At 34.6% G+C, this 71,184-nt stretch overlaps 7 protein-coding genes and 1 pseudogene across 7 annotated transcripts; 1 reads left to right on the top strand and 7 right to left on the bottom strand.

The window, feature by feature from the left end:
• Positions 1–1,252: 1,252 nt before the first annotated feature.
• On the bottom strand, positions 1,253–4,278 carry LOC132169034 (uncharacterized). The gene is made up of 4 exons (XM_059580124.1): positions 4,123–4,278; positions 3,975–4,069; positions 2,138–2,583; positions 1,253–2,022 (listed from the first exon to the last, which is right to left on the bottom strand). The coding sequence occupies exons 1-4, from the start codon at positions 4,276–4,278 to the stop codon at positions 1,253–1,255; spliced, it is 1,467 nt and encodes a 488-aa protein (XP_059436107.1).
• A 7,448-nt stretch (positions 4,279–11,726) lies between these two features.
• LOC132169033 (putative pectinesterase 52) lies at positions 11,727–17,108 on the bottom strand. The gene is made up of 5 exons (XM_059580123.1): positions 16,861–17,108; positions 16,172–16,331; positions 14,512–14,745; positions 13,199–13,449; positions 11,727–11,889 (listed from the first exon to the last, which is right to left on the bottom strand). Exons 1-5 carry the CDS (start codon positions 17,106–17,108, stop codon positions 11,727–11,729), a joined length of 1,056 nt encoding a protein of 351 aa, XP_059436106.1.
• Positions 17,109–19,576: 2,468 nt separating this feature from the next.
• On the bottom strand, positions 19,577–23,069 carry LOC132171597 (polyubiquitin). Its single transcript, XM_059582962.1, has 2 exons — positions 22,979–23,069; positions 19,577–21,126 (listed from the first exon to the last, which is right to left on the bottom strand). The coding sequence occupies exon 2, from the start codon at positions 21,124–21,126 to the stop codon at positions 19,753–19,755; it is 1,374 nt and encodes a 457-aa protein (XP_059438945.1). The 5' UTR covers positions 22,979–23,069; the 3' UTR covers positions 19,577–19,752.
• A 13,426-nt stretch (positions 23,070–36,495) lies between these two features.
• On the bottom strand, positions 36,496–37,710 carry LOC132171031 (protein METHYLENE BLUE SENSITIVITY 1-like). The gene is made up of 2 exons (XM_059582233.1): positions 37,286–37,710; positions 36,496–36,789 (listed from the first exon to the last, which is right to left on the bottom strand). The coding sequence occupies exons 1-2, from the start codon at positions 37,594–37,596 to the stop codon at positions 36,786–36,788; spliced, it is 315 nt and encodes a 104-aa protein (XP_059438216.1). The 5' UTR covers positions 37,597–37,710; the 3' UTR covers positions 36,496–36,785.
• Positions 37,711–42,171: 4,461 nt separating this feature from the next.
• LOC132171884 (tyrosine-protein phosphatase DSP5-like) lies at positions 42,172–45,808 on the bottom strand. The gene is made up of 5 exons (XM_059583296.1): positions 45,457–45,808; positions 44,949–45,042; positions 43,300–43,357; positions 43,153–43,196; positions 42,172–42,473 (listed from the first exon to the last, which is right to left on the bottom strand). Exons 1-5 carry the CDS (start codon positions 45,603–45,605, stop codon positions 42,216–42,218), a joined length of 603 nt encoding a protein of 200 aa, XP_059439279.1. The 5' UTR covers positions 45,606–45,808; the 3' UTR covers positions 42,172–42,215.
• A 9,296-nt stretch (positions 45,809–55,104) lies between these two features.
• On the top strand, positions 55,105–57,023 carry LOC132170823 (photosystem I reaction center subunit XI, chloroplastic). The gene is made up of 2 exons (XM_059581940.1): positions 55,105–55,342; positions 56,358–57,023. Exons 1-2 carry the CDS (start codon positions 55,181–55,183, stop codon positions 56,847–56,849), a joined length of 654 nt encoding a protein of 217 aa, XP_059437923.1. The 5' UTR covers positions 55,105–55,180; the 3' UTR covers positions 56,850–57,023.
• Positions 57,024–60,827: 3,804 nt separating this feature from the next.
• On the bottom strand, positions 60,828–62,669 carry LOC132172355 (CRIB domain-containing protein RIC4). Its single transcript, XM_059583839.1, has 3 exons — positions 62,441–62,669; positions 62,212–62,355; positions 60,828–61,309 (listed from the first exon to the last, which is right to left on the bottom strand). The coding sequence occupies exons 1-3, from the start codon at positions 62,559–62,561 to the stop codon at positions 61,041–61,043; spliced, it is 534 nt and encodes a 177-aa protein (XP_059439822.1). The 5' UTR covers positions 62,562–62,669; the 3' UTR covers positions 60,828–61,040.
• Positions 62,670–66,296: 3,627 nt separating this feature from the next.
• LOC132170213 (pentatricopeptide repeat-containing protein At5g04780, mitochondrial-like) overlaps positions 66,297–71,184 on the bottom strand; it is a 15,150-nt pseudogene continuing 10,262 nt past the window's right edge.

Below are 71,184 nucleotides of genomic sequence, written 5' to 3'. Positions count from 1 at the left end.
AAGAGGGAAACAAAAGAAATAGGACTTGAGCTCCTACAAGTTCCTCTCAAGATAATTGAAGTTCCTATTGTTTCTTTCGTATGGAAAACCTAGGGAGAACATATGATCAACATTCGCCCCACAGAAAATCAAAGTATCATCCGCAAAAGGAAAGTGATAAATGTTTTGAACTCAATTCATTTTTCAGTTTTTTTTTAGTGTGAATATTGAGGAGAAAAAAGAGTTGAGATAATGTTTGGATGGTAATTGATAAAATTAAGTAAAAATTATAAAAATACATATAATTAAAAAAATTATTAAAATATTTTTTTAAAAAAATTATGGCCAATTTTTAACCACCCCTAGGGGTGGCCAAACTACCACCAAGAGGTGGATCAGGCACCCCCAGGTGTCTAAAGGTGGTTGAGTCACCACTAAGGGGTGGATTGGCCACCCCCGAAACTAATGGGGGTGGTCGAGCCACCCCCAACAGCGATTTTGAGCCACCCCAAAAACTGCTTGAGGGTGGTTGAGACACCCCAATGATTACTTGGGCATGGTCGATCCACCCCTAGTGCGTGGATTGACCACTCCCGAAGCTAATGAGGGTGGTTCGGCCACCCCTAGCCGCTAACCACCCCCAAATTAGACGGGGTTGGGGTGGCTCGGCTACCCCCATTAGCTTTGGTCTTCGAGGGAGGCCGATCCTCCCCTGGGGGGTGGATCAGTTACCCTCAGATTCTTAGGGGTGGTCCAGCCACCACCTGGGGTGTTCCTGCCACTCTAAATTTATTTTTTTATTTTTTTATTTTTTCAATCTTTATTTATAATTTTTATTAATTGGGTTGAAAATTTTTTAGTTAAGTTGAGTTAGGTTGAGTTTAAAAAATTGCCAAACTTGAATTTAGAAAAAATTTGAGTTTGAGTTGAAAAATCTTGCTTCCCAAACAAGGCCTAATCATCTCGGATAGTCTAGGTCCCACGGCGAAGCCTGAGAGCGAACCATGATGAATGGTCGTAGAAATCATTCTAATCGAAGTTCCTATCATTTATTTCTTATGGAAAATCTAGGGAGAACATATGATCAACATTAGCCCCGCAAAAATCAAAGTATCATCTGCAAAAAAGCAAGTGAGAAATGTTAATCGTCTCGAATAGTCTAGTCCCCACGGCGAAGCCTGAGAGCAAACCGTGATGAATGGTAGCAAAAATCATTCTACTAAAAGCCTCAATAACAATGACGAACAAAAAGGAGGACAAATGATATATATCCTTATCTGACCCCATGAGAGCAGCCAAAGAATCCGGACGGAGAGCCGTTAATCAAAACGAAAAAGCACACCAACGAGATACAATGTGCTATCCAAGTGCACCATTTCTCCCTGAACCCACATCTTTTTAGCAAATAAAGCAAAAACTTCCACTTGATGTAGTCATAGGCTTTCTCCATATCCAACTTACAAAGCACCCCTGGATTGGTGGACTTGTTATGGCCATCCAAAAATTCATTAGCAATAAGAACCGAGTTCGGGATTTGCCTACCTTTAACAAAGGAGTTCTGAGGCTTGGAGATGATCTTCGCCATAAAAGTTCTCATCATGTTGGCAAGTACTTTAGCGATGATCTTATAAACCTCACTCACAAGACTAATAGGGCGAAAGTTCGTGAGACCCGAAGCCCCAGGCTCCTTCAAAATAAGGGCTATAAAGGTGGCATTAAGGCTTTTCTCAAACTTACCGCGAGCATGAAAGTCAGAGAAGACTCCCATAATGTCTGCTTTAAGCATGTCCCAATAGTCTTGAAAGAAAGCCATAAAGAACCTATCCGGGCCTGGGGCCTTATCTCTATGCATACATTTTACCATGAAAACCTTCCTTTCTCCAAAAGGGAGCCCAAGAAGAGAAGCTTCGTCCACATCCAAAGAATCGAAGGCAAGGTTATCCAATCTCAGTCTCCAATTGCATTTCTTTGAGAATAAAGACTCATAGTATTGGACAACATGATTCTTGATAATGGGTTGGTTAGAAGAAACAGAATTATTGGCTGACAAGGACTCAATGGAGTTAGTTCTCCAATTTGAGTTAGCAACCCGATGAAAGAAATTTAGTGCATTTATCGCCCTCCTTAAGCCAAATGATTCTAGACTTTTGTCTCCAACTAATTTCGTCTTGCAACAAGGAAAGTTCTAGCTCACTAACAACTTGGCTCTTCCTCGCCTTCTCTTCAGTGTCTAGATCTCTGACTCCCTCCAATTTGTGAAAAGCATTCAGCTCTGCAACTCTTGCTTTGTTAAGAGATTCCATATTGCAAAAGATTGGTTCGTTCCATATTTTGATATCGACCTTGAGGGCCTTCAATTTTTTTCCCAAAATGAAGCTATGGGGGCCTATAAAATGATAGAATAGCCACCAACTTCTCACAAGGTCCACAAAGCCATCAACCTTCAACCACATATTCTCGAATTTGAATGGTCTTTTTTCCCTTTGAATACAACTGGAATCAAGCAAAATAGGGAAGTGATCGGAACATGATCTAGTAAGCCTCTTCTGAAGAAGATTGAGATGCTTGACTTCCCATTCTGGAGACACATTGAAGTGGTCGAGCCTACACCAAGAAACATTTTTAGACTAAGTAAATGTCCCTCCTACAAGGGGAAAGTCCATGAGACCCTAATTAGAGATAAAATTAGAGCTCTAACATTGCAAGACTTTAGCGAGCGTTTCTAGATCTTTCATTAGGGAAACAAATGACATTGAAATCATCGCCGATACACTAAGGCAAGTCCCACCAACTAATAAGACTAGCCAACTCCTCCCAAAGGAATCTTCTTTCAACATCGAGATTAGGGCCGTAAAGCCCCGCGAAAGCCCAAACAAAATCATCATCGACGTTTCTAAAAGAACAGGCAGCCACAAACTCCCCCGTGCAACCTTCAATCTTCTCCACAACCCTTCTATCCCACATCAACAAGATACCTCCTCACACCCCGCTAGAAGGAACATAATACCAATCGTCGTGAAGGCAGGGCCATAAACTTTTAACCATGCTACTAGAAATAGATTCCAACTTGGTTTTTTGCAAACAAAAAATGTATGTCTTCCACTGCCTAAGGAGATTCTTTACCCTTGACCTCTTTTTCAATCTCATTCATCCCTCTTACGTTCCATGAAATCAATTTAGGCTTCATAAATGATCTCTATGAGGCCTCCCTATATTCCTCTTGCGGGAAGCACTCCGGCTATGGACATCATAGTTAATGGAACAAAACAAATTATTCAATTCTCTCATACCTTTTTTACCCACAGTAGATCTGCAGCCCTCATCCTTGTTGGCATTGCTAGCTATGATATCGGCAAATAAAGCCGATAGCTTTTCTTCAAACACATCGCACAAAATCCCCTTAAAAAGATTTCATTGCTCCACTAATTGTAGGACCCACTCAGCCGACCCCAATTTGGCCTTCGAAGAAGTTGCTAGAGAACATAATAAAGGGATAGGATCCACCTCTAAGAATAGGTCCAGCTCCAAACTGACCAATTTGGGCTCCAAAGAAAGAAAAGCCAGCCTTGCTGGAGAAAGGGAAAGATCCTCTTCCAGCCTGGGCAGGTCACACCCAATCGAAAGAGAGGCCAACAAGACTGGTGAACTCACCTCTAAACCATTCAAAGCTAATGGGTCTGCTGCCCCAAAACCCTTGCCCCTAGAAAAAGCTTTCCCCTCCAATAACAATACTGCTGGAATATCCGAAAGCAGACCCACGGGTGAAACACGTCTCAAGCCAAGAAGATGACACCAACCGAGAAGAATGCATCACCAACGGTTGGGGAACAAGCTTTTGTACACCAGAAGAACTTGGAAGGGACGGTGGAGGATGACTGGAGAAGAAGGCACAGTTCTTCCGTGCAAAGTGTTTGTTAGGGAATAGTAGCATTGAAAAGTCAATGAAAGGGAAATATGGGCATTGAAAGGTCCTCCGACACGAGATGTAGGCTTACCGGAGCATCCACCGAAGAGAATTGAGTGATTGGACAGAAACTTCACGCCAGAGAAACCACCAGTCGAAGCCAGCGCCACCGCTGCCGGAGGATGCCTAGAAGAAGAGGACACTTATGGGTCATTTCCTGGGGCTGAGACTAGACCTACCTCCAGATTTAGTACTACCGGTGGCAAGCAAGAGATCTGGGCACTGGAAATGCCGCAGTTGGAAACTACAAGCTGACCAAAACACCCATCAGAGAGCACTAGACGATTGGCCGAAAATTTCAAGCTAGAGAAGCCACCGGTCGACACCGGTGCCATCGCTGCCAAAGGACGCCCTCCTGGGTCATCTCCCTGATCCGAGACTAGACCCACGTGCACGTTACTAACGCTAGCCAACCTAGCTAATCATCCATTCTTCTTGGGTTTGAACAAGATTTTGGGCCCGAGATCACACCCCTAGGCTTTGCCTTTGCCCTTCAATGCATGGGTCTTGTTATTGGATGGGTTACCAAATGGAGGCCCACGACCCAAGAGCCTAGACCCACAAGAGCAGAAACTAGAATCCAATTGAGATAAGCAATGTCCTATGTCCAACTATAGGTTCTCCAGTGTGATCCTTAGGTTGTCACAGTCGAATGCGCCAAAAGGGACGTTGGGCATGTCTGAGAATTTCTACCTGGCAGGTATGGTAATTCCCTAAGGAGCCGTTATTGTAGGAGGTAGTGGGCTGCAAGGTTTCATCGGAGAACAAGGGGGCTTCGCGGAGTGGAAGGTATCTCTGGAGTGGGAGGTTTCGCTGGAATATGAACGAAACTCTTCTCTCAGGCTTGCGGTTTAAAAGCAGGGGTATGACATCCTAGAAATTATATAGATTTAAAATAGGCTCACAAAGAATTTTGTGTGTGTGTGTCTATATATGCCTAGCAAAACCAATTAGAATAAGAGACTACTTGTGGGAGACATTGGCCAACTTCTAGAATATAGGGGGAGATTTCTTTTTAGTTTTAAAATTTCCAAAAAAACTTATTGTTCAAGAAATTCAAGATGAAACGCGTCTCCCTTCCCTTTCTCTGTCTGCCACGTCTCAACCATGCTCAAGCCTACTCTAATTTTCGAAGCCACGTCTCAGTCATGCCTTGAGCAAGCAATAATCTCATGACACAAGGTGCCTCTTTCTCTGATTACTTTAGAAACCCAAAAGCTCTCTCATCTTCCTCACGTAGGTTCTGAAACATAGCAAGGAAGAAGGTCTGTCTCAGGTTCTCTTCCAATCCCTTCAATCTTTCTTTATCTTTTTTTTTTTTTTTTTTTTTTTCACGCTCTCTTTCTCCGTAACACGATCCTCACCTTTTGTTTCTCGTTTATTTTTCTTTCTTCTCTTCTCTCATCTTCTTCCATGATAGCCCATAACACAACATCATTCACTCACGCCCCACATCTGGCCCTACTCCCTAAGGTAAAGAAATCGCCTCATCATTTATCTCTTTCTTTGTTTGATGTTCTGTCTTCTTGGAGAAGTTGAAATTGGGTGTAAATATGACATAGGAATAAAAATCTTTGCTACCCATGATGATTTTTATGTACCCATTGATGAATCCTTAGATTGAGCTCATTTGGTGTTGTAAATTTCCTCATCTTTTGCTATTTGAAGTGTATCTCTTTTTCCTGCTTATTTATTACATGCTTTGTTGACCATGGATTCATAATTTCTTCTTATGTATATATCTTATTGTTCACTTCCCATATATAACATACTAATGGTGTTACCCATATGTGCACCTTAAGCTTCTATATTTGTGAGTTGTCTTAGGCTGAATTTCAAAGTCATGTTTGGTTCCTGGCTTCTCCTTTATTTGATGATTAATTCGTTGCGAGTACTCATATTCTTTGATTTTTTACTTGTAATGACTTGTAGTATAATATGTATATATATGTAGTATAATTGAATAAAACTTATATATATATATATATATATATGTGTGTGTGTGTGTGTGTGTGTGTGTGTGTGTGTGTGTGTGTGTGTGAGACTACACCTTAGAACCATAGGATGTAACTCCTTTTAATGATCAATGCCCTTATAAGATTAATTTTAAGGTACCAGATTAATTTTTAGGGGTACCTTGATTTAATTTTAGACTTTAAAATTCCAGAATACTCTTCTAAGCATATCTTTACAATTTATCTAGGTAGAAGAGCAACCCAACGCTACCCATCATCGGATTTAGGTAAGGGGACATAACCTTAAAAACTCCAACAGCTTTTATTATGAACTTTTGGAAAAAGATTGAGGATTTTATAACTCATCCATTTACATGCTTTTAAATTGCACTTCTTTTCATATTTTATTGCCAAGTTTTATTCATTCACATGTCATTGTTTAAAAGTTTTACATGTTACAATTACTTTAAACATTCTTATGATTTATACATGACTATGATGGTGAATGAAAAGAGCTCTTAAGGTTTCATGGTGTATTATACAATTATAAATGAGCTCGCAAGATTATATGATATGCTGCATGTGCATTTTGTTTAACCCCGAGGCACCATAATGTCATGACTGGTACCGGATCGCATGGGTAGCATGTCAAACACATTGAAGGACAGTTACAAGAAGGTGTGTGCTATCGGTCGGGTGGCCTTCACCTATGGAAGTTCCCAACCCGGTAACTCTTCCCTGTGACAACAGGATGAGCCTATGGAGTCCTTTGGAAGAAGTCAACGTGCGCCGCTCATGGTAAAATTACGGAGTCGGGTCAAAGGGAAAAAACACTTTTTTTTAAAAGAAAAATAAAAGGAAGTTCTTACTCATTTTAAAACCAACTTACTATTCTTGCTTTATTTATTAATTATTTCATTTTGTAAAAATTATTGTTGTGCATGATTGAGATTATGACATAAAAATTTGCATAGCATGTATTTCAGTATCTTGTTACTATGGTGTTGTGTTTACTTACTAAGTTGTTGAACTCACCCCTTCTCCCTATAAATTTTTGAGATGGCCCTATATATCATAATACTGAAGATATGGGTACCGATGGGCCTTCTAGCTGTTACAGACTCAATCATCTAGCCCTATGACTGAGACACTTGGACTTATTGTATGTTAGCCTAGCATGAACATTAGCAATAGTAGTGTCTGGGACTCCATTTTATAGACTAGATTGCTTGGAACTTGCATAGATTATCAGCTTTTGTTTATGTAAACAGTACAACTTTTAATCTTTTAGATACCATACAGTCTTGTGTATAGGAGGACGCTGACATCTGGGAAGGATATGACCTCCCTGTACTAGCTTACTTTTGTTTATACCTCCTTTTGGAATACGTGTTATGTATTATGGTCCTATGGATTCCCAATTTCTATATATTATGGATGATGGTTTATTTATATCAAAAACTTTATTTATACTAGTTGCCTTTCCAACATTCCCTTGGGCTTACTTGTGTTTGTTTTAAAAAAATCCTTAATAATCGCGAAATCATTTAGTTCGTGTTTCCTCTATTATACATAGTAGCACATAACTCGCGCTATGCGCGAGATTATTCATTATAAGTTAAAGTAGGTGTGTACAAAAATTTATCACGCCTCTTTTAATGAAAATAAATACTAAATGTTATACACCACTACATTATTGAATATGTACTTTTTCTTTTTTAAAGTGTACAAAACATATACTTAATGAAAAATATAAAAAGAAAAAAAAATAGCAAGAAGAAAACTTGAATTCTGATTATCAAAATATTAATAGAAAATTAGCAGGAAACTCTGATATTATTGATGTGATACTTATTATATTTCAATACAAATAAAACCTATAAATTTCTAATCATTTCAGAAAAATACAGAGTAAAATTAATAAAATCTTAATATATATATATCATTCATTCTTTTTTGAAATAGTAGTCATTACTTTTTCATTAAAACAAATCAACCGATGGAACGGTATGCTCCATCATTACAATGTCTAAGATAGAATCAAAATAAAATATTCACTCAATAAACAAAATTTTCTCTTTTCTTTTGAATACAAAATAAAACACATATTTCACTCCATATTTAATGCAATCAAATAAATCTCTTCAACATTTTCAAAAAATGTTAGGAAATCCAAGTAAATCATAAAAACCGGGAAAAAAAAAATCCAATAAAATATTCAAATGAATTAAAACATAAAATCTTATTGGTATGATACCTATTATATTTCAATACAAAGAAACTTTCTAGAGAAACAAATATAAAAATAATCAATTTACTGTCGTGAAAAAATTATACATAGATACACAAAGATAAATCCAAGCAACAAAATTTTCAATTAAATAGAAACCCTATACGGAATCAAATACAGTGCAAAAATAAACAAAATATTTTTATTTTATAAGTACCTAATAAAACAAAATATTACACTCAGCATTTAACGCGATCAGATAAATTCTCTCAGGTTCAATGTTTAATTATCTCTTTAGTGTTCGAAAGAGTTTCTATTCGGTTTTTTTGCACAAAAATCAAATAAACACACTATAATCTTCCATTAGCCCACTAAAAATCCAAACAATTTATTATCTTAATTTAGAAGTTGCAATTTTCATCAAAGAACAAATTGAAAAAAAATAAATAAGCAACCTACAAATACAGTTAATACTAATTTATAATTGTTTGGAGAGGGTTGTGTTATTCTCATTAAGGGTTCATTTGAGATTGTAGTTTTAATAAGTACGATTTTAAAAATTGATTTTTTTAAAAATTGCATTTTTGAAAGGTTAAGAATAAGAATTACTTCGACATTGAGTTTTTAGGTTATTATTGAAAAAAAAAAAAAAAAAAAAAAAAAAAAAAGCAAAGTTAAGTCTTGAAGTTGTAGTTTTTCTCAAATAAAAAACATACACATGGAAGATTAAGAAGAAGAATTGCTTCAGGTTGATTTTTTAGGCTGTTATATTTGAAGAGTTGAGAGAGAGACGTGGGAAGAGAGAGAGAAAAGAAAAAAAAAAGAGTTATATCAGTGAGAGAGAGAAAAAAATCGGAAATAATTGGGAGATCTTTATTTTATAGATAATATATTATTAATCAAATTGCTTTTCAATGGCTTATTATTTACAAAAAAATAATTCGTATTTTATAAATTATCTATTATTACATGCACAAAGTATATGTAGAAAAAAAAAAAAAATTGTCTTCTCTAACCTTTTCTAAATTTGAATTAAAAATATTAAAGTGACTAAAAATATTAATACATAATAATTTGATTTGTATTATTTGTTTCCTTATTTGATTTGGACATTAATAATACTTAATATTGTGCATTAAATGTTTGAATTTAATGAAATTACATATAAGGAAAATTATTGAAATATAATTAAATGTCTTTAATTAAGTTAATTTAATGACTGGTTCACTATTAAAAAACCGGTTCACTTTTAAAAAATCGGTTCAAAAATTATGCCTTAAAAAACCGGTTTATCCTTTTAAAAAAAGGGTTCACGCCACATGTCACAATATTAAAACACCTCTGAGAGTGATTCGGCTTATATATATATGTGTGAAATGGGGGTGTGACAATGGGTACCATTGGAGGCGGCCAACCACTTAGGCACCCTTGCTAAAGGCTCCGATGAAGCAGCAAAAACTTCCTCCGGTGGGCGTATGGAGGAAGACAATATCTCAGTGAAGCTTCTCCTTTTCTTTACCACCATGTTCACAGCCAAGAATGGTTGAAAGAAATTAATGGCTCTTTGTAGCTATGAAACAACCCTATCCCATCCTTTTCCATATCTTCCTTATGGAACCAAAACTGACCCACATCTTTCTCTTTCATCATATTCCTCGATAACCTAAAAACCACCATGTATGTTGAAGCAACGTTGGGCAAGGATACGCGGAAAACCAGGAATGGAGCGGTCCCAATACACGCTAGAATCCTCCGCCACCACCAGTTTATCGAAGATGTTCAATAACCAAGTGGATTTAAGGCTGTTCAAACGAATGGAATGCTACTGGCACCTGCACCTCTCCTGTATTTTCACCCCAATCGATTCATCATTCACCAGCATCTCAAAGAGTTTCAATTCCACTTCCCAACTTCTAGACAAACCCACCTCACCACACCAGAAATGCTACTGTAGATCAAAAGGGGAGAGAGGAGAAGAAAATGGATTGATGACACTCCTACACGCGCCACCTCTGGGAAGGGGAAGGGGGAAGAGAGGAGAGAGAATAGAGAATTTGAAAAACAGTATGAACTACTTGCAAAACAGCATAACATATCTCACCAGAAAACAAAATTCAACTAATTCTTGGAGCCCTTATGTCCTCCATAGAGGAATCTTTTATCACTCATGTGGTAAATTGTTAGACCTCTCGAGATGTATGGTCCACACTCGAGCATATGTTTGCTTTGCAATCACAAGCCAGAGCCATGAAATCTCATTTTCAACTAGCTACCTTGAAGAAAGGTAGCTCTTCCATTGTGGACTATTTCCACAAATTCACAAATCCTGTGGACATCCTAGCGGTTGTTGATTAGCCTTTAAGTGATTTTGAAATTCAATATTTTCTCTTAGTAGGTCTCAACAGTGAGTATGACTCCTTTGTCACTTCGGTGTATACTCGGGCAATTCCTCTCTCCATTGAGTAGGGCAATTCCTCTCTCCATTGAGGAGCTCTATGGGCATCTTCTTGCTCATGAACAACGTATGGAACACAATCAGCCTACGGTTGATCTCTCCAATGCTAGTATTAATTTTGCAGCTAAACGTGGCTCAACTTGTGGTGGTTGTGGTGGCAGATCTTCATACTTTCAGCATTCTGGCATAGGTTATTCCTTCAATCGGTCTTATACTAGAAACTACTGAGGTAGAGGCCCCTCATCATTCTTTCCTTCTTATCGTCCAGTTTGCCAACTCTGCTGTAAGCCTAGCCATGATGCAATTGACTGCTATCATCACTTTTATGAAGCTTTACAATGTGTCTTAACAGCAAATTATCAAGCTTATTTTGCTTCTTCATCAGCTCCATCTGATTCAACATGGTATCTTGATTATGGAGCCACGCATCATCTTACTTTGGATCTTGCGAATCTGAACATCAATGCTGAGACATACACGGTCCTGAGCAAACACACATGGGCAATGGTAATGGCTTGTCTATTGAACACATTGGAAACACCCACCTTGCTACACCCTCAATCTCCTTTAAATTACATGATATTCTACACACACCATTCATCACAAAAATCTTCTCTCTGTTCACAAATTCACACTTGATACTCATACTTACATTGAATTTCATCCTTGATATTTTTTTTATGGAGGAACAGGGGTTGGCGAGAATTCTTCTTCACGACTTGAATGAAAACGGCCTCTACAAACTTCCACGGTCCCTGCATCTTGCTTCTTCAGATCAGTCTAGTCCCAGTTTTATTCTTCCAGCAGTAAGTCCGGTCATTTCTCTCATGTGTTTCCCAAACTCCTCATCTGTAAACATTTGAATTCAAATAGAATTCAAATATTATTTCTAGTGCCAAGACATTTTAATGTAGCTTATAGAGCGCCCCCTCCATAACTCGACCATAAAGCCTCAACCCATTCGTTCTTATACTTGATGAACAATTTCTAACATCATCTACTGTCAGAATTCCTCAATTTAAGTTGGTAATATTACGTTCAATTCAGGTTAAGGATCTCAAACTCAAAGATGAAAAAACAAATTTTATTTCGTACAACAAAAACGATAAAAACAAAAAACAGAAAGAGAGCTAAATCAACTAACTACCATAATGGTAGTCTGTTAAGCCACCTATCTTGGTTGATGAATGATGATGTTGAAAATTGATTTAGCTCTTCAGGACGAAGCTTCTTCATCCATTTAACTCGCTCGGTAGTGTTGGATCCAGGTCCTCCACAATCAACCTCAGCATAAGTAAATTGATCCCTGAATTTGTTTTTCACAACGAAGACCATTTTAAGTCACCAACAAATAAGGGAAAAAAAAAATGCAACTAACAATTTTGGTTCAAACAACTAATGGCTATTGGCTAACTACTTATCCTCATAATATTGGTAGAAAATATGATAAATTACTATTCAAGTAAATTGAGAACTACTATATATTACACCATCATCTCATTGCGGCAGTGCCCATCAGCTTGATCTAAGGATTGATGGACACTGTTACATCAACTTAGTGGGATGGGAGGAGAGACGGAATCAAAAATTCTTATCAAGAATGGCCAAAATATGAATGCAAAATATATTAAAATATAAGATTAAATTACTATATAAATAATAAAACTAGTATCAATTCAGAGTTAGTAAAATATAAATAAAATAAAAAGACACAAAATAATTGTTTCATAATACATTTTAATTTTGTACTCAATCGCCAGTCAAAATAGAACCCGGTGTTCTTTTATATCCTGAAAATTATTTATAATTAAATATGTACTAAATGTTGTAAAACTTTATCTTTTGATGTACAAAAACATAAAAGATAATCGAATTTCCTAGTGTACTAGTATGAAATTTTCAAACGTTGCTGCATTGCTAAAGGATCTAATATTGGATTTTAATGTGGGTTTTTATATGGAGTTTAGATTTTAGGGAAACTACACGTACATAGCCTCCACTAACAACCATGTAATGTACTCCATCCATACATCAAAATAAAAAATAAAATAAAATAAAAATGACAAAAAGTACCATTGATAATAAATAATAATTAAAAAAAAAAAAAAAAGACAAACAAAATTCGGTAAAAATGTTATCTTTCCATTTTTTATCATCTAAGGTATTTTTGTCAAAATTTTCTTTTTCAGGAAATGGTACATTGGAAGAGGGGACATTGCAAATTGCAGCGTAGTTAAAGAGGGTTATGTATATTGTATACTTTTCCTTTTGATTTTTATAATCGGGCCATTAGGATCAAGCTAATAGGGGCCAAATTTTTTTAAGCCCCACACCCCCAAAAAAAAAAAAAAAAAAAAAAATTAACTATAAGTCTATATATACCTAAAGATTATGAAAAGTTAATAATAGGGGAGGGGACCAAATTTAATTGTTAGTCCAAAAAATCTATCTATATATACTTGATGATTATGAAAAGTTAACAATATGAAAGGGGTCATGGCCGCCTCCAAAGTCCGTATTTTGATAGGCGTATTATAGTATATAATATTACTCATGTTGATTATATAAAAATAAAAAGAGAGAGAAAATTGTTGTTTAGAGTAGTAAAAACTTACTCTTTCCCTTGGTAGTTCCACGCAAACCAACCTTGAGGTGCTACAACTCCATCCAAAATTGTGTGTTGAAATATGACTCTAGAGTAAGGGCCATAAGCTCTCCCTAAGAGAGTTTGACCACTTCCAAAAACCCTACCCCTTCTAAACATAAAGCCAGTAGGTTCATCTGAGGATTCTCTACCCTGTGCTGTTATGTAACCCATATAGCCTTGAGGGAGAAATGTCCCTATTGTTACATTTATCATACAATCCTGCATTCAAAGTGGAGAGCAATTGGTGAACACAATTTTAGCTTACATATTCTAACTTCAAGTAGAGGGGCTAGCTGTTTTCTGGTCCAATCTAAGCATCCATTAGGGTTTGCAATTTCAAAATATTTAATTTTAAAAAGGGAAATGTTAGGTTCTCTCCTAGTATTATCCTCGTGTCCTTCTAGTTTTATGTAGATATTAATTTTTAAAAATCAAGTGAAAAATAAGTGCCACTTTCTTTTTCTTTTTTTTTAGAAAATAATATTTACCTAAAATTATGAGGACACGAGGAGAACACCAAGAGAGCACCTACTATTTCCCCATTTAAAATTATGCCTTCTTAAAAACTCTCTTTTACCCACTATTTGAAAATACAAATTTTTCTACACTTTTCAAATCACCATCTTTTAAAACGCACTCCCAAATAATATATTTTCTATGATTTGGTTTAAAATTACACTTTTATCAAGCAAAATCATAGTGCCAAATGAGTAAGTTTAGGATTTCCATCCCTTGGAAGGCCCCTGCCCTTCCATCCCTTGGAAGGGCAGAGGCATTTGGTATCTCCTCCAGTTAAGAATTGGGCCTCACAATCACTAACCAATATGCTTTTCTCTCATGCCTTTCTTCGTTCATGGTTTGATATTCTAGTGTCCTAGGCGTAAAGGAACCACACCAATCCATCCCGAACTTGGTGATTAAACTCTACTACGGTGACGATACTGTAGGGGAGATCCTGCGGAAAAATAGTTCGACGCCAGGATGATAAAAATAAAAAGCTTAACACTTCTCATTCTTATTACTTTTCAATATGAAAAAGAAAAAAGAAAAAAATGAAAAATGAAAAGGTCGTCTTATTCAAAACCCCAATTATGAAACCCCTTATCTCCTACTTCACGCCTATATATATATATATATATATATATATATATATATATATATTAGCGTTATCGTTTCTTTGATATTAATATTTTCCAAGAGTTTGTGCATCTCTTGCTAATAAAAAGTGAACGTAATATATTTAGTATTGAGAAGTTTAATAAATAATTGGTCACTAATTACCTCATAAATGGATTGACCGTTGCCCCAAATAAAATCTACGCCCCCTTCAATGTAGCAATTTTTGAAGTAATGGCGACCGCTAACATCCCACAGTGTATCTTGAAATCCCATGAAACCACATTCATTAAAGGAGGATTTATCACCATAAATTCTGGCCGCCAATGCCCGTTTTACATCCCCTGCTGCCATTTGTCCTTTGTACAAATTCGGAGCTGCTTCCAGGTTATACGAGTTCTGCATACCAACAAAATATTCAAGTTTTTTTTCAAGTTGATAACTGTGTTGTTTCATCTAGGGCCAGTAATTTTTGATATGACCCACAACCTCGACATGAACCCAACACGAAATTAGAGGGTTGGGGTTGAAGAATCTAACCCTTTTAATTAAATGAGTCGGGTTTAATTAAGATTGACCTATATAGCCTTATTATACATATGCTTTAACATAACTCAAACTCAATACACAACATAATAACAGGTAATTTTTGGCATGAGAACCTAATATAAAATTAAAAAGTTAGGCTGAGGGGTTTGACCCGTTTAATTAAATGAGTCGGGTTAGAACTGGCCTATATATATAGTTTTGTACACATACTTCAACACGACCCGAACTCAACACGTGAACACGAATTTTCACCCCTAATTTCATTCATGCATGAGTTTCTGCTGCATTAGAGGTCAACGGATAATATAAGTGAGCTAGATTTATAACGTGTATGTTATTCAAATAAAAATGAAAATTTTATTTTAAAATATGACAATCTCATAGTTTTTAGGAATTCAAATTCGGGCAAGGAAGGGATAGATTTTAGCAGGGAATGAGATGTTAGAATCTAATTAAGGATGCTTTTCTTTACCGGATGGGGGGGGAGGGGAAGCCAAGTGTCCGGAATTGAAGAATCGAAATCAACAAAATTAATTACCAAATATAAACGTTATAATTTATTGTGATCATTATTATAGTGATTAGAGGAGTTACAAAAATAATATGCATGGCCAATTGATTATGGATAGTAGATTTTGAAGGCTTTCAGTATATGTAATTTATTTTAAATTTAAAAAGAACATAAATTATTATCAAGATATCTATACACACTTACTATATAAATGTAGTAAATAATAAATATTTTTATAGACAAAGGCATGGGAAAAAAGGAGGAAGACGATAGACCCACCTAGTTTGAAAGGCTCAGCAAGTTAGTTAGGGCAGATAATTTTGACATGATTTGTAAACTCAACACGAATACAATACGAAATTAGTAGGTTAGAGTTAAAAATTTTGAATTGTTTAATTAAATGAATCAATTATAATTGATTTATTTATATAGTCTTATACTTATACCATGATACAACTCAAACTTGAAGCGTGAATTCAAATAGCCACTCTTAAAAACAAGCTTGTTCACTTGTTTGTATAGACTTTTGAGCAGAAAAAGTTATGTCAATCACATTGCCACCTATTTCACACTATGCCGACTCATCGAGAGGATTTTACACCGTATAAACAAGCTCAGTGAACGAAGATAGGAGTGATAATGTAATTTTAGAGCCTTAAGAGATATATATATAGTGCTTTTTTTACCATGCATGGTGTGGCCAAGAAAAAGAAAAAGAAAAATAAAAATATATGAAAACAAAACAAAAAAGAAAAAACAAATTACCTCGAAGGTAATCCCTTTGACAACAACGTTATCTGGGGACGACGTAAACGTAGCACTCTCATCTGTTTGTCCATGACCATCATATGTAATAGTCGTCAGATGCCGCCCTTCTCCTTCCAGAAATATACATTGCTTCTCCTCTGGAATGCTTACCTTCTCTCTGCACGTAAATAAAAACTAAATTTCAATACTAATTAAAAAAAATAAATAAATCATTAAACAGTACGTAATAACCCTAAGGGTTAGCTCAAGTGAAAAATCAGTTCATTCTGTTGTTTTTTTATTATTATTTTTTATTATTCTATGTGAAGAGAGGAGAAAGGAAATTACAAGAAAATAAACAACAAAAGCGACAGATTTCTTAAGAACAGTCGGTCCATCAAGCGAACCGATCGATATGACTAATGAAAGCTCGTAAATATGGCAATGTTTCGTAAATGAAACAAAACTCAAAAGGGTTACCAACAAAATCATCACGTTTAAGATTTGACCATTTTTAGTGCAAATACAAAAACCCGAGTCCTACCACACCCGTGTGGAGGAAGTGCTTTACACTCATATATGTGTCCTGAAAATCTAGTCGAGACGAAACCTAAGCACCCCCGTATATCCCAAAAAAAAAAAAAAAAAAAACATGGTAATTAGTAATCATTTACTAAGGTTGATGATAATTGTAGGGCAAATCTTACTTGTATATGCCCGAAAAAATAACAACTTTAACCCATTGATCATTGTTGGGAGGAATGGAATCAATGGCGGCTTGTACGGTGTTAAATATTCCGGGGCCAGGCTTGCCGGACTTGTTGACAGTAATGGTGTATGCAACTTTCGAAGCGCCATTTCCGTGTCTGCAGTCTATAGCCGTCGAAACCTTACCGCTAACGGTGGTAAGCAATATGATGAGAATGAAAATAGAGGGGGGAAGAAGAAGCTGCATATTGGTAATTGTCTGGGAGAGAAGATGCTAAAACACCATTATTTATTTATTTATATCTACTTTTTGTGTGTTTTTTACTTCTTCGTGGGGTGAATCTTGAGTAAGATTCCGTTACAGATTTTTTTTCACTTTTTTTTTTTTTTTTTGGCCTTGTTAGGACAAAGATATCACAATATTCTAGCAAGTATTGAAGGAAGCTATCTATAGATTTTTTCTTTTTCTTTTTCTTTTTCTTTTTCCTCTTTTGTCCAATCAAAATTACTATATCAGTGAAATTCTACATGCAGATCGATTTTTTGTTTTCGTTCCTTTTATTTTAGCCATAAAAAATGAGGCCTAAATCATATATCAAGTCGATTAATGTCCTTAGGGTTTGTTTGGGATTGCAGTTTTAATAAGTGCGATTTTAAAATTTTTGTTTTTAAAATCGTTGCTTTTTAAAATTGTAAAAACGTTTGGTAAAAGATGTTAAAAGTATTTTTTTTATCAAATATTTGTTATGCGAAATTGTAATTTTAGTTTAAATTCTGGCTTTTTTAAATAAGCACCCTTAAACTGCTTATAGAAATCACAGATTTTTTTTCCTATTTTAAATTAAATACTTTTTAAATTGTATATCAAATGCCTTACGTTTTGCAATATCTTTTAAAAATACAAATTATTCTTATAAAATCGCAATTCCAAATGAACCCTTAATAAGAATCAGGTTTTTTTTTTCGATCTCTATTAATGCTAGTAGTCCATATATGGTATTTAAGCGAGTCCAAAGCAAGAAGCTGTCTTTAGATATTCTAACAATCCTTAAATATTCTTTTCTAGTATCAACTTTTTCATATATAGCTCCTTCAAGCGTTCTGATATATGACAAACAATCAAGCATATGCTTCCAAACTAATAGCCTCCTGTTGCTCGGAGCCTTCTATTTGGGCCAAATGATCAAGTTAAAATCACAAGTCTCGACTGAATCACGGAAGGTAATATGCCAGTGCAACAGTTGCTTAAAAAACACTAAGACGCACAAAATAGCTATCATCTAGTTTTAATTCAGTGACATGCCTGGCCACATCTGTACTTAATTATTGGACGCTCCAGATAAAGAAAGGACATGCTACCATTTCATGTACGATCACATAACTATTCTTTCCACACACTCTTAACTCTCTTCCTTAAAACTATTTTTTTTTTTTTAAATTACTAACTTAAGTATCAGAGAGTTTTCATGTCAATAACTTTTGTAAATTTTCAACTATTTTACTCCTTCCAGGCATCAATTGCATAAGTCAAATAGTGCGATCAACTGCATTATCACAATCAAACAAGAATACCATGACACTATAACGTGAATTTGAAGTAATATCATGTGTCAACATATATATGCAAATTATGATTTGGGGCTCAACAAGAAAGGCCATGACCTACTTTTCTTTTCACAAAAAAAAAAAAAAGGAAAAAAAAAGCATATAAGGTAAACGGCACAAATTAATTTATTTTTTCCCTTGTTCTATCACAAATCCAATGTAATTTTAAAGTCACCTTAGTTTTAGAATGGCACAATAAAAACATAAAAAAGACTTTTACCATTACTTGTGGGTTAAAGGTGTCTTTGTAAAAGGGCGTCAATTTGACGAAGTTAAATATAATTTCCCCTTAAAAATGCTATCCAAGATGGGTTTCCATTTAACCTGGGTAGGTTGGATTGTTGAATGCATAACCACGTCCATATATATACTCCATTCTAATAAATGGTACCTTACGGCCTTCTTGCAGATTGACGCAAGAAAATCCCTTCACTTCCTTTTTTAGAAGACCTAATTATGTTTGGTAGCCGACACTTTGAGGTCAAGGCTTGATTTGTATGCCCCTTGGTAATAGTAATATTTACTTATTTTTTATTTTATGTTCACACAAGAAGAGGGAAAGAAGATTCAAACTAGTGACCTATAAAACTACAAACCCTTAATTCATTTTTTGTAAAAATATGAAAACCAAGCCATGCATTCAAACCTAAATACCCTGGTTTTGAGGATATTATTCATAAAAGGGTGGAAAGCAAATTATCCAAGCTGGTTGTACCACAATGATTAACTCAGTAGCCTGTGCACTCCCTATATATATACCATGACCAGTTGACCACTTTCCTCCCCAATCCATTCTATTACAAATTGGATGTCATGTTTTAAAAGTTTCTGGTGACAAATCAAGGAGCATAATAAATCCTATGTATCGAAGCGGTTTGGGTATTCAAAAGATATGGATCAAGTAACATACCATCAAAAACAAAAGCATAGCTACGACATGAATAACGACAATAGCTCAAGCAGCAATATTACTTCGGCTGAAAACATACAAAATTTACCATTTTCTAAACAAAAACACCTGCCATATCATTTATTCTGAAAGAGAATGGAAATCCTATGAATCGCATTGCAACAAGCACAAACATGAATATGAATACCACAAGATGAACAAAAAAGGAACTTCAAGAGCAGGGCATACTTCATTTCAAATAAACTGCAACAAGACCACTCACGGCCAATTCACAAACCTTAACATATAGAGTTTAGAACATATTCAGAGCCATTAAACCATGTCCAGCAAAAACAAGCCATGACCATGGAACTACTAAACACAACACAATGTGGCCTCAGAAACCACCACGGAGGCGTAGGACAAGATGCAGGGTTGACTCCTTTTGGATATTATAATCCGCAAGAGTCCGCCCATCCTCCAACTGCTTACCGGCAAAAATCAGCCTCTGCTGGTCAGGAGGAATGCCTTCTTTGTCCTGAATCTTAGCTTTCACATTGTCAATGGTGTCTGAGCTTTCCACCTCCAAAGTTATGGTTTTACCAGTCAATGTCTTCACGAAAATCTGCATCCCACCACGCAGACGCAGCACCAAGTGCAGAGTTGACTCCTTTTGGATATTGTAGTCTGCCAGAGTCCTCCCATCTTCGAGCTGCTTTCCCGCAAAAATCAGCCTCTGCTGGTCTGGAGGAATACCCTCCTTGTCTTGGATCTTTGCCTTCACATTATCAATTGTGTCTGAGCTTTCCACTTCCAGAGTGATGGTTTTCCCCGTCAAGGTCTTCACAAAAATTTGCATACCACCGCGAAGACGAAGCACCAAGTGGAGGGTCGACTCCTTTTGGATATTATAATCAGCCAGAGTGCGCCCATCCTCCAACTGCTTGCCTGCAAATATCAGCCTTTGCTGGTCTGGTGGGATCCCCTCTTTATCTTGGATCTTTGCCTTGACATTATCAATGGTATCTGAGCTTTCAACTTCCAAGGTTATAGTTTTTCCAGTCAAGGTCTTGACAAAAATCTGCATTCCACCACGGAGCCGAAGCACCAAATGGAGGGTTGATTCCTTTTGGATGTTATAGTCTGCAAGGGTTCGACCATCCTCTAGCTGCTTACCTGCAAAGATCAATCTTTGCTGGTCTGGTGGGATACCCTCTTTATCTTGAATTTTTGCTTTGACATTATCAATAGTATCCGAGCTTTCGACCTCCAATGTGATTGTTTTGCCTGTCAGGGTCTTAACAAAAATCTGCATTCCACCACGGAGTCGAAGCACCAAGTGGAGGGTTGACTCTTTTTGGATGTTGTAGTCTGCAAGGGTACGACCATCTTCAAGCTGCTTGCCTGCAAAGATCAACCTCTGCTGGTCTGGTGGGATACCCTCTTTGTCCTGGATCTTTGCTTTAACGTTATCAATTGTATCAGAGCTTTCCACCTCCAATGTGATGGTTTTCCCAGTCAGGGTCTTAACAAAAATCTGCATCCCACCACGAAGACGAAGCACCAAGTGGAGGGTGGACTCCTTTTGGATATTGTAGTCGGCAAGAGTTCGACCATCTTCCAGTTGTTTCCCAGCAAAAATGAGCCTTTGCTGGTCTGGTGGAATTCCCTCCTTGTCCTGAATTTTGGCTTTCACATTGTCGACAGTATCAGAGCTTTCAACCTCAAGGGTTATGGTCTTTCCGGTGAGAGTTTTCACAAAGATCTGCATCTGTTGGATTAGAAAGAGGCGCATATTAGAATAATTACAACTAAAACCAATATATGACATACTAAAAAAGTTCCCTTTTTGTTTTTTGGACTTCTTTTTTTTAAATAAAAAAATAAATAAATAAAAAATAAAAAAATAAAAAAAAATCTATAGATAGATAAATTCCTTATTTCGTGCTATAAGGCACAAGACAAAGGAGTGAAATCAAAGTGTAAATATTTACACACATCTTCTTAATCAGATCCTACAACTGCAACAATATAGCAAAACGCCCATCTGTTTAAATTAGATGAAAAATTCCCCAGAAAAGCATAATTTTTCAAGTTGTAAGACTCAAGAAAAGTCAAAATTATGTCTATGTACAGAATTTATAATTAATCTCAAATAAATACATATAATCATCAAATCAATTAAACATCAAAAAACCATACAAGTATCAAATTATCATCCATTTATCATAACTGATAATCAGAAATTCCAACTACCCAAAAAAAGTAGTAGTCGCTTTCATGGTGTTAGGCTCACACGAGTTGGGTTTATGATAGTTGAGTTTTTGAACTAGTACAAACCGACATGTCAATGAACGGATTGATCATCCAAAAGCACAATTAAGTCAGCCATCCTATCAACCCCAAAGGAGACCATCTCAAACCAATATCCTTCATTGGTCATGACTGTTCGTAAGTCATATTTACTAGATCCAACACAAGCAACATTATCCAAATGCAAGGATGTGAAGTAAGAAGTGAAGCCAGTAGAAAAAACTCCACCGATAACTATCAACTTGATAGCAAAAGCCAGGCACATTCAAAAAGGATTCTGTCTCAGGTAGTAGCCAAAGTCATTCAAAAACCATTCCCGGCCTACATTACAATATCGAGATACTTGCACAATAGTGTCCTCGCTGAATATTAGACCCGACTTAGACAAAGAAAATTTAATGAACGCAAACATTGAGAGATGATTTCTCTATTAATTCCTTATCACTCGCTATTAATGACCACAAGAATTTAATGTGCATTTTAAATGTTTATAAACACTTGGCACTATTTTAAATAGGTTAGAGGAAATATCCTCCAGATTTGGAGGAAATTTCTGTCCATACTGCATTCTAAAACACACTTTTTTAAGTTCTTTCCTAAAAAGATTTTTAAATCGCTATTTATTAGTCACACTTTTTAAAACCACAAACTCAAACCGACCCAAAGTCTCCAACAAATGGCATCCTTGTGGGCAGCACAACCAAGAACTTGTAAAGAATTCAAAAGAGAGCATCCAATGAATCCATACAAGGATTCAGCAACAATTTCATGGACCGGCGATCAATTTTACAATTCATTTAAAAGTATGCATCTCGTCTTTGACAAATTTATACTTTACTGTACTCAAGTTTACAACCATTTCAATTTTTTTTTTTTTTTTTTGATAAGTTAAAAAAATAGGGTTACAGATCCACCCCGAAGGAAAGTTTTCAAACATTTCATGGTCAAAATTACACAAGATGAAGATAATTTGCTCTTATCCAAAACCACCATGAAAGTGAGATCAAAAAAAGTCATGATGGATCATAACAATTGCGTAAAATTTATTTACCCATCAGAAGAATCGACAAACCCATCTAGATCTTGAAAGTACATTTAAAATCCATTGCATAATCAAAACAGTATACGCTATATAAGAAACTATAATAAAAAAGAAAAAAAAAAAATTCACAATCAGATAATTTTAAACAGACAGACTCCAAGATAAGTAAATCAGAATAACATAATTTTTATTCAAAAGCTGAATTAAAAATCTGAATAACTCTAATCACAAGCTGGAATTAGAGAATATAAAGAGAATAGTAAAATACCTTGAGGGGAAGAGAGAGAGATTCAGAGAGAGCTTCGAAGAATTGCTGGGGGCAAGTTCGCGAATTTCTTATCGGATAGATGAGAAACAAGGGTTAGGGAGGTGGTATCTTTATAATCGACATTGCCGACTTAATTACGAAATTGGTCAAAGAGCTGACTAATGGGCAAGTGCCACGTTTCAATGATGGTTGTCATTCACTCTAATTAACCGCCTAGATTCGTCCTGATCTTTCCAGGCTTTTCTCTTCTTCTTTTTTCTTTTTTTCTTTTTTTTTTTAATGCAATTAAAAAAAATTAAAAATAAATAAATAAATAAAAAAGGAAAATCAAGTCATAACCTCTTCTGATTTTGGTTGATTTGATTTCAAAATTTTTTTAGTTTTTTATTTGTTAGATTTGAGACCCAATTTTAGAAGATCATTCTTCTATCAACCTCCTTTCGGTCAAATTGATAATAAAAATATATGTGAACGTGTAATTACACATTTAAAAAAAATGAAAAATTAAAAATTAAAACAGAAAGAAAACCGTGATGAACAAGTAGTAGAAATTTTAGGTTGGCTCGCAAGTACTTCCTTAAAGCATATCCAGCAGTGTAGCTAAAAATGAGATATTAGCTATATTTATCTATTTTTGTCTCTCTTTTTTTTTTTTCCTCCAACAGAATAGTTTCATATTAACTATTGCTATTCACTGTAGCACACTAGATTGTTGAAATGTTGAATATAATATTATTTCTACATTATTTTCTCTCTCTTCTCTCCCGCCCTCAACGTTTCTCTCTCTTCTCTCTTCTATGTTTATGAATTTATAATACAAATTTAAGTCTTTTGAATCACTAAAAACTCCCAAAAAAAAATTAAATAGCATGCGTATAATTAACAAACTAAAAATGGAAAAATAAAAATAACACACAAATATGCTACGTGAATCAATTTTATTACAATTTACAAGATGATGCAAAAGCGGTCGTTGATCAAAAAAAAAAAAAAGATTAAAAAATAATATTTAATAAAATAAAGAATGAAATAAAGAATCTGTTGGAGTTGGTATTAAAAAATGAGTAGCTAAAATAGAGAATTGTGCTTTTTGACTAGATAAAATACCTCTTACTGCTGGAGATGCTCTTACAAGTCTCTAAGGAGTAGCTCAATCAATTACAGATCACGCCTTATGAAGCAGAGATCACTAGTTTAAATTTTTCTCCCCCCTCTTATGTGGACATGTCAAAAAAAAAAAAAAAAAAAAAAAAACCCTACTTCCTTACAAAAGGATAAGCTCACGGCCACCATTTTATAATAGATCAAAAGGCTACTTCTTAATAGAAGAGGTAGCTCACACAACCTCCTAATAGCACTCACACTGGCTTATGCATTCTCTTATTTTATCTACAATAAATTGTTGGGAAATTAACCCCCGTATCTTCTCGGGATAAAGTAACGGGCCGGGAAGGAAAGACCTTCGTAGCCTTTCCTGGGTTCATAGAAGCCCAACCCACGAAGAAGAAGAGGAAAGACCGAGGCTGTTATTTCCCGAGGTTACCAAACTCAGCCCGATGCTAAGAATCACCCGGGCATCCCCTTGTCCACGTCTGATCCTTATAACGAACTAGTCCCTCGATTTTTGGTAGTTGACTCTGTGTTCTTTAAGGATTCCTCTCATAATTATCCAGTATAATCAGGGAAAGAAACAGAGTCTGTATAGAACTACGACTTCCAATCCAACTCAAGCTCTGAAAATTGAATGAAGGTAGAAAATCAAGTTCCAATAGGACACCACTAATCAACCTATAAATAGGCCAAGCGCTAGGTTTGAAATATTGAGAGCATATACATACTTTTCTCAGAAGAACTGACTTGAGCGTCGAAGGGAGATCTCGTTCAAATAGGCGCTCTCTCTTCGTCTTGTTTGTTTATTCTTTTAGGTCCGATCTCGAAAGGCGTACTTGTACCAGCATAGATAATAATATTTGTAAAACACCACCACATTGGATTATGTAAATTTTATATAAAATACATTTTTGGACATGTGTAGCGAGTACTATTCAGACATGGATATGACTTTTTTAATATATCTCTCTCCCGCTCTCTTTTCCCAAAATTCTTCCCACCTTTTACATGGATTTTTTTAATATATTTCTCTCATGTTCACATAATTTGTATAAAAGTATTTAAAAGTGATTAGCTAAACTAGGTAAAGTGGGTTTTAGTATCTATTTTGAATATAAATTTGCATAAACTATTGTGAATGCTCAAAGATGGTGGTGGCAGCGAGTCGCATGCTTTTTTTTTTTTTTTTTTTTTGCTTTTTCTTTTTAGGTTTTTCTATTTATTTATGCTATCTATTTAACAAACAAATTGATGGAGGTCTCGAATTTATAATAAGTCCAATCTTAGGTCACAAATCTATAAAATTAAAAATCAAGATCTTAAAGTTAAAATGACAAAATGCACAACAGGCTCCTAACCTTATTTTCCCTTTTTATCGTTAACATTATGTTTATTGTGAGTTATTTCCCATTGTTTATGATTACTTAATTTACTTGAAACTAACTAAAAAACAGGTAAACAATTTTTTGAATAATTATACTTGGGCCTTTATTAAATCACTTCTCGAATTTCATCTTTTAACTAACTTTTTTTTTTTTTCCTAAAGCTCTTACAAACAGAGCAAAAAGCTCTGAAGTAAACATAGTCAAAGCTAAAGATACAGTCATCAACAACAGACCAAATCAACCATAACACAGCATCCACTAACCTATGACTAATCATCAGGTTTAAAAATCAGATCTGCATCAAACAGACATCATCTAATGCATAGGTAGCGCTTATTCATCGACCTTGAGAGCAAAACCCCCAAGCCGATACTCATCCTCCTCGACCCGAAGGCTAGGATAAAGTTCACATCCACAACCCAAGGGTTTAGACCAGTAATAACGGACAGCAGCCGGGCGCAACAAAGTAGGAGGAGAGAGCCTTGTTACAAGCAAAAAGAAAAAACCATACAGGAAAATAAAAGGAACAGTAAAACAAATGCAGGAAAAGAAATTACAGAAAAAAACAACAATACAGGAAAATAAATACGAAAAACACACAAAGCAGGTCACGGCAGTCGGAGGAGGCCGATCGCGAGCTGGCTGGAAACCGCCGCGGAATGTGGCACAAAAAGCTTGGAGCGGGAGGGGCGCGCGAAAAGACCCGACAGCGAGCGGTGAGCGGCAAAGCGGGCGCAGAGAAGATCGGCGGCACACACAAACAAACAGGGAGGGGGAGAGTTTGGGTGAAAACCCCCCAAAACAGTACCCACTGAGAGAGAACACAAGCACAACAGAACAAAAAACACCAAAGATAGAAACAAGCCCGGCCGGATCGACGGAATCCTTGCAAAAGGTGGGATGAGAGGGAAGAGATGGGGCACCGGGACTAGGGACATCAAGTAAAATACTAGCACTCGGAGCGGAGAGGTTGAGGGGAGGAGGGATGCAGGCAACGGGCATCCCTCCTCCCTTGAGGCGACGGCGACTCTTTGGAGGAGGGGGCTTAGGGTTTCACAGGGCTCTGGAGGGGAGGGGAAAAAAATTAACTAACTTTATTTTCTATCTTTATAAAATAGATTTTTCGATCTGCTCATATCCTATTAAAAAAAAAATAACGGAAAAAGTGTCACAGGTAAACCGCATTAAAATTTTTGGGCTAAATATTTTATTGGTACTTGAGTTTGCATTTTTTTTTTTCACCTATGGTTTAAATCTTACCATAAATGATACCTGACTTATTTGACCTTTATTAAGTTTCGTTCGCCCAAACTAATGGAATGCAATGTGTCTTAAAAAAAAATTTTAAAAAAATAATATTAATTAAAAAACTAAAACCTAATAAAAAAAATTAAAAATTTATGGGGTGGCCATTTTGGCCATTTGGGGTGAGAAGGCCGGTATGGGGTTGGCTAAGACAGCCCCAAGGTCGGTCTGGAAGTGGCCAAACCACCCTCAAGGCCTTGAGTGGCGAGCCACCCCCTACGGCTGGCTAGAGGTGGCCGAAGCCACCCCATGGCTAAAATGGGGTGGCCAGGCCACCCAATAAATTTTCAATCTTTTTTTTAGATTTTAGTTTTTTAATTATTTTTAATTTTTAGGGCATGTGGTATTTCTATGCGATGACACGTGTGACGAAACTTAACAAATGTACTATGTTAAGTTAGTCTTTTTCCGTTAGCCAGATATTATTTATGATAAAATTTAAACCAAATGTAAAAAATAAATAAAAATGTGGAAACCCAATTACTTCTTTGGACTCTTTCAAGCCCGGAGTGAGGTTGTTTTTCTGAAAGTATGTTAAGACTCTTTCAACACCCTTATAGTCAAATAGACGTGCATGTCAGTTGTAATGCACGAAATTCGTAATAGTTAATCGTTTGTCACTGCATATTGAAAAGTTGTAATTTTTCATATGCACTCCTTAAAAAAAAAAATCTATAAATAGGGATTTATCTATTACAAATTTAAGAACTTTATTTCTTTTATTCTCTCAAGTCAAATACACAATTTTGTAAAAAAATTCTGAAAAAGAAATTTCAGTATTGTTGAACCAAACGTACAATTTTAAACTAAGCAAGAAGTTTCTTATCGTAAAGAAACTTCTTCCATAAGTCAGGTACTATTTGTGATATGATTTGAACTATAGCTAAATTGTACTTTCTTTCTTTTTCTTTTTTTTTTTGAGTTGAAACAGTAGTCTTTTATAAATCAAGTGGTACTTATAAAAAAAAAATAATAATAAATCAAGTGGAAACTTCTTGCTTAGCAAGCACAATACCATGAATAAAATTAGGACATTCCCCCACCCAAACCTCGTCTAGCAATCAGGTAATGGAAGTCTTTGTCATAAGATGAGCCGCTTCATTAGCCTCTCTTTTGGTATGCTTAATAGACCATGAGGGGAAAACAAGTTCTTGCTCAGCAAGTACAATACTATGAATAAAACTAGGACCTTCTCCTACCCAAACCTCATCTAGCAGTCGGGTAATGGAAGTCTTTGCCATAAGATGGGCCACTTCATTAGCCTCCCTTTTGGTTTGCTTAACAGACCATAAGGGGAAACTATGTAAATGAACTTTGGTATCCTCAATCATCTGGCCATATCGACTCCAGTAAGGGCTATCTTGTCTCAAAGCATTTACAATTTCTAATGCATCTCCTTCGAAGATCACTCATTGGAAGTCCAAATTGCTACAAAAGGCTACAACCTTCCATGTTGACACAGCTTCTGCTACAACAGGATCTGTTATAAAAGGAACAATGGTAGCCATGCAAGCCATTACAGTACCCACCTCATCCTGCACGACTACACCCACGCCCATTCTTTTGTTCGGACAATCCAAAGCAGCATCCCAATTGATTTTCACCACCCCTTCCAGAGGACATTTCCATCTTTGCCGTTCTTGTACCTAAGTTCCAACATTACCCACTTTCGGCTCTTGGTTGGACTGGACAAAAGCTTCCACAACTTCCTTTGCATCTAGTGCCACCTGTGCCAGGGGGACAAAAATTCCCTCCATGTACAACAGAGTTTCCGCGAAGCCATATTCTACAAGCCACAGTAACCGCCACCTCCGGTACAAAAATTAATGAATTGTACTTCGGTTGCTAAACATTAACTATAAAACTTCATTAACAAGATCTTAGGGAGTAATTCATTTTTTTTTTTAACCAAAAAAAAAAGAAAAGAAAAGAAAAAAAAAAAAAAAAAAAGATAAAAGGAGGGACCTAGGAGTGTACAAATAGTTGCGGTTAGCGGTTATTGGTTAAAACCGCTAACTGCAAACACCTAGGGTGGTTATTGTTGGATTTTAATAACCGCAACAGCTACGCTTTTGCAATTAGCGGTTATTTTATAACCAGCAGTTAACGGTTACTAAAACCAATAACCAGTTGATAACCGCTTTCTATATATGGACTTTTGATAATGTTTTAGGCCTTTATTCTTCCTTCTTTTTGGGCTTATTTTAAATAATTTTGATTTTTTTTAATAATATTGTTATATATATAAGCATACACGCTTGTTAGAACACTTGATTTAACTTTACGAGCATCTCTAGCAGTATTAGGTATTTTTCCTAGTGAAAAAACACTATTCTCTATTTTACTTTCTCATTTTTCTATGCAAACTCCAATAACTTCTTTATCACATTCTCTACTTTTATTTAAATATTATTATTTAATCTTTTTTTATTCTTTTTATTTTTTCACTTTTCTCTCTCTCTCTCTCCCTTTGCCTCAACCCAAACACCTCATGGCCAACCTCTGCAATTATCACTTCCCTCTCCTCTCCTCTCTCTCCCAGGCTCCCTCCACACCACCACAACCCAAGAAAACTTTCAATTTTGGAGCTTAAACAACGCTGCCACAGAAGAAGGATTTGATACTAAAAGAAAGAAGAATTTGATATGGTCGGCCTATGGTGGATCAAAACCCCATCTGCGACGGTGGGTTCTGGTGCTCATGTTGGGAAATTTTTTATTTGGATTTCGGATCATTTTAGGTGTGGTTAATTTGAAGCTAGGAGCTGAATTTCAGATCTTTTGTTTGTTTTGGTGCTCATGTTGGGCATGGCTTATGTGCTTTTTCTACAATGGACAGCTCTCTTACTCGCAAACCATATGGAATCGAAAGCTAATGCAACAAACATGAGAAAATCAAAAGCTTGGTCCTGAGGAATTCGGTGGTCAGTCTCATTAGGTGTAGGTAAGGAACAATGATTTGATACTAGAAGGAAATATGAGAGGATTGGTTATTGGGTGGGTTTGTCTAGAAAACCAAGAATGCCTCGGTGAGGAAGAGGAAGAGGGAGAGGGAGAGGGAGAGAGAAGAGAGAGAAAACAGATTAAAAACCATCAACATAGTGCTACATTAAATAGCTTAATATTGCTATTACTGTAGCAAAAAAGTTAGTTTAGCCCTTCTAGAGCTAATCCATTGGAGCTGAAAAAAGAATAATAATAGCTAAATATAGCTAATATTACTTTTTTACCTGATCTGCTGAAGATAAATAGCATCTTAAGGCTCGAAATTGTGTGTAATATATATACAACATGCACTAGGGCAGGTCTTCTTTCATTTGGTCTAGCCTGTTTTTTCTTCGTTGGCAAAGTGATAAACTAGGTTGAGGTGAAGTATTATAACAAACAAGTATAAGAAGATGAAAGCTTGAAAGAAAATTGCAGTAGAAAATTAAATAGCAGTATGCACAGTACATGTAGAGGGTGATTTGCGTAAAACATTACAAATCCAACATTTCTTATCCAACTTTCAGAAAGCCAAATCCAAATACATATCTAAAATCAATCCAAAATATTATATATATATATATATATATATATATATATATATATATATATATAGTATTCGAATGAATAAATAAATATATTATTATATAGAGGAAAGTCCAAAGACCCCTTCAAACTATCATCCAATTAACAACGTTTCCGCATACTTCCTTCATAATCACATGACAACGTCCCCCCAAACTACCAAAATCATTTCATGTTTCCCCAACAATGTGAATCCATCAGCTATAAAATAAAAACAAAAGGGAAAATTACACTTACCTCCAAAGCTTCAAAGCGATTTTCAATTCGGACTCCAACGCTTACCCTGCGAAATGCGACTCTTCAAAAAAACTTGCAAATTTTTTCAATTCGACAAATGTTATCCCAAAATTCTCATATTGCTCCTAATTTTTTTAAAAAAAAATTGAGGGTGCAAAAATGGCCAGATGGTCAAACTAGTGGCTACGGCCACCCCGAATTTTTTTTTTTTAAAAAAAAAATTCTATATAAAAAAATTAGGGGCAATATGGAAATTATGGGATAACATTAGTTGAATTTAAAAAAAAAAAAAAAAAAAATTGCAAGTTTGGGAGGTGCATTGTAAAAATTGAAACATTAGAGATTGAATTGAAAATCGCCTCAAACTGTGGGGAGGTAAAGTGTACTTTTCCCAAACAAAAAATACTAAAACTTCTAAAAAAACCTAAAACTAAAAAATATATATATTAATAGGGGTGTAAACGAGCCGAGCTTGAGCGAGTAGTGCTTGTCCAAGCTTGGCTTGTTGAATTTTTTGTCGAGCTCAAGCTTGACACAAGCCCCATTTCATGTCCAAGCTTGGCTCGCCAGGGTGGGTACCGTGCTCTAGCTCAAAATTAGAAATTTATGTTGAGCTCGGCTTGCATCGGATTATTTAAATTTTGTATTTAAGTATAACAAAAAAAAATCAAAGAAACATAATAAACAAATTTTATTAATGATACGTCTATCAAGGAAACAAGGTGAATGTGAGAGGAGAAAGATTATACCAAACAAGACCTATTCATGTCACGTAACTGCCTCTCTCTATGAGCATTGTCATGACCACCACCACATGAGGCGGAGCTAGATGGAGATGTGGTCACTAGGTGTAAGGAGCTCTAGACGTTATGTCTGATTTGGGATGATTTAGGGTTACAGTCAAATGTGAAGAGTGAAGACAGGAAGAAGACGAAATGAAGAATCGAAGCTACTATGGGGAAAGTAAAGCAAAGCATGTGATTAATAAGAAGCGTGTGTCTCCAGATAATGTGTAAAAGAGAGATGAGCTCAGATTAAATGGTGGAATGCAACTGGCAACCATTAAGATGAGCGTGTATTTTATGTGTTTCAACATGCGTTTTGAAGTGTACGTTTTATGTGTTAATTCGAATTTGTTCTAAAGACTTAAGAGGGAAGAGGCGTCAAACATTATTTTCTTTCTTGTTTTTTATGTGCGTTTTGGGCTGTCATGTGCCGTAGAGAAGTTGATGCTATGTTATCAAGGTGCAATCTAATAATAATAATAATAATTTTTTTTAAAAAAAAGTGCAATCTTCTCTCATTTATACAAAAAATAGCTCTAGTTGACCAATTTTGCAACTAAAATATGTTATAGTTTTAACAGATTAAATGTAATTTTATAAATTATAAGAAATTTATATTTAAGCTATAATAATATGATTAAGTATAATAAGTTTCCATTTAATCATATGATTAACAATTCAAATTGTTGATTCAACTAGCATTAGATACTTGATGGTTAGATAATTTAAGATATGACTATATAATTAACTTTTATTATTAAATTATATATTATATAAGTTATTTTTATTAATTAATATATATAATATATAAAATAATATGTAAATATATAAATATATACGAGTCGCGCTAATAAGCGAGCTGAGCCCTTATATGAGTATGTTAACAAACTTTAAACAAGCGAGCCGAGTTTTATACGGGTATGTATCGTTTAATAATCAAGTATAATTTCATGTCCACGAACTGTTCATTTAATAACTGAGTCGCACATGAGCCGAGCTTTATCAAGTCGAGTAGGGGTGTTCGCGAGCGAACTCAAGATCGGCTCATATAAGCTCGACTCGATTATTAAATAAGGCACTTCGTGAATACAAATCCTAGCTCAAATATTAAACGAAACAAGCTCAGCTCGACTCGATTAGGCTCGTAAGCAAACTCGTATAAGGCTCAACTAACTTATTAGGCTTGACTCGTATATTTTTTTATTAACTAACTAACAGTATATAGTCAATATTACTCAATAATAACAAATATACTATATAAATTATTTTTTAATTAATATATATATATAGCTCACGGCTCGGCTCAACTTATTATGAGCTCGAGCTCGATTTTTTTGGCTTGTCTTTGAGCTTGGCTCAAGTTCGAATTCGAATAAAATTTAAACGAGCTGAGCCCGAATAAGGGATGCTTACTTAGGCTCGGCTCGTTTACACCCTTAGAGCCGAACCAAAGTGAACTCACAGGTAGCTTTGTTCGTTTACAACCATATTTTATATATATATAATATGAGAGGTGGCCAAATTTATTTATTTAAAAAAAAATCCTTTTATAAGAAAAAAAATTAAAATTTTTTTATTTTTTTTATTAAAATTGAAAATTTTCTTTTGAAAAGAAAAAATCGTTTTAAAAAAGAAAATATTTCGTTATTTAAAACAAATTTTTATAAAAAAATAATAATAATAAATTTTCGTTTTTAAAAGAAATAATTTTTTTTTCTTCTCAAATTTATGGGCTTTTTGTCTTATTGAGAAATTTATAAGAGTATTTTTATCTTTTGTTAGCATTGAAGGGACATTGACAATGTTTTGATAGTTTGGAGGAACATTGTTAATTAAATGGTAGTTTGAAAGGAGTATGTGGACTTTACCATTTTATATTTAAGGATAGGCGGTTAGCGGTTATTAACCGTCTACCGCCACCCCTAAAGCTTCTTACAAAAGTGATTAGCAATTATTGGCCACTTATAACTGTTCAGTTTGTACACCCCTAGGAGAACCTTAGAAAAATATTTTTTAAGATGATTTGGCTCAAGTGCCATAAAAAAACACTGCAGCATGTATGATAGTCATGTGCTTTAATTTTTTCAACGTTCAAATTAATTTTTCAATGAAAAAGTGAGAAATTAAATCTGCACTGAGAAAAAAATATAACACAAATGCTACAATTTTTCTTACAACACCAAATTATAAAGGCCCACTTATCTAGTCAAACGAGTAGGATTCAAGCTTACTCGCACTTCTAAAAGCAAATGCATTTAGACTTTTAAAGTAGTTGTTTGGTTGGCTTACATAAAAAGGGATAAGATAAAACAAATACATATTTTTATATACTCAAAGAGCACATAAAAGGGATAAGATAAAGAAACAAATATTTTATTTAGACAGAGAGAGAACAATTTTGTGGACCTGCATGAATTGCTAATGCAATAAAGCCTTGATACTATTATTTTAAAAAATCATAAAGTAATGATATTATAATTTTTTTTTAAAATATATAAATATTGATTTGTAAATTTTAATTATTAAGATGCTGACTTAACAAAGTCCACGTCAGCACCACGTCAGTTTGCAAAGCATACATAGTAAATTTAGTTGTGTAACTCGATTCTTTCTTCTTTGAACAAAATAACCTTTCGTCGTTAAGAAAATACATACCATAAATATTCTTGCGTTAGGGAAAAATATGGTAAAAATATACATTAACGGTTAAATATAAAAGAGACCTATTATGCATACATCTATTATACGTCTTCCTTACATTTCTTTTTATAATCAACCTATGGTGATTGATTTAGAAATGTATAAACTGTAAAAAAATAATTTCTCAATATAAAAACATGATAACCACTGCATCTTTCTTATATTTTTATATTTAAAGAACAATCAGAATTGAATTCGCTTGCATGAGAGATGCCTTTAGATTTGAAAAAGGTTTAAGCAGCGAGAATATAAACATCAAAAGCATATTTATTGATGATCTACACTTTAATATATAGTTAGTTATATTGAAATAGAATTTTTATCTTTTCCCTTTTTGGATAGTCAAAAATATTCCTCAAATATAATTAACTTGATATATTATTATTCAGTTCGAATGAATTTAAGAAGATCCTAATTCACCCTTAAAGGCCCTGATCAAACTAGATGAGTACTGGCGATACAATATACCTCACAAACATTACATGCCTAATATAGGAAGACAAACTTGCTTGCCCTTGGATAAATCAATATATAAAAAGCTCAGCGCTTTTTAAACTTCCCTATATGAGAAATGTTACACACTCCGACTTCTACTTGCTGATGTAGTACAAAAATTCACTTGTAAATGTTGGATGAATTGTTTTTACTACCACATCAAGGAAACTGAACGTAGGAGTGTGTAGCATATCCCATATAAGAAAGTTAAAAACGAGCTTAGCTTTCTACCTGTTGATTTATCCATTGTAAACGACATACTCAATACTTTAATGAAATAACAAAGCATCGACTTAAAGTGTTGAATTTATTAGAAACTAGAAAGCATAAATTCATGGATGCCTCATATGCTAGAGACAATAGTCATTCTTAAACAAACCTTAACCTACCACCACTCGTTTATCCTTCTTCGATACTCCTCTCATCTTAAACTATGTCAAAGTAAACGCTTCGGACATGCAAGGAACCTGCTCAAGAATCACTCCTTTTTGTTTTTAATAGAGCAAGCCACTTGCTCACACTTGGAAAGCTCCAACAGTTTTCAAAATCACTCATTTAGATAGATAACAATAATCCACCAACTCCTGACGGATCTCAGCCCAACTCCAAGACAGTATCCGCCCACCAAAGGGGGGCAGTTTCAAGAACTGCCTGCCCGTCAACAAGGGGCAAGGCAGAGACCAGCCGTATATGCCTCCAACAAACGGGTACTGATAAAACCTTGTCCATTTAACCCGAGAATAACATATATCCATGAATGATTTACATGAATAGAGTCAATCCTAAGAAGCAATGACTTTGTGAAAAAGCGCGTCAAAATCAACAGTGGATTTCACTGGAAAAGTGAGAATTTGTGAGAATTGAATGAGGACTTGATAAGGGCGAGCTCTTTCGATTGTATAAGCATTGCTGATATGCAAACAAGACACAAAAATGGATTTGGATAACACGAGCGGTGAGGTCGCCAAGAGTACGGAGGAAAATAATACAAAGATGGAGAAAACAAAACAGAATAATAGTGGAGAGAGAACTATAGAGCATTGATGCAGCGAAGTAAAGAGGCAATGAGAGAATGGGTCCCTGAGATTTTCTTGGAAGCATTGGTGGTGTTGACTTTGGAGATCAAGATTGTGAATGTTGAACTTCGTAGATTTGAGGATAGGAACCGTGAAAATGGTTAGGTGGGATAGTTGCTGCTCGGAGAAGTAGGTCTGGTAATGATGGGGTGGTGGGCTGCAGAAGTGACAGAAGTTGTAGCATTGTGTGGAGGTGGTCTGGCGGGGAGGGTGGCTATGGTGGTGAAAAGGTCATTTGGTGGAGAACTACAGAGATTTGAGGGGTTTTGGTGTGATTGGGACTCTGGGGTTGACCTTTTTGTGGGAAGACTAGCATCCACCCATTTTGACCAGTTTTTTAAAAAAATCCAACCCGCCGGGTAATGGGGAAAAAATCCACCCATTACCCTCACAGGTGGCCAGTGCCATACACAAATCACTCTAAATGATCATGACATAACATCAACCATATGCTTCCAAACCAAAAACGGAATAACATGGTGTTCTACACTCCCAAGCACATTCTGATTCATCACTAGAATACTTAGAACATGCAATCTATGATGCAAATGTGAAGAAACATCCTGTTCTTGGTTGTCACAAAATTATGACTAGGGGCTTAAATAATGCGGTAAACTTATTTTCAATTCTGAAACTCCTAGGCAAATAACACATAATTTTTTTTTACTAATTTTCACTTTCAGGGAACCCCAGTGAAAAGAAGAAAGAGGTTGGCAAGAATTCATTAATATGCATTGCATTGGAAAACAGACAACCAAATAATGCACAAAGCATAACATCCTTGTATAATGAAACACTTAATTCAGGCAAATGGAAAACAGAGTTAAGTGTAGAGATTTCGCCAGATCAAGCAAATACAAGAACAAAGCAGATTGTAACTTTATTCAGATGCCATAACTCCAATTGCATAGATCGGAGGAAAAACCAAAGAGAAAAGCAATTACCACAACATTCTCAGCAACACTTGTTGCCATTAAGGATCTACATAGACACCAACTTAGATAAAAATAAGTAAGCAGAATCTAATATAAACCAGATAATATAGGTTCTTCACATCCATTAAGTCAACCACAAACATAGACAAACATATGAACCAAGTTCATGTCAATGCAAATCCAGACACCTTCAGTCACAAGCCGTCTAGATTAACTGAAAAGAGAAACAAAAGAAATTAGAACACGAAACATCACTGCCAAAGACTTGACTCTTGTCTGAAAACATAATTACTAGGAAAAATTTCATGTACTAAAAGCATATATTAAGTTGAGAAAATCTTTTACCACTAACCCTCACTCACCCAAGCATGTATATCATCAAACATGCTACATGTAAGTAAATAATTTACCATGCCCACATCCCAAATAAGAGTTCTATCATGAAAAAACAATAAGAGTTCTATCATGAAAAAACAAGTATACTCTCAATTACCCATATTCCATACCACAAGTAAACATGATAATTATAGCGCACAACTATTCATAAGAATAGTCCATCATCATCATCATCATGGCAGATAATATACAGTTCAAGCACTACAAGCCAATCGCCTACTTGACCACAATAATAATATCAAAAAAGAAAAAAGAAAAAAGAAAAACCCCAGCACACAAATAGCAACGAAGCGATTGGCAAATTAGAATATCACTTCTTGTGGCTGCCACGGATGCCAGGGCGGCCCTTGGAGGTATCGGCGCCAAGGGAGGCGTGAAGATTGTTGAGCTTGGTCTCATCGAAGCCGATCTTGGGGTGCTTGGCGTCGTGGTGGATCTGCATAGACTTCACGTCCGGCGCCGTCACCTTGCAGTGCGGGCACTCTAGCTTGGCGTGTCCGCCCTTCTCTATGCCCGAACGGTCCGCTTGCCCGGCCTTCCCGCCGCCCCGATTCGTCGTCGCCGCGTCGATCTTGAGCGCGATCTCCTTCGCTGTGTGCTTCTTCGGCTTGGCCTTCCCCGTCATCCTCGGAATCTAATCCGAAGGCCCTGGTGGAGAGAGGAGTGGTTGCGTGGGAAAACCCTAAGGGAAAGGGACAGGAAACCCTAGCCTGGTGCCGCGAGCGGGTGATTACGTACCTATGTAAGATACATGTAAATATATATATAGAGGCTTGTCTGTGTTTGGAATATGTGGTGGTGGGCTGGGCTTTGATTGTTTTACTTCTTGTATGGGCCTATTGGATTCGGCGTAAGGATTTTTATTATTACAACATATATATATAGAGAGAGAGACACACACAAACATTGAGGTACACATGAAAGAATAACTCCTATGTCGGGATATACAAGAAAAAAAATGGGGCCTTTTTGACCACTAATTAAAAAGACAAACTAAACTCAAAATTAAAAATTAAAAAGACAAACTCCCAACTTATTTGAGGAATTGCGCCAAGCGACAAAATTTATGAATTTAAGGATATTTATTGAGTAAAGCCTTTTCAAATATGGATTAAAATATGTTATAGTACAATAAAAAAATTATTTTTGGCCCATAAAAGTTCTAGGTGGTAAGAGGTCATAAACTCCATAAATGGGTGAGCCACAACAACTATGAATGAAACTTGTGGCCTATTGCCACCTTTAAGAGTTGAGAAAACCTTATATTCGAACTTAGCGTAAAATAGGTGTTTTACAACATCCAATAATATGCTGACACCTCAAATAAAGCAAAAATATTTCACAAAAATACTCTATAGCAAACAAAAAAATTGCACAAAGAGGAAAGAGATGGCCAGACCCACGCACTCAAGAACAAATCCATCCATTTCTAAACCGCTTCTCTCTCCCTCTCTCTCTCTCTCTCTCAGATGCATCTCCAGTGGGAGTTGTCTTGCTTAAAAAACGACGGCGATTTGACTCCGGCTCTAGCTCTCACAACAGATCTGGCGGTTGGGCTCCAACAATGGCGGTTTGGATTTGGCCATGAGTCACCATCTCCGGCCTTTAGGGTGATAGAATCCCTAAAGAATTAACTTTTCGCCTCTAGATTTTAGTTTTGAATCCATAAATGGATTTTGAGGCATCAAAAACAAGTTTTGATGATGGATTTTCCGGTTGGGTTTGGCCGGCGATGAAGAAAGGGGCTGCTACTTTTGAGAATATCAAACCTGCTGAAGAAGAAAGGGGGCTGCAAAATAATCATGTGTTTTCAATTATATTCTATAAGATGAGTTTAGCTTAGGTATCAAAAATGTACTGGGGGCTGCAAAATGGGTCTTTTGCACACCGACGGGATAGTAGGGGCTCTCTTAAGACTTTTATGGGCAAAAAATGGTTTTTTTATTGCACTATAGCATTTCTCTTAAATAAAGTAGAGGATGACTTTTTTTTAGAAGTAAATGTAAAATTTGTCCATGTGGTTGGCCTAAATTACAAATTATTCCATGTAGTATAAAAAATAATTTATAAGTCCCTATAGTTTACCTAAATTTATGGTATAAAAAATAATTTATATGTCCTCAAGGTAGGCCAAAATAATAGTTTACTCCCTGAAATTAATTTTCATGCTCTAAAGACAAATGCCAGTTTAATAAAAAGTGCAACCAAATTTTCTCCAACTTAATTTGAAGGAAAACTTTGTCACAATTAATTAACTTGAATGTTGTTTTTATTTATTTTTCAATGGTTAGAAGATGTGACCGTCAAATTTTAACAAAATGCTCTCAAATCGTTTTGAGGAAGATAAAAATGAGAGAGGGTTACGCACAAAGTAAAATTTTGAAGATATAAGAGATTATGTTAATTTATTGAAACAATATGATTTGAAGTGATGGTTGATGTGTAATCTTAGCTGGTGTCCTAAAATGATGTGAAAAATCACAGTTGTCAATTTTTAAAATCATAAATTAATAATAACATGTGTCACGTTTTTAGTAAGTATAACGTGACAAAGTAGCGGATTCTGTGAAATTACTTAATGAAAATTGATTTTATGGATAAACTGTTATTTTGGCCTACCTTGAGGACTTATAAATTATTTTTTATACCATAAGGAATGATTTATAATTTAGGCCAACTACAGGGACCTATAAATTATTTTTTATACCACATGGAGTTAATTGTAATTTAGGCCAACCACAGAGACCAATTTTTTATTTATCCATTTTTATATATATATAATTAGCATTTCAATAAGGGCTTGTAAAAAAAATTAAGAGCTGAATTTCATTACCACATCATTATAATTGTATGATAATCATATAACAGATTACTATATAGTATTTTTCTATTGAAAACAAATTGTAATTATTCATTGTATTCATATTGAAATTTTTAGTCAGTTGTTTTGAGTAATGTTACATACTCAACTCACATCTAACGAATACCTGATTACATTTGAAAGTCCAACATTTCTAAATTATAGATCATGTTAAATATAATGGGTAACTTCACTTTAAACTTCAGAATTACCACATGATTTGACAACTCCCCTCCCCCACAAACTTCAAAACTTCTGAATTTGAACTCCTAAACTTTCAATTGTAATTAATTTGAACCCATCTGTCAGATTTTAATCGTTAAAAGTGAGACAATAACGTTTATACCCTTTACTTTTTTATAAAATTTTAAATTTACCCTTAATTCCAAATTAAAAAATAATAATAATTAAAAAAAAAACAACAAAATTGCAACTAACTACAATTATATATTTCATACAATTAAAATATGTAACAAAAACTATAAATATTTATAAACAATTAATTTAAAAGGGAAATCTAAATATAAAAGTTTACCTACACATTTTTATTATTTAATAATAAATCAGTATAAAAATTTGACTGTATATAAGTCAGTGTAAAAATTTCACTATACACCTCTCAAAAAAAAAAAAAAAAAAAAAAAAAACTAAGCACTTGATTTGAAATGCTTGAAATTTGCAATATCCTCGTTATGATTTTTTGTTAAATTTGCAATATCCTCGTTATGATTTTTTGTTAAATTATAAAAAGTGTTAGTTACCTTTTTAATACTGAAGTTTTCAAGCTTTTATTTTTTCTAACCTAATTTTCAATTTGTATCACAGATAGTACCTAACTTATGGGTAAATACCAGTTTGTCACTATTATGTCAACCAAACTAACAGACTACAATAGGGGTGGTTTTGGCCACCTCCTGTGGCCGGTTTGATGGTTTGACCACCCCATGGCTTCTAGGGGTGGCTTGGCAACCCGGTAGGCCTTTGAAGATGGTTTCGGCCACCTACTTTATGGCCATTGGAGGTGGCCGAACTACCCTAAAGGGCCTTATGAATGGTTCAGCCACTCCTTGACGGGCCCACAAGGGTGGCCGAAATCACCCCATAGCAGTCCGTTAGTTTGGCTGACGAAATGGTAGCAATGTATTAAATTTGTATTTACCTATAAGTCAAGTACCATATGTAATACAAATTAAAACCTAAATGAAAAAAATAAAAACGTGAATTACAAAGATTCAAGCATTGGTCCGGATTAAATGAAATTTACAAAAATACATTCGCCTAAATCTTTGCAATTTTTTTTTCTTATAAAAAATGGTATTTTGAAAATTTTTACAATATTTAATGGAAAATCTTAATAGATGGTGTACATTGCAACAAATTGAAAGTTGAATACCATACATTGAGAGTTTTTTAACATTAAGGAATAATTTCAAAACACATAAAAGAGTTTTGTGAAGTTTCTTACATTCTATGTATAAGCTTTCCTTCACTATGTACTGTTTTCTTGGTATTGTATTAACAAAATATAATTACATTTGCTTTATTGTCGCATGTTACATATATGTTATTGCTTTAATATGTATTTAAATTGTAAGAACATTATATTTATATGTATTTAATTGTGGTTTATACAAGAGCTCTAATATGTTATGTGAAGGTTAGCTATGGTTTTAAAGAGAGAGAAAATATATACATTTCTTGCACTTTTTTGTAGAAGGCAAGACATTAAAATCAACAATAAGGTTATAGTTTAAGAGAAGTGCTAGGGAACCAAACAAATAAACCTAGAAAAATTTTTAAATTGATATGGCAGACCATAAGTGATAGACACAGGAGAAAAAATTGAATTTTTTTTTTAAATTTAAAAACCCTTGTCACGTCAGTTTGAAAATTTTTCTAGGTTAATTTGTTTGGCTCTCTAGCACTTTTCATAGTTTAAGAAGGGTTATTTATAAATATTAAAAAATAAATAAAATAAAATAAAGTAACAATTTGGGGAAATGTCATCCTCAAATATCACCCGCATGCCTAATGGGTGATGAATGCAATTCCGCATGCCTAAATGTCATCTTCAAACAGAAAAGAAATATGGCTGGAAACATGGCTGAATTATCCAATGAGAGAGAGAGAGAAAGAGGAAAACGAGTAGCGTCTTGAGATTTTTTTCTTGTATGTAGCATTATAGACTGAAAAAAACTGGTTTGCACCACTGCTTTCCGTACGTGTAAAAATGGAAGCCCGCAGTAGATGCTTAATTTTAAAACTAAAACAAGCATGAAGGTGTGACAAAAAGCACCTCAGTAAACCCAATCCCCCCCCACCCCAAAAAAAAAAAAAAAAAAAAAAAATTGAAAGAAAGAAAGAAAACGCTCCCTCAAGCCCGGCTAAATTGACGTAATTCGGGGCTTTTGTAAAGGCTCTTCACTGTACAGCAGCTTCCTCTTGTTTGAACCATATCCTTGATACTGGTATATAATGCTGTAAAGACACTGCCTCAGGCACATTTCGTCAAATTTCTCTATAAATCTCAAATCTGTTATCCTAGATTTTGCACCAGCAAAACGTTGGTACTCCTCAACCACAGAAGACAGGCACCAATTCTGAAATTTTCTCAGGCAACCAACAAGACAACCTGTCCGATGCTGCACAAATAAATTCAAATATCAATTATATGAAATGTGTCAATACCACAGATTTCTCTTTAAAAATGCCAATAAAGTAAGCATTAATACAAACAATTAAACAATTTTTTTCCATAAATTATTAAAATGTAGGATGACAAAAGGGTGGGATGGGTCAACTCTAGTCCAAAACCTTGGGCCAAATAACTAACTAATGCAGGTCTCCAGCTCCTAAACAGCAGAGCCCGTGCCCACGTGCTGATAATAGAACTCTGATAGCAAAATAAAACCGGATGGTTTTTATTCATTTACTTTTAGTATAGGAAGAATGCCTGGTGATTGTCAGACTGACATCAGAGTTGAACAGAGGAGCAAAATCCTCTACAAAAATAAAAATGTAAATGCAGGACCAACCAGATTCTAATTTCTATTAAAATTCCTCCAGAGGGTCATTTTGATCAATGAAGCATGAAATAGATGCAAAATCAAATTCAGAATAGAAATGTATCATTGTGATAGTAATGTTACTGCTACAATGAAAATTTTGTCCAATATGAGCTAGATGGTGTATAGTAATAATGACTGACATCGAATAATTTCCAGTAGTTAGTTTGCTTTTCATATGGATCATGTACACAAGTGGCTAACAACAAGCACTATTTCAAAAAATAAAAACTAAAATATAGAACATGAACCATACCTTTCCACGCTTACAATGGATCAAAACTGGATGGTTTCTCACATCTGGAAACACCAAAAGATAAATGCAAAATAAGATAAAATACTGAATCTATCTAAATTACAGCAAAAGAGTTAATTGAAACTTTGCCAGATTATAATCCAGTACCAATTAAGACTTTCAGAGCCTCCATGATGGTCTCCTTGGGAATAGATACATAAGGCTCCTGTAAATGTAATGTAAATGCTTATGAACAGTAGCATCAGGAATGCAGTAAACATGGAACAACCATGCCCACATTCCATCAAATGTCATTAGCATCTGTAATATTTTAATTGCAAGATAGAATCAACCACAGAGTCAACGCACAAACTACTCACGTTTTCCGTTAGCTTTATTATTCCAACATTTACACAGCAAACACTTAATTAACAAATTAATAATTTCTATTCGTTTGAACATGGATAAACAAAAACATACTACAGCATTCATAAAGATTTTTTATTTATTTATTTATTTTTTAATACAAAACACTTAGCATATTACAGATAATCACTTTCTTTACCAACCTGTTATATCAGCCACACTATAAGCAAATGTACCAAGTAGGAATTGTTGGAAATCAGAACCCAGATTCCAATGTAATAACAGTTTCGACTATCTATGATGGTCCCCAGAAAGAGTATCATAACAAGAACTCCATAGCATCTTATGTTTTTTAAGACATTTTCCCAAGATCTTTTAGTAAACCCATGCATGCTTCTAAAATCTCAAGAACCATGTTTGGTACTTTTTACACTGGGAAACATTGTATCAGAACAATTAGATCATTTGAAAATAAAGTATATTTACCATGACACTTTGTTTAGCACAAAAAGACAAAAACTATACGTCGTGAGAAATTATAAGAACTATTTAACAACCATCATGAAGCCACCTTCCTTCTTTGTTTTTTTTTTTTTTTTTCTTTGATTCAAAACATGAAGCTCCTTTTTTTTTCTTCCTTTTTTGGCCCTAAGATAAGCTACAACTGACCGCCAAATATTTAACCACTATCTATGAACATGTATGGAAAAGATTCCAGCTATTTAAAAGAAAGTCATGATTTCCGAAATATGGAGTGAACCACAAATTCTTTCCCCTAGACTACGAGTTCTCAACCTGAATCTTTGACTACTAATACTTCTATACCGAGCACAACAAATATATGTATGTTCACTACTTTAAGGATCTGTTTTCTTTTTATTACAAAAAGAAACCAAAAGAAATTATTACTCCACTTATCTTCTTATTTTTTCCCTTTTGATGAATAAATAATCATTAATCGATAAGAGATAAATAGTAACATGTAAAATTTTTATTTCTACCCTCTGCTAATTAAATTCCTATAAAATTCCAAACAGAGCATCTATAAAGATAAAATGTCAAAAAGGACAAAAAAAAATATCTTGTACAAAATTCCTTGGAATTTACTTGAAAATAAGTTAAAGGTAATCAATTGTCAGCATGAGATTAAATCTTTAGCTATAGTTTGCTCCATCTCCTCAATTTTGCATCGTCCCAGAACAGAAAAATCACTTGAAAATCCAACAGCTGCTATCTTAGTGAAATACCAAAAGAATCACCCAAGATTTCAAATTAAACACATGCCATAATATAGTCTCTCTCTCAACCATTATCATAAATACATAACTGCATCCACATATCAACATGCACTCAAATAAAGCATTCAAACTCAACAAATATTTGCACATCACAACAATTTGCATCTCTAACTATACACATGATGAACCAGAGAGAAAGTTCAGAGATTATACCGTCTTCCCCTCGATTCCGAACTGAAGGAGACGAACATTCCGAGACCTGAGAAACTCCAAGTTCTCTTCCGGGTAGGGTTCGGGACACAAATATCTGTTCCAAATCCCAATCACGTATAAGTCACATATCTTGCAAAATCCAACACATTATCCTCTATTTGTTTCTAGAGAAAATTATAGAAAACTATTTCTCTTCATAATTTCCATATTTCATATTCTTCTCCTTTTCTTTCCCTCAAAATCTTCCTCAACAACCAAACAGACTCCAATAAATACATCGAGAAAAATTCTTGTTCCCAAAAAAAAAAAAAAAAAATTCAGCTCGTTTAAAGCGCAAAAGAAGTCAAAATTCTCTTTTCTTTTCCGTCAAAATTTCTTATCAACCAAAACAGAATTCACTTACATTATGCTAGCTTTTAAACAAAATACACACACACACATGCATATACATATATAAATGTATATAGAAAAACATAGGAATGTATGTATACACAAAAGAATTACTTACATGATGGATCGGAGATTTAGGGTATCGAGGAAGGCGAAATTGGAGGGTTGAGGAAAGCCGGATCTGAAAATGCCGTCCTCGACCATTGAGAAATTCGAGGGCGGGACCAAGACGATGTCGTTCTCTTGCTCTTCCAATATCAACCCCATCGCTTTGCTCTCTCTTCTTCTCGTCGGCGTCGTCAAAACAAGAAAGCGAAAACCGAAGACTTTTTTTTTTTTTTGTTTTTTCTTTCTCAGACGGTGTGAGTGAATGCAGGATCGGAGCAGGTTCAAGAAGAAGAGATGTAAGGAGAAGAGAAGGCTACGGTTTTAGAGTCGCAGAAGGAGAAGGAGACGTGAAACGACGCCGTTGTTTGTTAGGAATCCGTTTCGGATTCAAACTGTTGGGGTATGTTCGTATGTCATCAGTCCTCTAACGTGTCTCTGACTCTCTGCCACGGAGAGAGAGAGAGAGAGAGAGAAAGAGAATTTAATTGCTTCTTTATTTTTATTTTTTATAAAAATAAAAATAAAAAAATAAAAGTATGGGCGGCCGAGAACCAAAAAAGTGACTTTAGTTTGGGTTCCTTTTTATTTTATTTATTTTTGGGGTGAGATGTGTGGGATTAAAAATAATAAAATTTGAAGAAAAGCTACAATGATTGCAATGTTAATTGATTTTGGTCAATTTCTAGACATGATCCAATAACGTATCGAAAATTCTCACTTAAATCTGATTAGTATTAGTTATTTTAAATTTTTATTAATGTTTTGATGGAGTTGAGTCAAGTTATGACTTAATCGGACTTGAGAAAACGTTTACGGTTCTCAACGGGTAGGTGCTACTATAGTTATGCCTAAGTAGGATAGTCACAATTGATCTCTCAGCTTACTTTTAAAAAAAAAAATAAAAAAATAAGGTCATTTGACATAGTCACGTCCAACTAATTTGACCGCTGCCTTCTATTATATTTTATTATTATTTTTCACTTCTTTTTTTTAGCCAATGAGAGGATACATCTAAATATATCTCTAGAATACTATTTTTAGCAAATAAATCATTTCTGTGCCCTAAATTTGGCATTATTAATTTATTATTAAACTTTTTTTTTTTTTAATAATGACTGATTTAAAAGTGAAAGTATAACCTTCATTTGACACGTCACTGACTATTATATTAAAAAAAAAAAGAATAACATTTATTAAAAAATTAAATAATGTGAAATACAATAGCTTTGAAATAGGCATTCCCTCATGAGCAATTATGAGAATGTATAGTTTAAAGTGTTAATAGAGTGGTCATTATAATATATAATATTAGTGTATAAAATATGATACGAGGAGGAGGGGAGCTCAAAATAAGTTCTATGAGGTTGCCTCCATCGTAAAAAAGATTCTGAATTTTGACCGGGTCTAAAGCTTGACCTGTTGACCATTTCTTTTTTTTTTTTTTGTTTTTTTGAATATGTGGACCTATTGTTTGAACGGGAGAATGGTTGTTTAGCTGTTTTTGAATTTGACTTTTGTTTTATTAGGAAAAGTCCACATGTCCCATCAAATACTTAATTAATAATGTTTTTTAAAAATTTTAATTGTGACAATATCTTCAAGCTATCAAAAATTATCAATGTCCTCTTTAATAACAAAAATATCCTTAATAAAATTAAAATAGAAAATTCAAGGAAAAAAATTAAAACTAATTTTAAAAAAAGAAATCTTTTTTGTTGTTTTTTGTTGAAGAAAAAATTTGTTTTTTTTTTTTTTTTTTTGTTTATTTATTGAAATATATAGGAGTATTTTTGTCTTATGCCAAAAGTTTAAGGTCATTTTTGTCTTTCTTTGCTAGTATTGGAGGGATATTGTCAATTTTTTAGAAGTTGGGAAGGAGGCATTCTCAATTGGAGTGGTAGTTTGAAAAGAGTATATGAACTTTTTATTATTATTATTATTGTGTAAGTATTTGGAAAGAAATGGAACTGTGGTTTGAAAATTTATATATGTTTTTTGACATATTCACACAAAGAAAGAAAAAAAAAAGAAAAAGAGATTCGAACTAATAACTTATACTTCAAAATGCGTAGTTTAAGTGATTGAAGTAACTAAAAATTTCTAATTTAGAAAGTCAGCAAAAGAAAAAATTGGTTGAAGCCTCGAGGACAACCGTAAAGGTTGCTTGTGAATTGTGATAAATCGCCATGTTGTTGAACCACAAAACTAAAGTGAATTATTGGGTAAATGTCTCTATTGCATAACTCATAATTTAACCATATCTTTTTTTTTTTCTTTATTTATTTATTTATTTTTATCGAAAATAGTGTGCAAGGAGACGGGGGACTATTTTTCATTGCGTAAATATTGTTTTATTTTAATGACTTTGTTCAAAATAAAATTTGAAAGATAAAAAAATACATAGCTTTTTACCATCATTAGCCTCGTTTGTTGAAAACCTCCGTTAGTGTTTTTCTGTCAAATAAATAACAAAAATAACGTTAAAAATACTATTATACCCTTTAAATAAATAAATAATAAAAAAAAAGAAGAAGAAAAAAGGAAAAAACAAAAAACAAAAGGTGGTGTGGTGACGGACTTGCCTTTCAGGACAGTAGTTATAGCTTAAACTGAACATTTCACAGCGGGTAGGAATCTCGTTGGTCATGCCCAAATGAAGAATTACACTGATCACCCTTTTTTGCCTTTTTGAATAATAAAAAAAATAAAAAAATAAAGATTGGCATGAATTATATATATATATATATATATATATATATATATATAATTCATGCCAATTAAGATATAAATCCTTTTATCTTTTTCTTTTATTATTCAAAAAGGCGAAAAAGGATGACAAGTGAATTTCTCATTTACTTTAACATGCTGCTTGATTTTTATAGTTTATTCATAGCCCATCGCTGGAAATAAGTTTTTAACTTTTTATGGAATATTTCATACTAGATGACGTGGAATTTCTAAAATGAAAAAAAAAAAAAAAAAAAAAGAAGTTTCTTTAATGTGAATGGGAAACGTGGACGGTGACTTTTCAATTTCTTAAAGGTTCATTGAATTATCAACCACTCATGCTATTGCCATCTTGTGAGACCTCACTGCTCACGTAACAAATTTGACATCTTCTTAATTAAAAAAAAAAAAAAAAACCCTAAAATATTTTCGATTTAACAAAAAAAAACTTCATTAGTTTGAGTTTCTCTTTCTCAAATCGCTGGACTTCTGCCAACCAAAGGTGGATCTCTGCAGACTATTGGCAGGCTGTCAGTCTTTTTTTTGGATTGCTGACGAATCACCTTGTCCAAGCTACTGCCATAACTTAAAATTTAGGATAATTTTTTAAAAAAAATTCTTTTATATTAATTTTTTTATGCTGTAAACAAAAATTAATTTTTTATAGATTAATATAATTGCATAAAAATATAAAAAAATATCACTTAACATACAAGTTAAGTGATTAATTCTACTTTGGAAGAGAAAATCTGCATACTTTTCCAATATGATGTGGTAAGCCTGGACTTTACCCTTGTTTAAATCTGACAAGTCATCTATGTTTTTCCATGTTTGACAAAATAGGTGACAGATTCAAGAGAATGTTCCACAAACTTAGGCCCCGGTCGGCTTAAAGGACCAATATTCCTATTAGTGTTAGGCTTGCCACTTCTAGAACTCAAAATAAGTTTAAAGGAACTCAAAACTTAAAACTTCTTTTTTTCAAACACAAGCTTTGAAATTTATTCTACCTAATCTTTATGAATTGATCACCATTTAAATTTTAAATAAACGACCTCTATGAGTACATGAATCAAAGTAGAAGACTTGGAGATAAACTCCGAATCTATCATGGAGATAAACTCCTACAATCACTTAAAGATAAACTCCTAACATTATTATGAGATAAACTATAAACTCCTACTTCTAATAAACTAGGCAATAGAGACTATTGTCATAAAAGTATAAAACACTGTACCGTAATGCTACATACTCAAACTCTTAATTAAAAAAGATAAATTTTCACATGACATTGAATTATGATAACATATGCCTCGTGTCAAGCTCTTTTAAACTTGTTTTGAGTTCTAGTAGTGGCAAGCAGTGGCGGATTTGCGTGGGGCGACCTGGAGGCGGGCGCCCCTGGTAAAAAAAAAATTAAGAAAAATTTCTTAACTCAATTTTTAATTTTGGTTTTGATATTTTAATTTTTTTTTTGTTGCGCCCTTTAGGGCCTTTACTCAGTTCATTGTGCAGCATGTTAATTTTAATTGTTTGATGTCTGTGGGTCGGTCAGTGCGTGTTCGATGTTTCTCTCACATTCTTTGTGCATTGTCAATGACTCAATTGTCATAACCAAGAAGTCAAGAACTTGGTTTCTCTCACTCTCGTGTAACGTGTTCGATGTTTTTCAGACTTTTCCTAATCCTTCTCTCTTTGGCTGTTTCAGTTCCTTGGTTTCATATTTAAAAAAAATAAAAAATAAAAAATAAAAAAAATCAAGAAATTTAATGTTTATTTATCAATATTTGGCATTTTCCTTGTCATAACCCAACCGAGTAAATTTAGAGTAAAATTTATAATTAAAGCCATTAAGGCCGTAATTTTTCTTGGTTATGATCTCGCCCTTAATTTGTGTTGATTATAATTTAAGCTTTTTAATTGAGATATATCTCTCATTTTCGTTATTTTGTTTATCTAAGAACGTGTAGAATGCAAGTTTAGGCACTTTGTATTTTGTATTTTCCTTTACTTTTATACTAGTGCCTACATGGTAACTGATATATCAATTTAACATATATTTATGAAGTTAGATAAATATGTTTTTTGTGATAAATATATTGTGATATATTTTTTTTATTGTATTTATCATATTATAATAAAAACATAATATATAAAAAGAACAAAAATAAAATATTTTATCATTATATTTTATTATTTTATTGACGACCTTGATAAAATGAATTCTTTGATCCGCACTTGTGGCAAGCCTAATTTAACTAATAGGATTGGTCCTTTAAGCTGACCGGGTACCAAGTTTGTGGAACATTCTCTTCAATCTGTTACCTATTTTGTCAAACATGGATAAACATAGACGACTTGTCAGATTTAAACAAGGGCAAAGTCGAGGCTTACCACATCATATTGGAAAATCACGCGGATTTTTTCTTCCAAAGTAGAATTAAAATCATGCTAACTTTTTTTTTTGTGAGAAAAGAATATTTTGGATCTCTCATTCACGCAAAATCATTCATGTAATTTTGGATATTATTTATAAGCAAAAACAAAAATACAGAATCTAACAAATTCCTTTTTTTTTTTTTTTTTTTCGTGCATAACCGCGGGTGTAAGGATGAGGAAAAAAAACCCTAGGCGACGTTTCCCTCCTCTCTTCTTTCCTCTTTTGTTTAGATTTGTCGTCCAGACTCTGTACTGGCCTGTCACGTTCTGCGGACAACCATCCCATCGAATGTGATCAGGTTTCTAGATCTATTTTCTTTAGAATCGGATCTGTCCTTTTCCATCAGTTTTGTCCACCCACGCTACCGCTCACTGTGCTCGTCGGCCACCCCTTCTTTCAGCCGCAGGCCTTGATGCATCATTCTGCCAGCCACGCGCCAGCAAGTCAGCGATGTCGTCACTGGGAGTGGGGTGTTTTTTGTTTTTTTTTTTATTATGTATTTTCTTTTTTGCTTCTGAATAAGACAAGTCTGCTGTTGCTCTGGCCGCAGCAAATTTTGGATTTGTTGGTTTCTTAGGTTTTGCTTAAGAATAACATAATGGTTTTAGATAGGTCTTTTGTTTTTTTCTAGTTCTTTTTTGAGAGCAAACTATTGACTGACGACGGAGGAGTTATCAAGTTTATAGAAAAATTGTCATTGATAAAAGAGACAGCGACTAAAGACGTGATTCGTCGGTTTATGTTGCAGATCTATATATTGATTGTGATGATGACATTTCTAAGGCGTTGCTTTATAAGTCCTAGAGGCTATTAGGAATGTCATAGATAGTGTTGAGGCCATAGAGTTTTCAAATTGTATCTTTGGCATTGTATAATGAAGCACTTTGATCCAGATTGATTTTATATCAATTAAGATAACTCGTTTGTTCAAAAAAAAAAAAAAAAAAATTGAATCTAGCAATAGACTTTGGAAATTCATTAACCAACTTTCACTATCCTACAGTAGATACATTAGTTAATTTAGAATTGTGTAATTTTTTTTTTTTTTTTTTGACATGTCCACATAATGAGAGTAAAAAAGGGAAGGAGATTCAAACTAGTGACATCTATTTCATGAAGTGTGGTTCCCAATCGATTGAGCTACACTCTAAGGACGAAAATTGTATAATTTATTGGGAAGAGAAAAAGGGAAGAGAAAAAATCAGTTTTTTATATTCAATTATAACTCTAGTACTTTTCATCATAGTAGGAATCTTAAATCCAATATGGCATATATGTTTTTATGGGCAATTATCAATTTTTGTTGATGGTATATATATATATATATATATATATATATAATAATCAAAACAACATCATTTTTTGGAACTGCATGGACGGGAGAGGATTTGGTTCATGGCTAGAATTTCTTAGGATTTATTTTAAGAAATCCTAGGGACACAAATGGGATATGTGTCCCACTGATAAAAAAAATTATTTAAGATTTAAGAAAAAAATTAAAAACAAAATAATAAAAAAAGAATGGGGTGGCTAGCCACCCCATCTTTGCTATAGGGGGTGGCCGGCCACCTCCATTTTAGCTAGAGCCACCCCCAATAGCTAGCCAGGGGTGGCCGAACTACCCCCATGGCCTATGGATAAATTTGTTACTTCTTAAAGGTTTGGAGCAACTAACCCTTGTAACAGAAAGTCTCTTCAGCAATGGTAAATTCCATGGTTAAAGCCCTAAAATTCAATGTGATTGAACCTAGGGTAACTAACCATTGAATACCTAAGACCATGTCACAACCAGCCAAAGAAATCACGTAAGTATCCGTGAGGAAAGAAAATCCACTCAACTATACTTTGACATTAAGACAATTTCCTTCACTGACAACCTTTTCTCCATTGGCTACCTTCACTTTAATCCTTTGTTCTCTGTGAATGAACAAGTGAGTTGTTTTGCAGATTGAAGAATCTACAAAGTTATGAGTGCTACCACTATCAATGAAGATCACAATCCTTTGAATTCCTAACCATCCCACTATGCGCATAGTTTTAGGATGATGGCTACCGGTGATAACATGCAAAGAAATTTCAAGTAAATTCTCATCATAACTAAATTCCATAACATCTTCCCCATGCTCCTCCACTTCATTACTCTCCTCCACCAGCTCTACAGTATCAATCAAAAACAATTTTGGGGCTTGACATTTATGGCCAAATTGCCATTTAAAGTCACAGTTATAACATAACCCTTTATTTCTCCTTTCCTCCATTTGGGACTAAGATATTTTCTGAATAGCTATGGTAGGTTTTTGAACTCCTAGCAGTTAGCACATGCTCTTCTTGCGTCTTAGCCAGACAATATGTTATTAGCAGTGATTGTGGATTAAACATTCTCACAGGGAGTTGAATCTCATCCTTTAACCCACTTAAAAACAGCTAAGCTTATTGTGGTCATCAATCACTCTAACTCTATTAGAGAGTGCTTCGAACTTCTCCTTATGCTCATCTACACTAGTATATTGCTTCAACCTAGTTAAAGACTCCATAGGATCATCATAGGATGAAGGTCCAAACCTTCCCAGCAAGGCTTGTGCTAAAATATTCCAATTAGGCAAAAATCCAGACATATCCATGTCTTGATGCCATACTAAGGTTTTCCCTTCCATATGAATAGAAGCAAACATTAATCTTTGGTTGTATGGTGTTCTATGGAAATAGAAAAACTTATTTGCCTTATATATATCCACCCTGAAAGGTCACTACCATCAAATTTAGGGAAATCAATTTTCACTGACCTTGTTATGATGGCTAATTGATCTTCTACTTGTTGCTCACCTCTAGCAACTCTATCATCTTGATAATATCTCATTCCTTGATGATTTGCAGATTGGTGATACCTTTGAATGTTGGATTCTGATGGATATCTATGATTGTGCCTCTCCTCTGGCTTGAAGGGACCATAATTTCCATGTGGCCATTGCATTCTCTGCTCCCTTGTGTTAAACTGAGGAACCTCAAGAACCTATTGAGTGAAAGGTGGCCTCATCTGCCAACTTTCGGGTGCACTGCTACTTGGAATGTCCCCCTCCTCAATGTGCACTCTCTTATTCTTGCCAACATCAGTTTGTAGCTCCAGGATTTGGATTCTCTCTACTTCTCTTGCCTCCAAGATTGAAGGCTCACCGTGCTTGTTCTCCAGAGAACCCTTCCTGTTCTCCACCACTTGTGTAAGGTATGCCAAGTTTTTCATCAGCTCCTCAAACTTCCAATCATTGTTGTACATGATCTCAAAAACTTGATGTTTCATGTGGATCTTAGTTTGCTCCATTTGCTTCTCGAATCTCTCCAGCACCTTCTCATTCTTTTCCACGTTTTCTTCGGGCAGTAATGCTCTCTGCCATCTGGTTCATTCGTGTACCATCAGCCATGGATGCGTCTCAGCAAGCTTCGGTCACCCCCAATGGCCATGAGGGTGGGGTGGTCGAAGCTACCCCCCCTTTTGCAAGTTGGGGGTGGCCGAACCTCTCCCATAGGCCATGGGGGTGGTTCAGCCATCCCTAGTTGGCCATTGAGGATGGCTCAAGTCACCCCATTATTTTTTTATTATTTTGTTTTTAATTTTTTTTTTTAACTTTAAATAATATTTTATTATTTTTTGGGTAAATGTCTTATAAATCTCTGAGTCAACATGCCAAAACAGAAAACTCCCTGAACTTTTTTTTTTTTTTTTCTCAAATTTTACTCTTTGTGCCAATCGAAAAGGAAAATTAACTTCTACTGTTACATTTGCCCCCAAATGTTTGATGCCTGTTAATCCCAACTAAATGAATCGTTTTGCTACGTCAGCATATTAATTTAATTTAAAAATTAAATCTTAAAAAAAAAAAAATTTTGAATTCTAGCCACCCCTAACCCCCTGGGGGTGGCCGCAAGCCACCCCTGTAGGGCTTAGGGGTTGCTGGAAAGTCACCCCCAAAGGGGTTAGGGGTGGCTTTCCGGCCACCCCTTCAATTTTTTTTTTCGGACATGCTATAAAAATATTATGAGAGTTCTATGTGGTATATATGTAAAAATAAAAAATAGGTCCGTACACCCAACTTTCGTCTAATTTTTGGCAAAAACTATCAAATAACAAATATGTTTTTAAGAGGTAGCACAATCAGTTGAGAATCACACTTTATGAAACCGATGTCACTAGTTCGAATCCCTTATGCCATTTTCTTCTCCTTGTGTAAACATGTCAAAAAATAAAAATAAAAAAAAAAAAAAAAAAAGGTCTTATGGGTACATGTCATTTTTACACCACGTGCAAATTGGTATAACCACTTCACATTATTTCCCTTAAAAAAAACCCGAACAACCCGACCCAGTTCATTTCCTAAGAGAAGAAAGTAATGGATAAGGGATAAGGTTGCGTGCGATATGTCGTCCAATGAAATGATACGGGCTTTGGCAACCACAGCCTTCTTAACATTTTGGACAACACATGGTCCCTCTAAAATCTGACTACTTCTAACTCTCTCTCTCTCGCTCACTCACTCTCTGCCACTCTTTGCCATTCTCTTCTGTAAGCGAAGCCATGGCCGCTGCTTCCCCAATGGCCAGCCAGCTGAAGTCTAGTTTCACCTCACCAATCACAAGAGCTTTGGTCGCACCCAGAGGCCTCTCTGCCTCTCCCCTCAAAGTCTTGCCCTCTGGGAGACGCCATTCCTTCGCCGTCAAAGCCGTCCAATCTGAAAAGGTAGGCTTTAGTACTTTTCTCTCCATGATATTTTATCGAACAACTTGAGATCGAATTTTGCCACTTGTTTCTGAAACAAGGATTATGAGTAGTCTTTAGAGAAGGTTTATATGGAATTATGATTATCTCTGAATAAATCCAGTTAGTTTTAGTGAACGGGTATTTTTGTTCGTTCAAAAAGTAAAAAAATAAAAATATCCTTTAAATATAATTAACTAAATACTCTCCGAGACCGGATATGTTCTGTGTATATGATTGTATCCCCTGTATTAATTAGACATGAAAATAGTGTGTATATATAATTGTATATGTATAGACATGTTAACTGTATGTTGCATTTAAGTAAAAGGGAACAAAACACATACCCCTGGAATTAAATGTCAATTTGCAGCATCAATCTTTTTTAAATTACCAAAAATTTGTAGTGTCTCTCAAATGATAAAAATACCCTTAACAAAAAAAAGGTGGTGACAAACTCAAGACAGTTCGCTGTTGTGGGTTCACAAGTCCCATTGTTTTATTTTCCTTTTGTTTTTTGAATTTTTAGGGGCATTTTTGTTTGATTGAAAAATTTTACAGCATTTTTGTCGTTTAGGAGCAATAAAAATATTACAATTTTTTGATAATTTAGAAGACATTGATGCATTCTTAGTTCGAAAAAATATTATAAATTGAGTGTTAATTTAAGGAAATATGTGTACTTTTTCCTAAATAAAACAAGACAACGTTGGCCAAGAACAAACTAGGAAGGTCATGTAACCATAATCAAGTAGATGTGTTAAAAATAATAATAATAATCAAGTAGACGATTTAAATATCTAGGACAAGAATAATTTTTTTTTAAAAAAAAAATGTATAATATAAAGGACTTCAAATCGAGAATATTAATCGAATTTAAATATCTTATTTGTTTCTTTTACATTTGGATATGTATACACCTAAAATGTTTTCTTTATAGATTATAGATCCTCCATGATGAGATGTAAGTATTCTCTTTTCTGGTTCAATTTTGCAGCCAACTTACCAGGTTATTCAGCCCATCAATGGTGACCCATTCATCGGAAGCCTGGAGACTCCGGTGACATCAAGCCCATTGATTGCATGGTACCTCTCAAACCTTCCGGCCTATCGGACGGCAGTCAACCCACTCCTGAGGGGGATTGAAGTGGGCCTGGCCCATGGGTTTCTCCTTGTTGGGCCCTTCGTCAAGACCGGGCCTTTGAGGAACACCGAGTATGCTGGTGGAGCTGGGTCTCTGGCTGCTGCTGGCCTTGTTGTTATCCTTAGCATCTGCTTGACCATGTATGGCATTGCATCCTTCAAGGAAGGAGAACCATCCACCGCCCCCGGGTTAACCCTAACCGGTCGGAAGAAGGAGCCCGACCAGCTGCAAACCGCGGACGGATGGGCCAAGTTCACCGGCGGGTTCTTCTTCGGTGGGATTTCCGGTGTCACTTGGGCATACATCCTCCTCTACGTCGTGAATCTGCCCTACTACTTCAAGTGATTTTTTGTTCATCTATGTTTTCTCTTAATGTATGGTCCTAATTGGGAAGCAAATGTAAAATTGTATATTGAATGACCAACATTATTGCCACAATTATTGTGTTTAATATTTGGACTTCCCTCGTTGTGGACTTATACATTTGAATTTTCACATAGTCACAATTATGCGTCTCAATTTTCACAGTTATTTTACTTTATTTTTTTGACATGTGCGCACAAGAGGGGGAGGGGGACTCGAACTAGTGACATCCGCTTCACTAGACGTGGTCCTAACCGATTGAGTTACCTTTTGAGGACAATTTTCACGGTTATTCCTTTTCATTGTTTTTTACTTTTTGTAATATTCTTTTATGTAGTATAGTAGTACTTGTTTTTTCCATAAACATTTGAAAGACTCTTCGGTTCGTTAGAGATTGCGATTTTAAAATGTGCGATTTAAAAATGTGGTTTTTAAAAACATAATAAAGCGTTTAGCAAAATCACAGTTTAGCTTATAAAATTGTGTGTTTTAAACAAAAGCACTCCCTTACATACGACTTGAAAACAAAACACAAATTTTTTACGTTTTCAAATCGCAATTTTTAAAAAAGGTAATCCCAAACATTCTGATTTCTATGGTTTGGTTTAATATCGTACTTTTTATCTATAAAATTATAATACCGAACGCACCGGTGTCAAATTTAAACGTGCATAAGCAATTGTTATTTACACTTAGTAAAATGCTTAGTGCATGAGAATAAATTTTTACCGTGAGAAACCACTCTGTTTCCCTTCATATGTTTCAATTGTTATTTACACATAGTACCGTATAAGCAATTGTTAGGAATTAGGATTAATGCCAGGCTTGGTGTCCTAAAAATCAATTTGAATTTAATTTTTGTTTAAATAAAGAGTTAAATGCCTATGAGGTATTTATCTGTGGTAAGTTATATTATCAAATGTCTGTCTCGGCTTTAAAAAGTATCGTAAATGATATACTTGTCGGTAGTACTTTTGAGCTTAAATATTAAGATAGTACTTTTATTTATAATTTTAACGGAAAAATACTTCAAACCAATCAAAAACTGCCACCTAACCAATATGTCTTGTTAAAACATAAAAAATTAAAAAACTTAAAAAGGAAAAGAAATTTGGGCTAGTCTTAGTTCTTTGTCTATAATTGAGGATATTAGGGTTTACAATTAAAAAATTTCAAATAATTTCTCTTTAAAAAATTTGAAAAAACCTGGACAAAAAGACCCCTAATTGTGCAAATATTTTTTCAGTTTTGTTTTAAAATGACATAGTTTTCCTCCATGCATATGTTTTTTTAAATCTACTATTAAATATGTAGGGCACACGTCTAAATCTACAAATCCAATGATGGATTTGAATCCATTTGAAAAAAAGATGGTTAAGAAATGGCTATGAGAATGAAGCCTAGCATTTCTCAGGGTAGGCCGGAGAGACCAATTGTACCTATCCTACTTAGGCGTGACCATAGTAGCACTTACTCACTGGGAGTCACATATGAGGAGCTTAGACGGTGGGAATCGCAAGCACTCCCTCAAGTCCGACTGATTCATAGCTTGACCCAACCCCACCAAGGCATCAATGAAAATCTAAGATGACAAATACTAATCAGGCATATGTGGAGATTCTCCATTGTGAATATTCAAACTGTAATACCCTAATAAAACACATGTTTTAAAAGATTAATAATGACTTATTACGAAAACGGTTAATGCTTTCATAAAATATAGTTTTAAAACAAAAAGACCTAATCCCTTGTGAGTAACCCATCTCCTAGAAGTTTCAAAGCCCAAATCAAGAAACCCCACTCTCTGACTGAACGCTCACTATGGACCAAACGAACGTTTGCCCTAACTTAAGTACGAGTGTTCGTTGACCAGTCTTTGACCTTGTGGACAATAACCCAAAACATACGCCTGAACCCTTTTATCCAATGTGTAATAGTACCCGAACATTCACTGACACTCTGGAAAGCAGTATTAACCCATTTTCCACTTTTCAGAGCAAGGCATGCCCCAAATTCCTCTATAAGCCATGCCTTCGACCTTCGGCCTTCCCTAACCTCAGAAAAACCCTAACCCTAGTGTGAGAAGTGACTTGGAGAGAGAGAGGGAAGAAAGCTTGGTGTTTTTGCCATCTTCTAAGGTAATCTCCTTACCCATCTCCTATCTTTTTATTGTTGTTACTAGTATTACAAGTTTTAAAAATGTTTTGAGAAGTCCTTACACTTGTTTGCTTACAAGGACCAAGAATGTTTTGAAAGAGTTTTAAACCCTCATTTTATTGCTTTGAGTTGCATAATAGCATGATATGTATTTTGCATATGTCTACTTAGTAACCTAGGGAGAGATATATCAACCCTTAGTTTTAGATAGAAGCCTCAAAATATAGTTTGGAGCTTTTGGCCAAGGAACCTAACTCACTAGCCGAACATTCTCTCTCGAGCCCGAGCGTTCGACCAGGAAGCAAGACATCTGCCCCTTAGCTCCAAATGTGCAATATTAGGGTTCAACGACCCCTTTTGGTAGATAGAATTTAGTACTATACTCGTAGGAGTTCTCTAGTACTGCGCATGACAATGTATCGTATTTCGTTATAGGAGGGATTTGTGATGTCGGAGAACTCAAGTGAATGCTTGAGGTAAATAAACACTTACAAACACTTTTCTTTAAAAACGTGCGATATGTCAGTTGACTGAGCACGAGTATGATATGCGCATGCATATATTTTGTATAACTTGGTAACTGCTTTAATAACTGGTTGATAAGATGTATTGTATGACATGGTACACCAGTATGTGCGGTATAATGGCCATGAGCTTACTCTATAGACTTGATTATATGGTCAAATGTGTTTGTGTTTATATGGACATTGGATCTAATTGTTATTTTGTGACCGGTGCAGCCTTAATAGGCGGGTCACTACAGGACGTACATCATAAGTAGTAGGGACCACCCGAGGTCAAACTCGGTTGGACTATTAGTGTTATGGATGATAGCTTATAATGTTCGGGGCACCGGCATTGTATTACAGGTATCTAGGAACAGCGCCAACCCTGCTGAGAATGGATAATATCTCGGGTAGATCATATATAATAGTTATGACCTATAAAACATTTGTTTTTTGCATTAAAATACGTAGGCGATTGCCATTGGAAGTGCACCCGTTTCTTTCTACAAAATAATACTTTTATGTTGTATTAATAAAGACAACGTCCCTTTTAAATGTTTACCAAAACTGCACGTTTATTTCTACTTAATTATAACTGGCTCATGTCATACCCAACTGTGAGGTTTACTTACTAAGTTTTTAGACTTACGAGATTATTACTTTTGTCTAGAACCAAAGAGTGTCATAGTTGCCACTATGGACCTTGCTTAAGAAAGATCTTTACACTTATATCAGGTTTGCTTAAGTTATTGTTAGTTGCTCTGTGTCTTTTCATTGATGATTATACTTGTATCTGTAATGATTAATATACTTCTCAAATTTATTTCACCTTCCTATGCATTAACTCTGATAATGCTTAGAAGGGTGATTTCTCATTTAGCGTCCAGTTGGTTAAACTGGGGTAATTGTCAGTAACCTTACTGGACTAGTCAATGCTAGATTTGGGGGCGTTATACAAACCACTCCCTAGTACATGCCTTGACCACTTGAAAATTTTCTTGGGCCATTGAACCACCACCCTTGATGGTCTTTCTTATTATTATTATTATTTTTTTTAAGGACACCTTAATGGGATAGGCCTTCTATTCATCAATCCCGTCAAAAAGGAATTACATGTATTTTTGTCTACTCAAAAAATGAAAAGACAAAAGTACCCCTCCAATATAACTAACTTGATACTTTTTAGTTTAAATGAACTGGAAATGATCCTATTCTATCAAAAAGTATAAACTTTTTTTGTGATAAATGCATATTTGAAATTAATGGACCCAAGAAAGTCTGGTATTATATGTGAAATATAGGCCACATAATTAGAAAAACATTCATTACAGCAGTAAATCTTGAAAGCAACCACCCTGGAGGCTTTAAAAGTACATGGAAAAGAGGTTTAGAGAGTTTTAAATACATATGTATACCTATTTATAAAAAAAACAAAAACAAAAACAAAAACAAAAAAAAACTCAAATATGATCAATATTAACAACATTGGTATTAATATTCATAGAAAAATTTAAGTGGTAGCATCAAGAAGAGTAGTTGGATGGTGAGCATGTGCAGGCCTGGAAAGGTGAAAGTGCTCCAATGAAGGTGATGGGAGAGAGAGCAAGTGATCAGGAGTAATGAGATTATCCCACCCCTCCATAGGGCTGCTGGCTGTTGCACTTGCACTTGCACAACCATCCCATCCTATGTGAGTCACATGCTTCACATCTGTTGGACACCCTATTTCCATCTCCATCTCCATCTCCATCTCCATTTCTTCCATATCTTCCTTGTACACTAAGAAACACACACAAAAAAAAAAAAAAAAAAAAATCATAGACTCATAGTGATCATATATATCATGTACATATTTAATTTACAACGAATTAATTAGTTTGATACAATATTAATGGCATAGCATGATTAGTAAAGAGCGTGTTTAATATTGCAATATTGTAGACAAAAAATGCAATTTAAACAAAATTTGACTTAATCATTTGGAATTGCATTTTTAAAAAATTGTGATTTGAAAACGAAGACAATTTAAACAAAATTACAGACTTAATCATTTGGAATTGCATTTTAAAAAAATTGTGATTTGAAAACGAAGAAAATTTACGTTTTCAAATCGCAAACAATTGGGTATTTTTTTGAAAACGCACAATTTTAAAGACTAAATTGTGATTTTGTCAAACGCTTACTTGTGATTTAAAAAATCACGTTTTCAAATCGTATTTTTTAAAATCGCAAACCCAAATCAACATTTCCGTTCAACCTAGCTGGTACAATTTATTTTTGACGCCTTTATAGTTTCAATGGGATACAAGTGGAAAATTCAAAATTTAAGGCTATGGTGGTTAGTAATAAGATTCACGTACATAGATTGTAGTGCATTTCTAACTGTTTTTGTAGTAAAATCAAGCACTTTGACAATTGTTGGCAAGTTTCATATGGTTAAATCTAAAAGATTATGTTAATTAATAGAAAATTGTAAATTTAATTAACACACAAAATATTTAATGAAATGGTTTGAATACAAGACTTTTTCTTTTAATATCATATAAAACTATTTAACTTATTCTAAAATTTTAAAATAATAAAAAAAAATACTAATATAATCATTTAATTAATATTTCTACGTAAAAAAAAAAAAGAAAAAAGAAAAAAAGAGAAGATATTTATTTAATTAACCCACGTACCAAATAATTGGGAGATGTTCTTGAAGCCCTTGACGAGCCTATGAATCCCAGTGGTTATATTAGGCTTTGGAGCCACCATGAACCCGAACGAGTTCTTCATGCTTTCACCTGACAAGCTTTCTAACTCATCTTCTTCTTTACTTCCTTCGCAAAATCACAAACAAAATCAAATCAAATCAAATAAGCCTCTGAGAGAATAAGAATGAGAGAGAGAGAGAGAGAGAGAGACTTAGTTTAGCGTCTGCTTTGGATCTTCTGGGCTGCTGAACAGAAACGGCAACACTAGCTTCGGAGATACACCCAACAGAGAAGGGAAGAATAACAAGCCTCTCCATTAATCTATCTTTCATTTCTTCATCAACAGGCTGCAGAGAGAGAGAGAGAGAAGAAGATATAAAAATGGTGGGTGAGGGAAATATTGCAGGGGTTGGAAGCAGAATAGGTTTGTTATAAATTATAATGGGTAGGCAGCACAGCAGTGGCTTTGCTATCAAGCTACAATTATTTTACGTATCAAAAAGTCAAGCTACATGTAAGCCTGTTTGGTAGAGAGAGAGAGAGAGAGAGAGAGAGAGAGAGAGAGAGAGAGAGCTCCACCTGATGGGTATGTTTGGACGTGCGGCTATTTTATTAATAGGACTCAACTCTCAATTGTGAAGTTCATGTTAGAAATAAACTAAAACTTATGCCCTTCATTTCTTCATGGCATGTTTTAATTATTCATAAAAACAATACGTTTTTTTAAAAAAAATGTTTTTAATCATTTTAGTTTTAAAATTTTTTATTTTATTTTTAATGAGGTATATATAGGGACACATGTTAGTTTTTGAAGGGATATTGATGTGAATTTCTGTCAATTTATGGACTGAAGTTAGACGGATGTACTATCTCAATTTTTAGCCATAAGTGAGGTATCATTGTAGATCTACGATACAAATTGAAACCTAGGTGAAAAAAAAAATAAAGTTGTTAAATCACATGAGGCAAGAATGTATTTAACCCAATTAATTATTTTGGAAACATGTGTCTTTTAAGCCTATTTGAGATTGTATTGAAGAGTCTTGCTAAAAAGCTCTTTCAATGGCTATTCTATGTATGAAAGGAGTATGGTACTCTTTACCCTAATTCTTAAACCAATAATCATGAGCTAACTCCATTTATATATATATATATATATATATATATATATATTAATATATATATATATAAGGTGCGAGTACGAGTTTCTTCAAGTGTCTACAAATGGATCTAGCTCATTATGGGCCTAAAACCAATAGAATAACTATACTTGTCCATCCAAAAAGAATAAAAACTTGTTTGAGATTGCGTTAGAGAGTTTAAAAAATGTTTTTAATAATAATAAAAATAAAAAAATAAAAAAAACTGTGTCATGTGAAAATGGATTGATTTGGTAAAAAATACTTTCTTTTTTTAACAATTTTTTTTTTCCCTTAAAAGACACAAAACTATATCTTGAGAAAAACTTGAAAATGAAGTTTTTACAAAATAGTACGTTGCAAGTACAATCACCAAATGAAGTTGGTTGAGTTGAACCTACTATCACTTTCTTTGTGGGAAGTATTCATCCTGTTCAAGTTTCTACAGTGGGCTCCTTCCTCCACTTACCTCTCTTGTACAACAAGTCTTTCCTGCCCAACTCTCTATGTTAGGGTTAATTTCCTCTCTTATAAAATAAGCCATGATTGTATTTATTTTTCTTCCATTTTTTGGATGAACCAAATATATGTATAAGCCAAATTTTTCCACATTCTTATGTGTTATCTTTTTCTTTGTTTGTTTACTTAATTTGGACTCTACCCAGAAGAAGAAGTGCATCCCAAGCAATGAGTGGTGCTACTCTAGTCGATGGAGACCAAATGGGGGGCATTTCTTGGATCCAAAGGAGGGCATGATTGGATCTCAGAATAGAAAACAAACAGATTTGTTGGAAAGAGAGGTTGAGCTACCTTCTATCACCATGGTCATAAGAGGCAGCTCACTCTATATTGAAAGATAAGCAATCCACCCATATTCACATGGATCAAAATGTTCATGCTATAATACGCAGCGGAAATTAGGATTCAGAATTACCTCCAGTCATGTTTACTCAAGTGAATTGGCAACAGAAAACTAAAACAAAGAAAGAGATATCTTTTGACCTGTGTCTATTGGTGCCCAATTGATGAAATATATCAACTTTATTTATAGGTAGGTCAAGGATCCTTAATCAGAATTGTTACCTTATTTATTTGTCGCTCTCTTGTCAAGGAATGAGAGTTATAATAGAATTTTGTTCAAAAAAAGAAAGAGAAGGAATTATAATAGAATCAATTCTAAATATTTGATTCCACCCCGTTATTCCCTATTTTGAATAAATTATTAAACACCCGTAATTGTGTTTAATTTAGATAAGAGTGATTATAGAATTCATTCTTCTTTAACCATTTTTTAACTATTTTCATAGTAAATGAATGAATCCACCATTGAATTTGTGTGTCTTCCACATAAGTCCAAAAATTTAATGATTGATCCATTGAATTTGTAAAAAAAAAAAAAAGAAAAAAAAAAAAAGATGGTTTAAAGATGATCGTATAACATGCCTCTTTAAATAACAGTAAATACGTCTCCAAAGGGTAGCTAAATTGTCTGAGAACCACACCAAAAAAAATAAAAAAGTAAATAAATGTGGCATATGTGTCATATGTCATTTATAATTAATCCATATGTTACAGCCAAAAGTAAATGATATTTAAGTTAACTTTACAACAGGTGTCACATGCATTCATAAGGAGGCCTATCCAACTGCTCTCCCAATGAGCTATATAAACTGATTTTTTTTTTTTATTATTTTTTTTTCAGTAAATCTCCACTAAACCCATTAAAGAATGTGGTAGATGGAATTATAATGGGACTAGACTCTTTAATCCCCATTCTTCGTCTTTTCTTTTTGGGTTTATATAATTACGAGATCCTGGTTGTGTACGATTCTACCAAACAAATGGAAAAAGAAAGAAATACAAAACAACATATTTCCCTTTCCCAAAAAAAAAAAAAAAAACAACATATTCCAGTTAGAAACACAGAGAAAGAAAAGAGTGTTTTCAAATGTTCATTTTCATTGATAAGACTATTCCAACAGCTTCCACCTACATACATATAAAGCAATTCCACATATCAACAAAACCTTCCTTCTTTTTTCTTCTTCATCTTTTTGGATAAAGTATATATATATATATAGCTTACTGCTTACCAAATCTCACAGAAAAAAGTTGTTTTCAGTGCAGCACTAAAATTGATTGAAAAACAGATTTGTTTTCTCTTTTTGAAGTTAATAAAACCCAAACAAGAATTTATAAAGAGATGCTACCAAACTGGAGAAAACAGAAAAAGGACAAAAGCAATCCCAATGCCATAAGTTACTGATCCCACCAATACAATTCCCTCTTATGTGTGTGTATATATATAATGAATTAATATATTAATATGTGACTACCATCTTCACCAATAAAGGGCTAATGGTTAACAAAAAACATGCATATTTTCAAGGGAAATTGTCTTGTACCCTATTAAATTTTGACCTCATGACAGGCAAAGTTCTAAGTTTCTTAGTTTGACAATTAAGGATCCGAGTTTTGGCTAAGATATGAATTTTGACCATTTCACAAATAGGTCATTTCGTCAATTTTTCCATTTAGATTTTAACAAATTAAGTTAAAGTTGTATCTTTTCCCACATAAAACCAATAAAATTGCGCCACATGCACCACAAATAAGGCGAAATTTTTTTTTTTTTTTTTGTTCTTTCACTTTTTAAAAATTTTTGGGGCCTTTTTTTCTCTGGTACACATGGCGCAACTTTATTGGTCTTATGAGGAAAAGATTACAGCTAACACTTCCACTGTTAAAATTTGAAGGAAATTAAAGAAAAGTCCTTATCTGTCAAATGACCAAAACTCAAATCCTTAATTGTCAATGGGAAAAAACTTAGATACTTGATTATCAAAATTAAAAACTCAAGTCCTTTTTCGTTTGCTGCTAGGGATAATTTGAGAAGAAGAAAAGAAAAAGAAAAGAGTACCAATAATATGACTGAAACCATCACACTCTCTGTCAATCCTTTTATCTTCCATTGATTATAGTACAAGTTACATGGACTTCGACTTCAACCAGAAAAACAGTACCATTAGAAAACCATTTGATACTTTCGAGAGGAGGAAGCTTTCAAGTTTCAATTACTCACCTCAGATTCTATTTTGTTAACCGCAATAATATCAAATCCAGAGCATGGGAGATATGAAAACAGTCTGCTTCCTTTCCTTCCCCACCCCACCTAACATTGAGTGTTTCTCACTGTTAGTTCTGGAATTATTGATCTGTAATTTGTCAGAAGACAATTTATAGTTGATTATAATACCATAGAATAGCATGTATAATCAGTAACACAAATTGAATGGCCAAACAAAATTTGAGATATATCATAATTGAAAAATTAAGAGAATTTGCTCAGCATATAATATTATAGATAATTTTTATTATGTTGTTATTCCTTTGCATAGACATTTTGACTGGAAGCTTTTCATAAAATTTTAAGATATGAAAATAATGAATAAAATAACAAGAGGAATGTATATTTACACCAATCGAACTCTAAGGAAAACATATAAAAACTATATTCTAATAGAGTCAAACACATGCTAAACATTATATCTGAAAACCATGTAATACTCAAGCAATAAGAAGAAACATCTAGTCCTTCTAAACTGTCAAACTTAATTCTATGATTTAAGATACACAGTTTCAAACTTCTAAACTGTCACCATTAGAACCAAGTGGACCTGTTCGTTCCTGATAGTTGCATGCTTCTATCATGTCAAACTTTTAACTTGCTGCAAATAAAAGCAAATCCACCGAGAACCTACCAGGACTTTAAATCTGCATTTCAAAATTAGGTTTCTCTACCATCAATCCCTCAAAACATATATCAGTTGAATTTTCCAAAGAAATACTTGGAAAATACTATCCATTTGGTCTTAAAATCTATCTGATGCCTCAATGGTCTATTATTGACCCTTGACTTACTCCATTAAATAGTACAATTCATTTTTTTTCTCTTTACTGAAATTAGATCGGATTTTTTTTATGCTCAGAAGTTTCTGAATTATATTAGAAATGAACAAACTAAAAATTATAAGGAATGAGAAGAGAACCACTAAAATTTTCGGGATTGGAATCTAAATACATCAAAATTCTTTCTTGATTGAACTGAACATGGATAACCTAACCATAAAAAAAATTAAAAATTAAAAATTAAAAAAATTAAAAATTAAAAAAAAAAAAAAAAGGGACCAAGTATACAAACAAACGTAGAATGTATTTACTTAGAATGTCCACTTCAAAACAGAGCATGGGAGTTTTTTTTTTTTTTTGAGAGTGGTGAAAGAACCTCTAAAAACTGTATTCCCTGATTTTTTTCAAAACAGCTGTGATAAAGGGGCCATGGTGACCAATTAGAAGGGCCACTGGGAGAGATGGAGGTCTTTCAAGTCCTAGGTTTTGTACAAGCATGCAGTTGGGAGAATAAATACATCAATAACAGGAGAATGCACAAGAACACTGGATGGCAAGAGCAACTCCTAGAAGTTACAATCTGAAGTTGAGAAGGTCAAAAATATAAAAATGTAGTAGAATGAATACTGCATAAAGCGGTCATCCAATTATATAATGATCTCAAGAACAAAGACTTATGAGAACCCATGAAAGCTCAGCCCCTTTAAAAGTTCAACTATTCCTTTGTCTCCAAATTGTTCACATTACACAAAACGGAATCACATTCTAAATTTTGTTGCTCTTATTATGACCAAACCTTCCTTGCCAACATGCGAGCAACTCAACTAAAGTCCTTGGCATCACCCATTTATCTGAAAAGAGAGGGCTCTCTTGCCACTGAACAATGAAGAAGAGAACTTGGCTAGAAAAGTAGCACATGTTAAGTTCGTAAATGTAAAGGAACAAAAAGACAGGATTATCTCCTTTAAAAGTGCCTAACTTGAAAATGAGATGTGGTCTCTGGTGCTATTGTTTTGTATGGCGTACTTAGTAATCTCTAATTAGTGGTAGAGATGACAGCTTGCTGAAGACTCTGGCAATGGCTTGAGTTGATGGATTACTGGAGTTGATGACTTATTTGGTGGGAGAAGCCCAGGGCAACGCCTAGTTCAAAGATAGAATTCATGGCTCACAGAAAGGTTTGAAGTAGAGAGGATTGGTTTAACTTGGAAAGTGGTTTGAGGGAGTAGAGTTTTGGTAATTGGTTGATTGGATCATTCTTATTTGTACTCAGATTCTTTGGAGGCGTGAAGCTTAACAGTATGATCTGCTTTTCCAAGGGCTTCTACTGTATCCCTACCCTCTACATGGGTTATGCCCTCTTTTCTGGCACTATTCATTACTACTTGTCTTGTCAAACCAAAAGGAAAAGAAAGAAAGAGGGATTTGTTAATCCTTCTTACATGTACACAACAACAGAACAGAAGAGTGAAAGACAGAATATGCCTCAAAAGACACTGTACAATGGAAGAAGTGTACAAGGGTTCCGGTAATGTTTTACAATCTGGAATTCATACAATCATGTAAGAACTGTCAAAAGCAGACATCCAATCAAACACCACTCTCAAGAATGAATATTTATGCTTTAGAATTGTATGCTCAACCCCTTCAAAATTCCGACTATTTTAATCTCTCCATACAGTTCACATAAGACAAAGTGGAATGGTGTTCTAGACAGTAAATTTTCGTGCTGGTCAAATTTCCTTTTCCAACACTTCAAACAACTCATAACTATCTTTGGCATCACCCTCTATACTCCAAATGATTGAGAACACTGACAACCATAGTTCTCTAGGAACTAGACAGAGAAGTAGAACATGACTAACTAATTCCGTAGAATTTTTACACGTGTAAAACCACACTACTATGATAATATTATGCCTAATAAGATTGCCTATCCCCACCCATACCCAATGCAACGACAAGGTGGGACTGGGAATGGTTTAACTTGGTGTGGACAAAGACGAGGACGAGGAATCGGGTCCCCCATCCTACCCCAACATTTTTTTTTTTAAGTAATTGAGATAATCATTAAAAGTGTAAGGTGCCTCATATACACAGAAAGTATACAAGAGAAGCCACCTAACTAGTAGAGATAAAAAGAATAAGAAAATCATGGTAACTAATCACCATAAGATAAACATAAGCAACTGTCTAGAGATATAAAGTATTAAAAAGAACTAGAAAATCATGGTAACTAATCACCACAGGAGAAACATAAGTAGCTAGCTAGAGATACAAAATGTTGAAAAATAAAGACTTAACCTTCTCCAAAGTCCTCTCGTGGTCCGCAAAACTTCTATCTTTCCTTTCCTCCAATAGACACCACAAAAGGCATGAATGCACCATATTCCACACCGCAGCACTCCGAGTGCTACCGGCAGTCCACTAACAAGCGTACAAATCAAATACTCATCTAGGCATAACCCAAATCGACTGAGGAAAATATTCCAAATGGCACAATCAACCTCGCAATAAAGAAGAAGATGGTCCACTGATTCCCCATCCCTTTTCCCAACCTTACAAGTCCTACCCCAACATGTTACCATCCCTATGGATACATATGTAACTTAGCAATAAAAAAAACTACATATAATAATCTTTTTGTCTTGAAATTATAGTCCCATTTAAGAGATAAGAAAATTTAAGAAGATTGCATTAAATGCATTCTCACTTTTTCACTTTTCTATTTTTTGTCCTACATTGTAGTTCTCATTTAAAAAAAAAAAGATTTCTTTATAACTTCTATTTAGTAGTATTGGGAGGCTATTCTGGGAAAATGAGCACGAATTGCTTTTGACTTTTTAGTAATGGACACAAATTTCAGGAACCTGAAACTAAAAATGTGGCCTATTCAGGGAGGGAGGAAGAAAGCATTTACAATATTATACTTCACCATCAAATAGTAGTAGAAACAAAAAAATTAAAAAAAAAAATCCCAAGATATTGAAAGGTACCTGCGTTTTCAAGATGAATAAGAGAGGACTAGGAAGCTTGACTTGAAGAATTATAGAACGTGAGCTCCATTCTTTCTCTATTAGATTGTTACTAGCTCCATTCCATGGTTCAAATACATACAAGTGAAGTGCTTCCAATTATGGCGACTGAATCTAGATTGTCACTAGAATGATTTATGACTTGCAAGACTATATACCCGAGATACCCAAATTTTGCTCACCAGTAATCTCCACAAGAGCAGTGGCCATGCTTAAAGTGATGGAATCGATGAATATCTCTCACAATTATTTCCCTATGCAAAAGCTCAGAAGTATACTTGATAAAATTATGACAGTCAGTACAAACCCGAAGGTTCTTCATTACCCGAATAGGCATTCCAGAAGTTGTGCTAATGATGCCATACACAACTGCAAGTTTTTCACTGTGATAACCAAGAAGCACTTCCCTTTGTTCTTCTTCTACATCTTGCATCACAAGCGTCACATCATATGTGTATCCGATCTCCTTCAATCTTCCAATCAGCTCATCCAAGTATGTATATATCTCTGTATCTTGTGGGTGTGACCTATCTCCCATTACAAAAGTGTGGACTTGATTCTTCAGTTGGATCCAAGACTGACCAGGGACTTTGTTAACCCTTCTCCGTTGCATCAAGCTCCTCATTTTAGCTGCCTCATCCCATCTCTCACTGGTGGCACACATGTTTGACAACAAAATATAAGGTCCTGAATCTAAAGGTTCAAGCTGAAGAAGTGTTTTAGAAACCCACTTTCCCATCTCAATATTTTTATGAAGTCTGCAAGAAGATAGAAATGATTTCCAAACCCCAGTCAAGTGAGAGATACCATTTTCACGAATGAACTCCTTTGCCTTATCCAAATGACCAGCTCGACCATAAAGATCAACCATA

The sequence above is a fragment of the Corylus avellana genome, chromosome ca2 (genome assembly GCF_901000735.1).
Source record: "Corylus avellana chromosome ca2, CavTom2PMs-1.0".
NCBI lineage: Eukaryota > Viridiplantae > Streptophyta > Magnoliopsida > Fagales > Betulaceae > Corylus > Corylus avellana.
The sequence above is the reverse complement of the archived record's forward strand: the minus strand, read 5'-3'. Positions and strand labels throughout refer to the sequence as shown.

Excerpts from the sequence above, each read along its gene's own strand:
- LOC132170823 (XM_059581940.1), top strand. The coding sequence starts at position 55,181 with ATGGCCGCTGCTTCCCCAATGGCCAGCCAGCTGAAGTCTAGTTTCACC. Across the intron at positions 55,343-56,357 it reads AAGCCGTCCAATCTGAAAAG|CCAACTTACCAGGTTATTCA; the intron begins GTAGGCTTTAGT and ends TCAATTTTGCAG.
- LOC132169034 (XM_059580124.1), bottom strand. The coding sequence starts at position 4,278 with ATGGCACCGGTGTCGACCGGTGGCTTCTCTAGCTTGAAATTTTCGGCC. Across the intron at positions 2,584-3,974 it reads TCTCTTCGGTGGATGCTCCG|GCTCGACCACTTCAATGTGT; the intron begins GTAAGCCTACAT and ends TTCTTGGTGTAG. Across the intron at positions 2,023-2,137 it reads CTTGTTGCAAGACGAAATTA|CCAATAATTCTGTTTCTTCT; the intron begins GTTGGAGACAAA and ends AGTCCTTGTCAG.
- LOC132169033 (XM_059580123.1), bottom strand. The coding sequence starts at position 17,108 with ATGCAGCTTCTTCTTCCCCCCTCTATTTTCATTCTCATCATATTGCTT. Across the intron at positions 16,332-16,860 it reads ATTTTTTCGGGCATATACAA|AGAGAAGGTAAGCATTCCAG; the intron begins GTAAGATTTGCC and ends ATTTACGTGCAG. Across the intron at positions 13,450-14,511 it reads ACGGTCAATCCATTTATGAG|GATTGTATGATAAATGTAAC; the intron begins GTAATTAGTGAC and ends CTTTGAATGCAG.
- LOC132171031 (XM_059582233.1), bottom strand. The coding sequence starts at position 37,596 with ATGACGGGGAAGGCCAAGCCGAAGAAGCACACAGCGAAGGAGATCGCG.
- LOC132172355 (XM_059583839.1), bottom strand. The coding sequence starts at position 62,561 with ATGAAAGATAGATTAATGGAGAGGCTTGTTATTCTTCCCTTCTCTGTT. Across the intron at positions 62,356-62,440 it reads CAAAGCAGACGCTAAACTAA|GAAGTAAAGAAGAAGATGAG; the intron begins GTCTCTCTCTCT and ends GATTTTGCGAAG. Across the intron at positions 61,310-62,211 it reads GAACATCTCCCAATTATTTG|TGTACAAGGAAGATATGGAA; the intron begins GTACGTGGGTTA and ends TGTGTTTCTTAG.
- LOC132171597 (XM_059582962.1), bottom strand. The coding sequence starts at position 21,126 with ATGCAGATCTTTGTGAAAACTCTCACCGGAAAGACCATAACCCTTGAG.
- LOC132171884 (XM_059583296.1), bottom strand. The coding sequence starts at position 45,605 with ATGGGGTTGATATTGGAAGAGCAAGAGAACGACATCGTCTTGGTCCCG. Across the intron at positions 43,197-43,299 it reads GGCTCTGAAAGTCTTAATTG|ATGTGAGAAACCATCCAGTT; the intron begins GTACTGGATTAT and ends TGGTGTTTCCAG. Across the intron at positions 42,474-43,152 it reads TCCATTGTAAGCGTGGAAAG|CATCGGACAGGTTGTCTTGT; the intron begins GTATGGTTCATG and ends TTATTTGTGCAG.